A 70,232-nucleotide genomic window follows, 5' to 3' on the forward strand; every position below is an offset into this window, starting at 1 on the left:
TGTTGTAATTTAATCAATTTGTGTCTTCTCGTCTTTCAAATAAAAATATAATACACAGTTCTGTCCATAGAGGGCAGTGTTGTTAATGACATAGATCATTAAGTCCAGCTCTTCAAAAGTGAAAAAACAATGTAACTACGAGCTCTTTGGGTACACAACACACCAAATAAATTGGTAAGAACTTTCGATTAATTTAAACATAGCAGATAAACAGATGTATTTAATAATTTGGTTATTATTTGGTATATTTTGTTTGTTTCTCTTATCTTATTACTTTTGTACAAAATTAGACTCCACATAACATCTTACTACAATACACACACAATGTAATTGAGTAACGTGACTGCAACAAGTAAAGGAAATCGAATAATAATAATGTAAAAGATAAAATAAACATAATAAAGTAAAACATGAAAGTGTAATTACTTACGTATCGTAAGTGCCTTAAAATACCTACATTTCTAAAGAATCGCGTAGTTTTAATGATTTTGTACCAATGAAACATGGTGATTTATAAAATATACAAGACATTCAAACGTTTTGTCCTGTATGAAGATTCCAGATATCAAACGTTATATAAATAGCTTCTTTCTTCATTTAAACTCCATAAAAATAGAACAACTTCCGCCATAAGAAAACACCTTTTAGGTCCTTTTAACATTTACGACAAACATAAGTACTTGAACGCAACAAGCGGTCGCATTTACCACTGCTGGTGCTGTGAATTGGGAGCTTTCGAGGAGTACGCGAAGGCGCCGTGAGCTCTGATTGGCTGCTGGTCAGGGCCAAACAGAGTTCAGCAGCGCACACTCGCGCTCCTTGTCACAGGAAAAGAAGTGGAGAAGAAGAAGAAGCGACTGTCACCGCCGGGACAGAACAGTTCACCTCCGCCCGCCCGGACAGCATGAAACTCTCTCTGCTGACTGAGAGGACGTTTTTCATTTGACAATTAAAAGTATATCAAGTCTACACAGCGGGAACAGAAGGGCCTCGTCTCGGCGCGCAAGTGCTTCTCGCTTGTTTTCCTCTCATACTGGAGTGAGCTAGCTTAGCCTGTTAGCTTAGCAGGACACCCACTCACCCGTGTCCGTCTGTGCAGGACTTTACCATCAGGGGCGAAGAGATCTGCTCCGAGCTGCACCGAAACTAACCTGGACTTTATTTTACAAGCGCAGCTGCACGTATTGGGTCGAAACGCGGCTTTTGCACGCAACGGTTTATCAAAAAAGCACCAAAAACCATCCTGCAAAACAAGGAAGTCTGAATGAACTTTGCTGCTAGCCTGCTAGTTAGCACTTAGCCAGCCCTGCAGCTGCATTGCTTCATTGTGCTGCTTGCTTCTGCAGCTGAAGGGGGTCTGTGCAGCCTCTTCGCCCTCGTCCTGCAGTGCAGATATTGAGTAGCAGTGAAAGCTTTCTGCGTGCAGTCGATATTTCCATCGCTATCTAACGGCGTTCTTGTGCCACAACATCTCTTGTCTACTAACTTGGAAAAGAATCGGAGATGATTCCCGACAAAGCGCCGAAGGAAGACGTCTTCCACGGGTCTGAAGACTTGAAGAAGGAGGCTCACATACCCAGCTTCGATAAATATAAAGAACTCTACTTGAAATCCATAGAGAATCCCGATGGTAAGTCCCCTTTATTGTATCTCAATCAATTCAGCTTCGAGGACTTAGATAAGAAGTACACCTGTCAGGTTCAATGTGTAGGCAGCACCTGCCTCCATAATACGGCGTTCAAGCTCATGCATTTGATTTAAACGCGACATGCAAATATTATATTACACAGCGGCAATAAGCAGAAATCCTCCACGTGTCGGTCCAGCAGCGTCAAAGGGGTTTGAGGAACTCCGACACAACAAAGCTCCGTGTGACACGTTGTTGTTGTTATAGGAGCTCAGCACATGTTTAAAGTTTTATCACAGATATGAAAGTGTCCTAAAATTGACTTCATTCTTTTGAAACATTGTTCTCGAGTTCATTTTTATTCTCTGAACAGGTTTTTTTCTGCTAAAGAATTGGAAATGTGAATAGAAATGAACATTTTACAATACGTGCTGAAGTGTCTCTTCTGTTATTTAACTGACTTTTACCTGAAGAGAGAAATGAGTTTTACTAATGAGGCTGCAACTAACTTTATTTTATTATCCACTTAATCAGAGTATTTTTATTAATCGATTTATCATTTAGTCTATAAAACAGTGGAGAATGCCCATCACAATATAAGATATTCCATTTGCAATGATTTTAAAGCAGTAAATGTAAAAACTGAATGCAGTCAGTCAACAAATTATAGCTCCATCCTTATTGTTACAAATAACAATCAGCTGTACCCTACTGAAACGTTTAGTCGATCAATCGATTAGTCGATTGACAGAAAATAAATTGTTGATTAATTGTTCCGGGTTCCAGCCGTTTGTCAAATTAACTAACTGCAGCCGACCTGCACTGAATGGGGTTATTATGGGCTTACTGGTAATAAGGAAGCACCTCTCTGCTGTGTCCTTTGGGTGGGACGTGCCTCTACTAAACTTACCAGGCGGGGGGGGGGGGGGGGTCTTTATCTGTACAGCTATTGCTGATCAAACAGGTCGTTTCCTTGTGGAGTGTAATAAGAGGTGGGGGCTGGGCTCAGGGCTGGAGTTTGATCATAACATGGTGAAGTCATGAGGTTGGGTTATTGTGATTTCCAGTAAGCTAATGACAAGCTGCTAATGCTAGCTTTATAAAAGTACTGAAAGAGGAAACCAGTGAATCCGATTCAGTTCAATTCACGATGTTTACGAGCTCTGCGACAAAAAGTATTCAGCTGTTTTGATAATCGATTCATTGTTTAAGTAATTGGATGATTGAGGATTTGCTGCTTTTCACTGTTTTTAAATAAATACCTTTTGGGGTTTTGAATTGTTGCTCGTTCGAAACGAGACATCTGAAGATGTTTCTGTCGCTTTACAGACCAAACGATTAATCGATTAACTAAGAAGTGATTGGTACTGTAATGGAAATGTGTGTGTGTGTGTTTGCTGAGCTGAAAAAACCGACTCAGTTAATCAAAAAGTTGATCCAACAGTAAATGAATTGATAACAGTCATGATAATGAAATATAATCTTTTAAATATTTAGTGTTTACGTCTCCTCAGATGTGAAGTGAACATTTTCTGTCGTTGTTGGACGTTTGTGGTCAATTTTGACATTTTAAAGGTTAAACTAATCATTGATTCATTGCAAAAATAACCAAAAGTTTCATCTTTAATAAACATTATAAGTTGTCAGTCTTGCTGTCATGTGGCCCACTCAACTAAATACACCAGGAAACATGCAAGCTTAATGCGTTGCATTAATCAGAACACCTTACTTACGACTCATGCAGGAACGCGTGAGAGCCCTGTAGGACTTCACAGCTGTATCTGAGATTGTGATTTATTAGCATATTCATTATTTAATCAGAACACGTGTCCCCGTCTGATCCCGTTCTCCCTCTCCTGCAGAGTTCTGGGGTGACATTGCCAAAGATTTCTTCTGGAAGACCAAACACGCGGGTCAGTTCCTCGATTACAACTTCGATGTGACCAAAGGAGAAATATTCGTCAAGTGTATGGAAGGAGCCTCCACCAACATCTGCTACAACGTCCTCGACCACAACGTCCACGAGAGGAAACTCGGCGATAAAGTGGCCTTCTACTGGTTAGTGTGTGTGTGTGTGTGTGTGTGTGTGTGTGTGTGTGTGTGTGTGTGTGTGTGTGTGTGTGTGTGTGTGTGTGTGTGTGTGTGTGTGTGTGTGTGTGTCATCTCCTGTCCTGTGGCTGCGACTCCAACCAGAGTGCCTAAATGTCTCTGTAGTGGTTGTTTGCAGCAGAGTGAGTGTGCGGTTATGAGAGTTTGTGTGTTTTTAAAACTGACGTTTGGTTGCACATGTCGACAGCGATGGCTCCTGCAGTGAATTAAACCTGATAGATGAACAAGATTAAAGAATGTGGCTCTTTACACCCGGGTGTAACTCACAGATGACAGCCTTGCAGGAGTTGCAGGTCTTTTATTATTCTTGCTCAACTAATATGTTTCACTGATGTTTTAGTTGCTGTGTACTTTGCATTTGTTTGTTTTATCTTAGGACAACACTTTAATGTTAACATGTAGGTGTTTGGAACAAAGTTTCTCAGCTAGGCGTTGTATAAATAATGTTTAAGTTACTGTTTACGTTCATATTTACGTGGGAAATGCAGAAGAACAGAGTGAGAGACGGAGGCAAAGTGTGGGAGACGGAGGCAAAGTGTGGGAGAGAAAAGAAGCAATAATGAAGGGGAGTGTGAGAGACAAAGACAAAGGAGGGAGGATGACTGCAGCTCCATTCATTCGATCTGTTGGTGTTCAATCCGGTTATTGTGTCAACAGAGAGGCGACCCCCCCCCCTCACAAAGAGCCCTCACACACACACTCAGGAGGCTTTAAATACATCAGTGACCCCCTTTAAACACACTTTCTCTTGTACTGAGGAATGCAGGCACAAACCCAACACACTCATTCACACACAGGAAACACACAATATTAAGACCGAATAATCAATTAGTCAGACGATTGGTTTCATTTCACTGCTCCATCTCTTTCTCTTTCTGCACTTGTTCCTGTCTGTCTCCTCTTTGTCTGCAGCATCACTTCTTTTCATCATCTTCCTTTTCTTCCTCTCGCTGTCTCCGGAGTTCCTTCTCTTTTACTCTCTTCTCTCTCTTTGTGTCACTTGCCTCCGATCACTGATGGATGGTACAGAGAGGAATGCAGTTAGACTACGCAGGCATTTTTAAAGCAGGGTTATCCAGCAAACGAGTGATCGAATGTAGCAGCGATACCGGACAGCGTGTCCCTCGCTGTTCGCAGCTGAGATGACGCTTATCTGCAGGAAAAAGTTTAGTCCAAAGTTGTGTAAAGTGGTGTAAAAATGTTCACGTCAGTGCCTGAGCCCAAGGTGACCAGTCCAACAGCCAAAGAGATCTAATTAAAAGAAGTAAACCTGCAAATATTAACATTTGGAACCAGAGAACGGACCTTCCTGACTGGTTGTTATTATTATTTTATTATTATTTCCCACGTCAGAGTTGAGTCATGTCATTTAAGCTTTTAACTTAACCAGCTGGACGTGTTTACTACAACGGGACTGTTCACACGTCACCAGATAACCAGTCAAAATTACGCAAAAAGATGTTTTAACGCATGACTCTCAGCTTATATCGAGAACATATGCACACGTTGACTTCAGCAGACTTAAATACAATGGTGATACTGTTTGACTGAAGCCCAGAGGATGCTCCGTACCAACTGCAGCCTCAGACACATCAACAGTATTAGTCGTGGAGTTACTTGTTCCTCTGAGACAGAAAGCAGATATCTCTTCTGCTGTTGTTGTTTCTTTTTCACTTAATGCTCCTTTTCTTGCCCTAAGAAAGTCCCCTCTTTTAGCTACAGGGGAAAGCTAGTGCTCTCTCATAAGTTCTTATTATTATTATTTTGATCGTCTGACGCGCTGGTTTATTTTTAGTGATGTCCTCATACAAAAGAAAGTGTTTGTCCGACGGTGCGAGGTCTCCTCTTCGGTCCCTGACATTTAAACCCCCAGCGTTGAAAATGGGTTTTACTGTTGTGTATTTATAGGTGTGTGTGTGTGTGTGTGGTTATCACTCTTCACATTTCCAGATAGGACAGCCGGGCAGAGAAACATGTCAGATGACCTTCATGTAAGTGTTTGTTTCCAGCGTGGAAACATGTTGCACCAGCATGTGTAATTATCTGTTATAAAACAATAATTATCGCTCGACTCCAGAAGCCTAAATAAAGCATTTTCATCATCTATTAACTCTTCAGACTTAACTTCCACGTTGACCTCTTTCAATCTGCCAAATTCAAGGTTCACAACACGTCTGAGGTCGGTCGCGTGTGGTGTCACAGTGAGAAATGACCTTGTTTGTTCGTATCGGAGCTGATTAATTTGCAGACTTTGATAGCAGAGTACAGTAGGTCACGCTGTTCGTACTGTTGATTTTCAGATGAGTCTTATAGTGTCTGACCTCAGTCTGCAGTACAGAATGAATCGTAATGACAGGAAGAGGGTTAATCATCTGATCGCACCGTTAACTCGCAGCTCGTACTTTGCTTTGGTCGATGGTTGAACTGTTGGTCCAGCGGCAGTGAAGAGCTGTGAAGTACTGCGGACATGAAAATACATTCCTGCTATTTTGAGGCCACGTGTGGACGTACTGTGATTGAATTTCAAACGAGACTAAAATATATAATTTATAGCCTCCATGTAAAGCTGTAAAAGTGTTTGTTTAATGGACAAAAGCTCCAGACAACTTGACCTTTGCATTAAGTTTGTCTTGAGGGTGGAGTCGGAAAACAAAAGGCTGACCAATCTCCGGCTCCTTCACTGTCAAACGTAGCTGAACTTCGATCAGGCCGAGGCAGTTCATCCACAGGCGCAGGACAGCAGCTCGCTCTGTGAATGCAGGCGTTTCCACGGCCGCTTCACAGCCGGAGACAACTGTGCGTGGTGGCAGGATGAACCTGGGGGTTAAGGTTATGCTGAATATGAACTACGCTGTATAGCTGTTGTCGTGTTTATAGGCAGAGTGCAAAGCCGGCCATAACAGAGAGGGTGGAGACGTGATGTTGTTTCAGTTTGAGGGTCTCTCCTGGAAGACATTCGTGGTGTTGATTAATAAAGATTACTCCACCACTCGGCCAATCCTTTACAGGTCAGAATATACATCAGGACATTGCAGGGAGGAATAGAAGAAGAAGAAACGCCGCAGTGAGCTGCAGGCGACAGGCTCTCGCTGTGTGAACCAGCTCGTATTCAACACGTCAGTAAACTGCTGCTTTACATCGAAACGCTGTCGTGTGGAAGAAACTGGTGGTTTGACAAAGCTGCTCCACGTCAGTCTCAGCTGAGCTTTAAACTGAATGCTAATATTAGTTAGCATGCTAATATACTACTCTATATGATATATTACACGTGTTATTTGTCATTGTAGGCATACAGCAACATTATGTTTGGTGCCTCAGAGAGTCCTGACAGTTGCTCTCAGACTAAAGATGTAAATATAAGTGTGATGTAAGTCCATCAGTTTGATCACGGAAATCATGTTGAGGACATTTTAGGAAATGAACTTGATTGCAGTCACAGTTAGAGGGCTTCTCCCCCCCCAAAAACACTAGATTAAAGTCACTTCCTTTTAGAAATGTGTGGTGTGAAATGGAGTTGTCAGACAGTAGGACGCGGTGCTGAACGCTGGAGCGGTTAAACCTGCTTGTTGACTTTGGCTAACTTCCTTTGGTTTGAGATCAGCCCGGCTGCTCCCTCACAGCGCCGTCATGTCACTGTCATTTTGTGAGACAGTCAAAGTTTTCCCAGAAGCCAGACTGCATGTATGTAGACTAATCATTCAGATATCAGATATCAGATGTCGTGTTGGGGATGATCGTGAAGGCCACAGCTTCATCGTTGTGTCAGTGACTCTGTGAATGCAACTCCCATCTGCTGACAGTGCCAAGTGTGTCACAGAGACCTCACACACACACACACACACACACACACACACACACACACACACACACACACACACACACACACACACACACACACACAAGCGTGAGCTGTAAGAAATCTCCTCTCTGCTGCTGAAAGAGAAATATTTTGCAATCTTTGATTTTATTGCATTTCATTGCGCGTGTGTGTGTGTGTGTGTGTGTGTGTGTGTGTGTGTGTGTGTGTGTGTGTGTGTGTGTGTGTGTGTGTGTGTGTGTGTGTGTGTGTGTGTGTGTGTGTGTTCTCCTGTAATGCTGTTTTTACACTGCACAACCGGTTAGGCAATAAAGGTGCATTAACACTCACACATATTAGACTAAACACGACAGTGTTTGACAATGACTTTACTTTGTTTCGCTGCTCATTAAAGGACAAAAGTTTGGTGAATTTTGTGCCAAACAAGTCACATAATAATAAGGTTTCCACCTCCGGGATTCCTTTACTGTGCTATAATCTGTAATCTTAATTAGTTCCGCACTTGTCTCCGTATGTTTTCTTCAGATAGTTCAGTGCAGTAACTTCACTGTGGTAGATCTAAACACTGACAACATAAGAGCACTATCAGAGGACGGCGCAGGACACGTTCAAGCTTGAATTTATTACAGAACGCTGCTGGCAAGCTACGTTATCGTTTGTTAGTTTTGCAGGCTGCCGTGTCTCTTTGCTGTTGGCTCGACATATATCTAGTATAGTTATACTTTTTCCCCTCGTGGTGCATTTAAAGCTCGACCTCTTGCTCTCTCTGTTCCCCTCGCAGCACTTTCTTAATGCACTCTCTCTTTTCTTGACTCTGTGGCTCTGACTTGTTGTCGGTCATCCGTCTCGTCCCGGAGCGCCTCATCTTTCCCTCAGGTGCACTTTCACTTTTGGTTCTGGAGCTGTGTCCCAGTTCCAGAGTACATACAATCTTCCTCAGCACTCGTGTGGAAAATGTGGCAAAGTTAAGAAAAAAAAAAAGTCTGCTTGATCTTTGAGTGTGTTTTTTGTATTACACAAGAGGAATTACTCACAGCTGCAAAAAATGTGAATAAATTGTGGATGGTGATGAAAAACCGTAAAACAAAAGTATGAAGAAGTTTTGCCAGCAGTGTCATTCCAAATGTGCACTTTGACGTCCGTTAGCTCACGTTGTTTCATTTCCTGTTGGTACAAAATGTTAAAGTACATTGATTTCTTACTGCAAAAACAGTATTCTATGAATTAGTTTATAGCACATGCTGTATAAATATTTCCTGCTTTTTAAGATGTGAGGAGTTGCTGCTTTTTACTGTTTTATACAATTGTAAATTTAATGTCTTTGGACAAAACAAGACATTTGCATTTTTCACTGTTTTCAGACGTTTCTTTTAGACTGTTAATTGATTGACCGGCACACTGTAAAAATAATTGAGGTAGGGCTGCAACTACTGATTATTTTCATCATCGATTAATCTGTCGATTTGTGTTCTCGATGTGAGTGATTAATAGTTTGATCTGAAACGTCAGAAAATAGAGAAAAATACTTATTGCAATTGAAATCCTTCCTAATCCTTTCCTAAGCAGCCTAAACTAATCGATTGATAGATTAACTGTTGTATCTCGTTGTTTTGCCTAAATTAAAATGTACAATTCTTAAACCTCAAATCTGTTAAACTTGACAGAATTTAAAGTGCAAAGAGTGTCAGTAAGATGGACAGTGAGGTGATGAAGTAGAAATATACAAAATATTCATTTAAAACAAAAAGAATTGGATTTGGAGGACAACGGTCTTGTGTTCATGATTTCTCTGAATTTGTGTAATTTTATGTAGTTAATCTCAAGAGTATAACAGCATAGAGTCTGATGTATTTTGATGTGATATTCTGGAGGAGAGAGTTGGGGCGCAGCTTCCTGTTTCAGCCTCCCGTCACTGACTGACTGTCAGCTTGTAGACCGAGACGCTGAGAGACGAGCTGGACGAAGCTAATTTAATGATCTGGAGAGGCAGAGCCGTCGCAGCTCATTCACGTCTCCGTCGGAGTTATTACTCTAAAAGTCTTACTCCTGCAAATTGACCCTGTGTGTGTGTGTGTGTGTGTGTGTGTGTGTGTGTGTGTGTGTGTGTGTGTGTGTGTGTGTGTGTGTGTGTGTGTGTGTGTGTGTGTGTGTGTGTGTGTGTGTGTGTGTGTGTGTGTGTGTGTGTGTGTGTGTGTGACCTTAAATGGTGCTTTTGCAAGTATGCGGTTCCTTAAACGCACAGGATTATACTCTGTTGTGAAAACTGGGGAAAGTTGAGGCAAGAGTTTCACAACTGGGCAGAAGTTCCAGCGATGAAAAGACGACAGCAACAAGAGTTTAGATTTTTGGGCTGTTTGGTTTGTAACTGCTCTTCTGTGTTGTGGTTGAGGCGTGTGGTGAAAGCTGGATCAACCTGACTGGTCGACCCGCTGGGACCGACACACATTAACACAGAACTAAGATAAAGGATCTCTTGGAAATGGATTTTAACACAAAGATCCTCAAATAGAAATGAATCAATCAGTCGATTTGATGAATTATTGGATCGACTCTCGATCGATTTCTCATTGAAGTCATTTCACTTTCGAACATTTGATGCTTCCAGTTTCTCAAATGTGAGAATTTGCTGCTTTGCTTTGTCTGAAATGATGGTGAATTGAATATTTTGGGTGTTCTTGGACAAAATACGACTCTGGATGGAAGATGTGAAGATCACTATTTTCAGATGTTTTACAGACCAAACGATTGATCGAGAAAATTAATAATTAATAAAGAATATTATCGTTAGTTGCAGCTCTGTCCTGTGTGATGTGTAATAAAGCCGGACCCTGTTGTTTAGTGGTTCATATGTTCAATTCGATTTTCTTTTTAAATGAACTCAAAGCAGTTGAGACCAGTGTTCATTTAGTTTTGGTCCTTTGACAAAAATGTAGTCAAACAAAAACTTAAGACCTTTTAGTGTCGTTGAACTAATATTTATAAACTTATATAACTTATGGTCAACCAGTATTAATTAATAATTAACACTGGTCGACGATAAGCCTGGAGCTTCTGTGGGACTCTGGTAATCCAGCCTTGAGGCCGGTGCGATAAACACACACATGGTTCTGCAAAGATTTACTCACTGATGTATTTAATAATCATGTTGTTGGTGTTTGTTCCTTCTGTTTATTTCAGGGAAGGCAATGAGCCTGGTGATGAGTTGACGGTGACCTACAGGGAGCTCCTGCAGAGGGTCTGTCAGTTAGCCAACGTCCTGAAGTCTCAGGGTGCGTTAAAACTTCCATATATAGATATATATATATATATAACAGTCTTCCTGTAAAACATGAGTGATGGTCATCTCACGTCCGGCTCTTTCCCGGCTGTGTTGTTGTTTTACGTGATCGTACTCTTGTCTTTGCGTCTGTCCTTGTGTGCAGGAGTGAAGAAGGGCGACCGTGTGTCCATCTACATGCCCATGGTGGTGGAGCTGGTGGTAGCTATGTTGGCCTGCGTCCGCATCGGAGCTGTTCACTCCATAGTGGTGAGTTAGAAATACGTGGCTTGATAAAAGAAGGGTGCGCGGTACGTTACCACGTAGATGTTAATACTGTGTGTACTGCTGTTTCCAGTTTGCAGGTTTCTCTGCTGAGTCTCTGTGTGAGAGGATCCTGGACTCGCAGTGTTCACTGCTCATCACGGCAGGTGGGTTTCAGATGAAGAGCGCAAGTCTACGTTGCAGGTTTCCACATAAATGCAGGGCTAAATCCAGCAGGGTGGTTGTGTGAGTAGCTGCTGACGCGTCCTCCATCTGAAGACGCGTATCAGCTCCAGACCTGCTGCCCTGTGTCTGACCTCTGACCTCTCTGTGCGTTGGAGACGAGGAAAAACGATGTATATGCACGTCTCAGCTGCCTCAAGGTGTGTTCAGACAGAAAGTGAAGGAATCTGACTGCTGCACCGTTTATGGAGTCTGTGTTGATTCCCCCAAACAGCCGATGTACATATACTACTACTACTACTACTACTACTACTACCAGCATGCATCTGCGTCATTTGTTAATGCTGCGCCGATGGACACTATTGTCCTATAATTTAATACACAGTGGAAACAAGGAGCTACTCGTAGCTGATGAAAAGTTAAATAATTGTCAGAAAACATGAAATACACAAATGGAAAAAACAGTCAACAGTCTTTTTTGGTTCATATTTGCATTCCTTTTATTGTTTTTTGTATGTTCAAAACAGGTAAAACTACTTACGTAAAATGACTGTGGCCTGAAGTACACGGGGAGAAATCATGTAGACCAGGCGTCGAACTAGTTTAGGTTTTCAGACAGCACTCTGGTTCAAGGAGAAGTCTGATGATATTCTACAGTTTTCGAATCCGAACTCATAAAGAGGTCAAAACCAACACTGAGTGTATCTGCTAACAAATGTGGATTAATCCGCCGTTGGAAATAGTCCCCAAGTCCCCACTGTGACCAGCTGTTTTAGGATTACTGAGCCTTGAAAAATGAAACTACATATTTGTGTTTTTAAAGCTCTACGTCCTCGGTAGGAACCAACGGGCTGAGAGCCACAGGGTTAGGGTCAGTGCCTTGCTCAAACACACCTCAGCAGGACTTGACTGGCTGCTGCAGGGCGCTCGGGCCTCCCTCTGGCTTCTCAGCCGGTCGGTCTGAATGGCCGAAGCCAGTGGCTGAAGACGAGGTGCTGAGCTGTGACCAGTAATCAAAGTCTTATTATCTGGATTAGAGTCTGGGGATATAAACCTGGTAATCCACTGGGTTAATGGCCTGTGGTTGGAGCCCACACACACACACATACAATTTTCTCATTCATAGAAGTCCTGTAAGCGGATCGTCCTGACTGGCAGTGTACTCATGGAGTTTTATTATCTTGTAAAGAGAGTAATGAGAGCTGGTGAAACAGAGCTAAAGTTTCCACTGGGTCTCGTTGAGTTTTACTACCGTAGATAAAGTTTTGTAAACTATCTCAAGTACCCGTGAAACTGCGGCCATGTCGTCAAACTGGAGCTTCGCTTGTTAGCAACGAATAATGCTGCTCTTGCGCAGAATCACTGACGGTATAAAGTAGTTCTCAGTATCTGTGCTGGAGGTGTTGTTCGTACAAGAGTTAAGGTGAAACTCTACTTATTGTTCCTCGACTTGGCTGTTTGACCTTCACTGTGCAAAGACGCGTGGATATTCAGCCGTCTTTCTTTGTTTCTCAGTCCTTTCCTTTTCGTCTGGCTCCCTCGGCCAAAACAAAAGTGACTTCTTGCTCATTACGGAGAAAGGGTTGGCGTTACTCGCCCTTTGAATGTCCAGTTTGAGAGAGAGAGAGGTTGGGGATGACCGCTCCTTACTAAGGTTTTTAAATGTAGCCTCATGCTGACGGAACATAAGCAGCAGAAAAGGGATGCAACATGGCTGGAAGTGACTGCAAGGACCCAGCTGGAGGGTTAAAGAATAAGTGGAGTCCATCTCAACAAATCCACGGTTCTCCTACTGTTCAACTGGAGCTAATGTGAAGCTTAGTCAGCACAAACAGCTGGAATGATTACACCACCAGAATGTGTTTCTGATGCACATTTACACAACATCTGGTCTGAAGGTTGAGGTTTAAATGATCCATTTTGCGTCTTCGTAATTCTCTTCATTACGTAAATATTGTCTAGCAGGTCAATCCGTTCCTATATTTCTTTTTTCAGCCATTTCTTCGTTAGCGATTTCTTACAAGCCGCCAATAGCACCTCCACACATGTTTATCCCTCTTCCTCCAGTTTAATCAGGTCAAGCTGTGAAGTTTAGTCCAAGATGGAGCCACAGGGGGACAAACTCCAAATATATGAAAATTAATTTGTTGCTTTGTTCATGCAAGACCTCCAACAGGCAGTCTGATTTGACGTCTTTTGTGCAGCGGTACAGAAATATAATGAATAAACTTCTTCCACCTTCATCTTGTGGAACGCTAACGTTAGCCGGCTAGCCACGCTACCTCAGGCAGCTTATGTTAATAACCCTGCTCATATTATTTCCAGTCTCGCCTGCTGTTAGCCTGAACCAACAAGCACATTTGTGTTTCCTCTGACTGCAGAATGAATCTCTCCTCTCTCTTTTCTTTTCTCTCGCTCGCTCCCTCCGTCCCTGTCGCTCTTTGTTCGTCTCTGTTTCCGTCTCTCATTCGTTCAGATGGATTCTATCGAGGAGATAAGCTGATCAACCTGAAGCTCTTAGCTGACGAAGCACTGCAGAAATGCAGAGACAAGTAAGCTGTCAAGAGACACACACGCAGAAATGCAGCATCCAGCGAGTTGTATTTACACTTGGACTTGTTTATTAGTGAGGACCTAGCCTCTAACCCAAACAACCCTCACAAGGTGACCCTGACCGTAACTGCCACATAGGACAAGAGCGCATTCACAAAATACTGCAGAGTTACACAAACACATGATTCTGTTATTATCATTGTTGTTTCTTAGGATTGTGATTTGCCGTTGCCTCACCTCCTCTTTCCAGGGTCCATATTAAAACATACAAAGAGCTGAATCTAAAAATGCCTGCACTTACTCTAGTGAGAACATACGTTGAACCATATATTAAATATGATGTTAATCAGTAAAAACACACCTGTCTAGATCCAGAATACAGATTTCAGATAAAAACAAGTCAAACATATTCATCACATAATCATGAGTTTCTTGACACGTTCACAACACAGCCGCTCTGAACTTCAGTCAATGTTAAATCAACATATGAGCAAAACCACTTGGCTTATCTTTTTTATACATATGATAATGTCCTTCAGACATGCCAGTGTCCCAGTGTACCACCACACTTCTGTAATACTCCTGACTTCATGCACACTGAGCGTGTTGGTCGTCTGCTCGCTGGACGTGAGATGATAACGAACACCACGTCTTTGTCCATGTCTCTCTCTCTCTCTGCAGGGGGTTCCCAGTCCTCAGGTGTATAATGCTGAAGCACTTGTCCAAAGAAGCAGAAGAGACTCCGCTGGGCTCTCAGTCTCCTCCCGCCAAACGATCCTGCCCCGATCTGCAGGTAAACCATAGACTCAAAAACACACCAAAGATCTTCTACTTAGACTGTATCATTAAATCATGCCGTCCCGTCAGGGTGTATCATCTTTACATGTTAATTTAAGTTCATCGCTTTGCTTCTCTCATGTTGGTCAGATAAAACAGAGAGGGGTCAGTTCTACTAACATGTAGATAATATTCATGTCGACACTCGTCCGATTCCTGTGAGCTTTAAAGGAAAAGTCTGGTGATATTCAGTTTGTTTCTTTTTGTCAACAAATCCCCTGAAAACACCCAAACCAGCAGTGAATGACTCTCTCTATATGTGTTATAGATCATATATCAGTGGGCTGTGAGCTGAGAGCCACAGACAGGAAGTCAGGAAGTGTTGGAGACACATTGTTGGTTTGGGTGTTTTCAAGGGATTTGTTGACAATAAGACAAATACAGAGTGAAGTCGGCCGTCTCTTTTAAATATCATTTTATTTCTATTTATCGTGTTAATGAAGGTAGAGATGGTCACTGACTTCTCCTCAATGGTTTTTATGTTTTGTTTGAAGTACATTTTTCTCTCATGTGTCAACTTGAGGTGACGTTCACTTTGTGTTTTGTTTTTTTCGTTTTTTATTTGGGTTTTTAAAATAACCACTCTCCCTCATTAACTTCTCCTTCCTCCTCCTCTTCCTCCTCCTCCTCCTCCTTCCTTTCTTCCCTCCCGTCCAGCAGGAGAAACAGACAGGGAGAGTAAAGAAAACACGTCCTGTTCCGCAGGTATTTCCATACCCTCCTCCCTCCACTAAACCCCCGTAACACCTTTGCTTTTGCTTTTTAAAGGGGAATTTCACCCACAAGCAGAATTTCCATATCGCTGCTGTCGGGTAAAAACAAGAAACTCACCTTCATTTCATTTTGCTGTCTTTCATGACTCGTTGGGACTTCAAATCTATGATTATTTAATCTGTTTAAAAGCCTCTGATGAAATTCGGAAACTGTTATTGCTGGTTTGTTGTTTTTACCCATCAACAGCAGTTTGTTATTCCAGTGATTGTTTTGTTTATTTATTTATTTTTTGACAGTTGAGCTTACATTTGTGAACACAACAAATCATTTGAACTCAAATGTTATCTGTGATATCTGCCGACACTCTGAAACAATATGAGACACAATGAGTTAAGATATATAAGAAATTTAAATCTTAAGAGACGATGTTGCACCATCAAAGATGGGAACGTGTTACTTGTGTTCGCAAATGTTTGCTGAGCTGTTAATTCATTGGAGTAAAATGTAAATTCTCCCTCAGTGTGTAATTTGAATTAACACCTCTTCTCTTTTTGTATTTGTTGTGAACACACTCTTTACGTTGCGGTTGTACACGTTTACCTTCGACCACACGGACTCGAGCACGACCTGCTGTCTGTCTGTTACTAATGTTTCTGCTGTAACGCTTCTCTCCTTTGTTTACTCACCACACTGTCTGTTGTTGTGGCTCCGGATTTGAGTTTTGGTTTGAATAAACAAGCTTTGGCCTCTGCGATTTTTAAACCCTCTCTGAAGGCCACATCTCTCTGCAGTTTTAAGTTACTTACGGATTCACTTACGGATCATTTCCCCATTTTGGTCTCTTCATGATGATTGTTTTCATGTTTTATGTGTAAATCACTCGCTGTGATTAGCTGTGAAGGGCTGGGTGATGAGCAACAATTCATTGCTTATCAACGTTATGATTGTATCTCAGCTCAAATTAAATTGCATTGAAAATCATCATTAATGTCTAAATACACAAACTTTACCTGAACATGAAGGAAACACTGTGGTCGTGACTGAAAACACAAGGCCCTGCCCACATCACATCACGTTGATCAGCTCGGTTTGAATTTAACCGTGAAAACGGCATCATGGGATGCATCTGTGTGTGAAGATCCAGGTCGGTTTGCAGTTTGAACGGAGCTCTCTTGATTCTCTGAGACTGATTGATTGTTTTTGGCACATGAAGGCAAATAAGATCGATCCCTTCATCCATCACTCGGAGACAAACCCAAGACTTTAAGTAATTGGACAGATTTTTATGGAGTCATGATTGATTATATGACTCAATCTTTGTCTATATCTGATAACCTAAATCTTTCTATACACCTTCTCTCTCTCTTCTCTTCTGTCTTTCTGTTTGTCCAAATGTTTTCAGGCTTTTTATACACATTTATACAAAGACAAACATTAAACTATGTTTACATTTCACGTCTTTATTTTAGTTTCATTTTCTGTCAAACAGTGAGAGACCCAGCTCTGATTGACACACAGAATTAATAATGAAACTTACATGTTTGTAGCTTTTCTAACAACTCTGCATTTCTGTAGTCACTGGAACTTTTCTCTTGTTTGAACTCGTGTTTGTCAAACTAACTTTCTCTTTTATTTTGTGTGTTTATTGATAACTTGAGGGAATTTGTGAGTTCACTTGTCCAATCTGTGTGTGTGCCTGTGTGTCTGTGTGTGTGATACCAGGTCCCGTGGAACCCCGAGGTGGACTTGTGTTGGCACACTCTGGTACGTGGAGCTTCAGACGAGTGTGACCCAGAGTGGTGCGACTCTGAAGACCCTCTCTTCATCCTCTACACCAGCGGCTCGACTGGCAAACCAAAGGTAGAGTGTACACACACACACACACACACACACACATTAATTCCTGTCTGCGACTTTTAAAGATGCTCTTTTAAGTTTCAGTTCTGGCTAAAAGCAAACCAGACCTCTACCTATTTTTAGCTAATTGTACTCTTGGTGTAAGCGTATTGGTGTGTTGTATTTATTCATTTCCATGTGATACTGAAAACTGTATAGTTTAATTACACAATAGCTATAAACTCTTCATGCTCTGTGTTCGTCCCTGTCAAATATATCTGCAGGGAGTTCTTCACACCGTCAGCGGCTACATGCTCTACACTGCCACCACCTTCAAACTGGTGTTTGACCACCAGCCTGATGACATCTACTGGTGCACGGCAGACATTGGCTGGATCACCGGACACTCCTACATCACCTACGGCCCGCTGGCTAACGGGGCAACCAGTGTGCTGGTGAGTGCAGGCTGAGGGGCGGTGGGATTGTTCAACTTCCTGTTTTTACAAACTCCAACCAACTTGGCTGATGGCTGCTCTATTGTGACCGATTGCAGGTGGTGTCCGATTTTTATCTGCAATGGTCATTTACATACATCCGTCCTGTGATTTATATTTATAGTATTCTGTATAGAGACTCTAATGAGCAGAAGAGTACCAGCTTCTTGTGATTGGACATACTCCATCAAACAGACGCAGGTCCTACCACCAAACTACAAACAGGTCAAAATAGGATCATAAAAATACAATTTACAGCACAAACACTGTAGTTTAAACATTCATTTTAGTTGCTTCTTTTCTGTAAGCTGAACTTGGAGCAGAGAACAAACTCTTTGTTCTGTTGGGACGTAAAGTTCAGGTGAAAATGTTGTTTTTTTGGGGGGGAAATAATAAAAACGATGAACCTGAAGTGTTTGCTGTCGTGATCTTTCGGGTTAATAACCTGCCGTCTCCTTAACTCATAGTTTCAATTTGGCCTTTCTGGAAGTTTGTGTTCGTTGACTAATAAATGAAGTGACAGTTATTTTGATTATGGATTGTCAGGTATTTCGAACGCCTCTTCTCTGCTTTTAGCTTCTCCGCTCTGCGTATTTGCTGTTTTATATGATTGTAAATTGAATTTCTTTGAACTGTTGGGTTGGACAACACATTTGAAGACATCACTTAACATTTTAAAACCAAATGATTGACAGCTGCTGCCTTAGTTTGAACTCATAAATGTTATGATTGTTATTATTATTATTATTCAGGCTGAAGACACCAGTTCTCCGCACCGTGACGTTAAAATCTCTTGTTTCTTGGTTTCTGTTGATGTAGTTTTTATATTTACTGTTTGATTGTGTGTCTCAGTTTGAGGGCCTGCCTACGTACCCAGATGTAAGTCGCATGTGGGAGATCGTGGACAAATATCACGTGACCAAGTTCTACACAGCTCCGACCGCCATCCGACTGCTGATGAAGTACGGCAGCGAGCCGGTGCAGAAGTGAGTCGTCTCTGTCTGTTGTTGGTTGTTTTATGTTTTAGGGTTGTTTTAGGCACATATTCTGTTATTTTCTCTGACTGTGTTTATTATTGTTCACCAAAAACCTTATTCTGATTGGCCTTCTCTCTCTGCAGGTATAAGCGAGAGTCTCTGAAGGTTTTGGGGACGGTGGGAGAGCCCATCAACCCTGAGGCCTGGCAGTGGTACTACACTGTGGTGGGAGAGAAGAGATGTCCGATAGTCGACACCTTCTGGCAGACAGAAACCGTGAGTCGTAGTTATTATATTCAACTTGTTTTGGCAAATTAAAACACTTATCCTCCATTAGCTATTTTTAACTTCCCTACCTCACCAGTCTGTGGCTGTGCTGCCCTCTGCTGGAGAGACAGTTTACTCACACCATGTGGGATAAAATACACTTCTACCTGGATGTTTTCTGACCTTTCAGGGTGGACATGTGTTGACTCCTCTACCTGCAGCCACACCCATGAAACCTGGATCTGCTGTGAGTGAATAAAGCACACTCAACATTTATGTAGTGCTTTTGTATCTGGTGAGCGTGGTAACGTGGTGAGGCGAGGCACGTGGATTCATACAGTTTCAAAAGTGCTTTACAGACATTTAATAAGACTGAATCAAAGAGTGAACATGTAAAGAAAAAAATAAAGACAGAAAAGAGCGATTTACACAGCGAAGAGTCGGGACTCACCTTCCTGTGAGGCCACAGTGAGTTCATCCGAGATCCTGACTTTTTATTTCTTTTCTTATTTTACACTTTTTCAAACTGCATAAAAACAGATAACAGATGTGAAACAGATGTGAGATGTAGAAGCTGCAGGTGTTCACAGCTGGCCCTTCAATTTAACCTCATTCTGCAGGAGGCAGAACTTTAATAACTCGGGTAAACGTCACAGAACCGTGGTTGAAGAACACATCTGTACCATTAACTGTATGAACATAAAGGACTGAATTTAATCATCTCCATGATAATATACGACTGTTCATTTTACCACTAAACTAGAGATTAGAAAACTCTTCCAGTTTCACATTTTATGCTTCCCACACTTCTTTTTCAAAGTGTACAAAGTTGCTTGTTGCTATGACAGTAATTGAACATTTTCTCTCACCATTAAAAAGAATAATCAGAGTTTTTAAATGTTTTTTGAAATGGAAGGAGGCATTGGAATAACGGCGATATAGGAACATGATTGAATTAAAAGAAACTTAAACACAAACAAATAGGTTAGAGACACAGAAAGTGAACACAGCCCTGATCACCTGACAGTGAATGTAAATATTTGAATAAAGAAAGAAGATAATAAGATGATAAGATTTATTGGACATCAGGGTTGTATTTAATATCTACTTCATAAAACCTGCCTATTAGTGTTAGAGAGTTCGTTTCATAACTAAGTTAATGAAGTGTTCTTGTTAGTTTGTCCTCCTCGATGAGATGAAACTGGATTAAACGACAGCAGCTGTTCCAACATGAACACGCTGATCCTGGTGAAGTCGTGTCTATTAAACATCAGATTCTGCAGGTAGATAAATGAAGTATATCCAGTGAGTAACATCTGTGTGTCCTTTTCTGTCCTCCAGACGTTCCCATTCTTTGGAGTGGTGCCGGCCATCTTGAATGAGTCCGGAGAGGAGCTGGAGGGGCCGAGTGAAGGATACCTGGTCAGGATTATTATTGATTATGATCGCGTCTCTTTTTATTTCCGTGTTTCACCCTCTGACCCGTCATGTGTTCCTCTGCCTTCCAACAGGTGTTCAAACAGCCGTGGCCCGGTGTGATGAGGACGGTGTACGGGAACCAGCTGAGGTTTGAAACCACCTACTTCAAGAAGTTCCCCGGATACTACGTCACCGGAGACGGTGAGAGAGCAGATCTGCTTTGATACAACACATCATTTTATATCCCACTTACTATGTTCCCTTTTATTTCTTTATTTCTTTTTATTGATATTATAAGAAATGGGGATCCCCCACACCCCCCCCATCCTGGGAAAAACATGAGTTGTCCCCATCAATGTATCATTGTAACATAACTATAGCACTTTAAATATATAATAATATGGATTGAAAGTATTTGTGGTTTTCTTGTAGACACAAAACAATGTGTTTAAGTTTTTGAAAGATTGATCCACAACCTGCCGTCCTCTAAACCCCCCACACATTAGGATCTGTTACTCTACCTGCAAAGGCTGAATCCTGCCCCCCTCCCTCACGCACGCTTTACAAAATCCAGTCAGTTCATTTTACAAGCTGTTGGGTTTTTTTTAGATACCTGCCCTTGATTTACAGGTTGCCGTAGAGACGAGGATGGTTACTATTGGATAACGGGGAGGATAGACGACATGCTGAATGTCTCAGGTAAGACTGTGTGTGTGTGTGTGTGTGTGTGTGTGTGTGTGTGTGTGTGTGTGTGTGTGTGTGTGTGTGTGTGTGTGTGTGTGTGTGTGTGTGTGTGTGTGTGTGTGTGTGTGTGTGTGTGTGTGTGTGTGTGTGTGTGTGTGTGTGGGGAATATGAAACCACTTCAGTTCCACAGTCTGTACAACTTCCTTCATAGAAATATTTAAAATTAGAGTTAGATTTACATGCATGTTGATATTTTGATAGTAGCCTGAAAATGATAATAATAATAATAATAAAGCTAGTTAGTCAATTACGTTTAGCTTGACTCAATTTTTTAAATCTTGTATTTGTAAATCTTGATGTCAGGACGTCACTGACATGCAGTTAGTTGGGAACACCGTGCTCCGCTCTGCAGAGAACAAAGGTTTTCTGTTTAATATTGCCATGTTTGTGTGTTAAAGTCTCCTCAGAAGTAACCTTTTGTTCCTCCATGATGCGTTTGAAGTCATACGAAACATCCAGCTGACAGGAAACTGGATCACATCAGTGCCTCAGCTTCACGTTGAACTATAAAGATATTCTCTCTCCTCTTGTGTTCCTGATTGAATGACTCCTCTCTTTACATTCTGAGATCCATTAACCCCCCCCCCCACTTCTGCCTGCAGGTCACTTGCTGAGTACAGCGGAGGTGGAGTCGGCTCTGGTGGAGCATGAGGCCGTTGCGGAGGCTGCTGTGGTGGGCAGACCTCATCCTGTCAAAGGAGAAAGTCTCTACTGCTTCGTAACTCTGACTGACGGAGTGACGTACAGCAGCACGCTGGAGGCACAACTCAAGAAACAAGGTGGGGAAACGCGTCTGTCTGGAAGCTGCTTGGTGTTTCTTCCAGCGTTACCAGCTTTTAGATCATCACTAAAAGTCTCCACTGAAAGTCCAACACCTTTAGACATTCAAACAAACAACCCTGACTCTGGTCCGACTACTCAAGTAGAAATGGAAAGAAATAAAATACGCAAAGAAAAGTGCTTCATTGAAGGTTTTCCAAACACCTTTCTTTGAAGGCATCTTTATTTCTGCATGACATCTGTAGTGAAACCTGGTTCTCAGTGGCACTTGATGGGGGTCAGATTCTGATGTGATTTGTCTTTGGCGTTCACAGTCCGGGAGAAGATCGGTGCCATCGCGACACCAGACTACATCCAGGATGCTCCAGGACTCCCCAAGACCCGATCAGGTACTATTTTTCAAATGTGCAGAAAATCTGAACGGTTCGCGGAGAGGTCAGAATGATGCAGGTTTTCATTTTAGCTGAACTCGCTGAGCCAAACACGTTTAGAGCTGCGACTACATCCCAGCGTCATCACTGCTCAAAGGATCAGCTCTCTCACCTGCCCCCTGGTGGTATTTAGCTGAGAGTTTTGGTCTTATGTGCCCTGGTTTTGGGAACTTTCCGCTTTCACCCCAACGCAAAGCAGGTGAATTTGGTTGGTGGTGATGATAGCTTTGAAAAACAAAACTACAGACGTTGACAAAGAAACTGTCATTCATGTGAATCCGTACGGTCAGATGTGATCCAGCGTATCCTGGATTGGCTACAACAGTAAAATAACTTATACACACACATATATATCTATATATATCTATATATATCTATATATATAGATATAGATATATAGATATAGATGAGCTAGAAATAAAACAGGTGAATTCTGATGTCTTGACCAACTTGATGACACGTGACTCAGTTTCAGTCTCTGCCAGTTTGTGAGAGTCAGCAGCTTCTTAGGTTAGTGAATGTTGTGTACAGTCACGTTTTATTCTCTTGCTGTGTGTAAAATAAAGCACTGCCACTCTCCAGATGAACTACTTCAAAGTGAACCGGCCTTATTTTTGTCATCTTAAAAAGTAGCTTTCACTTCCTTCCTTGAAACACAAACGCACCTTCATCACCTGTGCCCCCCCCCTCCCTGCTCTCTGCAGGTAAGATCATGCGACGGGTGCTCCGCAAAATCGCCTGCGACGAACGAGACATGGGCGACATCTCCACGCTGGCCGACTCCTCGGTCGTCGAGCAGCTCTTCCAGAACAGATGCTGCGCCGCGGTGTGACGCCCCCCCCCCCCCCCCCCAGGATCCTCGCAGGGAGCCCCCCCGACTGCAGCCGCCACCAGCGGCCACAAACCCGCCCAGGGAAGAGGAGGAGGAGGAGGAAGAGAAATTCCATGAACTTGGTCTTGTCCAACAAACAACCTTTAGCTCCTGATGAGTATCAGCCGTGTGCAGCAGAGCCTGTATTTAAAATGACCCCACTGTCCTCACATGTTAGTGAAAGCAGCAGCAGGTAGACGCGTCCCACTTCTGTAGCCGCACTAACAACAAGCAGAGTCCAGTCTGCTGGCTTGAATGAGTCGCAGCTGTTAAAAGCCAAACAGAAGACGGCGGCGCTGTGTGTCTCAGAGCGAGAAGCCAGAGGTTGTTTCTGGGAAAGACCGTCCTGCAGTCCAACTGCGTGGAAGACGTGGAACAGGTTAACACTTCATGTGGGTTTTATCCTCGTGCTTCAGCCAATAATACACAGCAATATCTGCTCAGTAACAGTATACATTCAGTACTTGTACAGTACTGCGTCACTACAACAGTTATGGAATAAGGCGAATGTGAAGTGCTGCCCTGTAGTTAATATAACACGTTGTCTCCTCCCCTCGCTCGCTGCCATAGTACTGTTATGTACACTGACGATTAGCTGAATCTGAGAAAGCTCAACATTTCTACTACTTCTGATTTCTATTGTCATTTTTAAAGAGACGTGTGGATTTTCGTTTTTATTCTGACTAATTTTTGACATAGGACTCGGTGGATGTTTCTGTTTCTGTGTGTTGTTTTCTTCTTCTTCTTCTTCTTCTTCTTTTTTTTAAGTTGCAGGGAAGCGATCAGGCTCGTCTGTCAGTCTGGTGGAAACTGGGAAAGTGTCCTCAGCTTCACGTAGCTCAGGACCCCAAACCAGCTGCAGGTTAAACGCTAAAAAGGGAAAAAACCTGTTTCTCCGTTAGTCTTGTGTAGACTCCACATTTCATCATGAAATCACTCTGCAGTGTTGTCTGTGATTAAAAGAAGGTCATGGCTGTAGTTATGTAAAAGTATGATTTGGATTTGGTCAAATAATCCCCAGTTTTCGTGTGACAGCTACAGTCTCTTCATTGAATGATAAATAAAGAGGTGTGGATAAAGTCTGGATCATGATATGGTTCTACTATAAAAACAAAATAAAAAGACCTTTGGTTCTTACTGAAGACTGAAATCTTTAAGAACTCCTCATGTAATAATTAATATGTCGTTTTATTTATTTCCTAAAACAGCTGCTCGCTGTCGCTTTTAACAAGCGTCACTCAAACAGGAGGACGTGGTGCTTTTGGGGTGTAATGAAAGAACCAGTTGGGTGCATCATGAGAAGGTTAAACGCATGAAATTCAGTCCAAGTGAAGTGAACATCTGAAAGGTTTCCACTCTGATGAACAATCCGGTTCACTTGAGCTTTCTTCGTCTTTTCAGTCTCTTTTTGAACGTGTTGCTGTTTGTGTCTGGATGTGCCAACATGCTAACAGAGGAGCTGGCTGCATAAAGCTGATATTTGTATGTAATGTTCTAAAAGTCTTTGATTGAAGCGTGTTGTCTGTATAATAACTCGGGGAAGGAACGAGACTTTCTGCTGTTTATTTTCTTCTGTGCCTCAGTTTTGTGTCCCTGTTTGTAACGACAGTAAATGGACCTGACTGGACCACTGGCTGTTCTTTAACCAAGGGTTTGACTTGTTTTTCTTTATATCCATGAAGGTCAATGGCGATTAAAGTCACCCCCACACCTCATGTTGTTGTTGTGAAATGTTTTATTATTCAAAGACACGAGCTCGTTTTTGCCCCAGAGGCCCCCCGCCACGTGAATCGGGCCGGGATGGTGAAGCTGAACCACAAACGTTCTGCAGAATCCGACGAATATTTCTTAACTGTCATTTTGAACGTGTTCCCCATGTTACCCATTTTACCGACGTCCAGAGCGGAAAAGGTGTGCACTGTACTCATATACATATATACACATATATATATATATATAATACAGAGGGAGCAAACAAAGAAAATCAAGCTCCGTGTCTCAGTCTTTTATTTAAGTTAAAGTAGCAATACCACAAGGTAAAAATACTGTATCACAAGTAAAAGTCTTGTACTTTTAAAGTATACTAAAAGTATTATCAGAAAAATGTACTTGGGTCTCTAAAGTAAGAATACTCATTACGCAAAATGTCCTATTTTAGAGTGTTAAGATATTATCAATAATATATATATTTTGAATTTTAATATTTAATTTACATGTAAGCTGCATTTTGATACTAATACACTAATGGGTAGTTTAATCTATAGCATTGCATCATGATTTATGACACTAAAGTGTATGAGCTCTTCACAAGAACAACAAAGTCAGCTCAAAAGTCATGTTGCTTACAAAATATTCCAAATGCACAAAGTTTTCATGGTGTTGAATAAGTATTAAAACAAAGAATTAAACTCAAAGCTTCACAGTTATAAATTAAAAAAAGACCAAAAGAAAAAAAAACCTTTGGACAAATATTCAAATCAAATACAAGCAATAACTGTTAGAATAATAATGATTAAATAATAAGAAGAAAGAAAATAATGGGCCAAGCAAGCATCAAACATCAGTAATGCCAGTATTATCCATTATCCACAAACTGTTATAACCTCTACTGTAGATAAACACACAAGCCATCTTTATACAATACATAACACTGTGTGATGCTACAGTAAGAGGCTGAGTGTCCATGCTGAGGATGTTCTGCATGAACACAGAGGGAAGATGTGGAGTATGTTACCAAGTTTGCTGTAAACCCCTCTGGAGTCACGCTGGTTCAGTTTTACAGACTTTCTCTACATTCATTTTAGTCTTCGCTCAGCACCTTTTCAAACTGTCTTCGCCCCACATGCATACTGTCGTTTTTTCAGCACAAACTCCGCTTCAAGTCTGACTTATCATTTTATTAATTTAACAAGGTATAAAGCTGCCACGGACCCAAAATACAAGGAAAAGCAATCACTCAAACTATCCTTATAGAACAGTTCAACATATTGTTTCCGTAGTCATCCACACAGAAAGAGCAGAGAAACATAAGAAATAAAACGACAACACCGTCTATTTCCATGTTTCCCTCAATGTTTGTGTTTGCCTGTAAATCAGTTTCAAAATGTTCTTTTTTAAATACTCCTGGATGTATTTAGCTGGAAAGCCCAGAGTCAACAGGAGACAGGTGATCACCAGCTTCATGATGCTGCTTATCCACAACCACCGGTGGTTCAGTTTTAGTGGAGCAGGTAACCCACAGAGGGACAGAGGCCTCAGGACAGCAGCTTCTGCACACTAGTGGTGGGCGGATCGATCCAAATATCGATAATATCGATACCGACGTTGGTATCGATATTGATCGATACCAATGTAATGAGATGGATGCTTTTTCATACCCCCCTCTTGTGTTTTGATGTTGTACCATCATGTGACTCAGCGGCGCCAGGCAAACAAGCGAGCAGGCTCAGCCTCGAGGCCCGGCCAGCAGCACACACACACACACACAAACACAAGCAGCACAGAGTCCAGAAATCCAGAAAAGAAGCGCAATGAAGGGAGAAATTTTATTTAATTTTTGTATTGTAGTTTCTGAACACTCAAAAAAAGAATTTGTTTTAATTTGTTCTCGAGTGATAATTTTGTGCACTTTGTTTATTTAAGCAAACATCCAGACATGACAATGTATGGGGAAAATTTTTTTTGTTACTGTTCTATTGTTTCTGAACAAAAACTTTTGTTATGATAATGAAGTATTTTCCCATAAACTTTTCTGTCCAAATTCTGTCCTGGGTTTTAACTAATTAATAATCCAAAGGAAAAATCACAAAAACACTTAAATGGTTATGAAAATTCATTCAGATTTAGCAATTTGATGATGTCTCAACCTTAATTATTAAAAAGTATCGGCGTCGGTATCGGCGATACTGGCCCTGTATTTACTTGCTATCGGATCGATACCATATCTTGCAGTATCGAGCACCACGACTGCGCACTCTGAAACAATCAACAATCAATAATCAATAATCAACAGAAACGAGCGGCCAGCGGTGCTGTCACGAGAGAGTTGTTTGAGTAATTCAGTGTCGGGGTGCTCCCGCATCGTATCACGCATGACCGAGGCGGACTGCAGCCGATGTCCCGCTTTAACGGAAGGTGCGCGCATATTCAAACACACACAAATAATGAAATCTATCAGACTTTTGACGTGAAAGTTTTTTCATTATTTGGCGACATTTATTTCATAACTTTGGATCAAAGTTAAATTAGAGTCGCGCGCGCTAGCTAGCTGCTACAGTACTAAGCTAGCTAGCCCCGTTTGTAGCTTGTCCTGCTAGCTACCGCGAGACATGCGTACCAAGGCCTGGCGCGGGTCAAGGTGAAACGGAAAGCCGACACAGGGAAGACTTTTAAACAGCACGACAGTTTTGACAGGATCGTGTGTTTTCTGAGCTTCATCGCAGCTAAATTTGAGAGGTTCTTGCTAGCTTAACTTGGTCTCGTGCTCCACCGCGTTAAGATTTTGGCCTTTCCAATTTTCTACATTTTCCAGGCTTTTTTTTGTTTTTGTTGTTGCACCATTTGGCTCTGTTCTTCCAGGCTGAAGAGCTGCACGCAGGATTAAACTAGTATACTTAAAATATGTTTTTCAAGCGCAAACTGCTGCTTCTCTGCAGACACGATGCCTGGATGTGTAACGCACGTTAAAGTGCACAGAAAGCGTGCAAACGTGTGTGAATTTGAATTGTCAGGTTGAGGAATGCACTTTTAAAATCTTCACATTTTTGGTTTTGGTTGGTAACGAGAGACAACAAGTCGGTAGGGTAGACATCACATAAGAGTGACAAGAAGATTGCTGCCTGATGGGGGGGCGCAGGTGGCGGGAATTTGGAGGGGAAACTGCAACGAAAATGGCGACGGGACTATTGATCAATTATCTATAATATTTATTCAGATGCTGAACTATGGAGAGCTGTCATGAGTCGTTCAACAGACTTTGAGGACTTCATAAAAACAGACACAAGGGTCAAGACAGAAGCTCCTCTCGAGGTAAGGCCTGTATGGTTACACATGTCGTGTGTTCGTGGGATGCCAGTCCCACTCTGTAGTGATGTGGTTCTCTGATTTAGCAGTTACAAAAGGCTCATGTGTTGTAAATGGTGTAATCTATGGTGTTTACCCTAACTCTTTTGTAGGATTACTGTGTAATTTAGTAGTTTAGCTTCAGTGTTGGCTTATTGTATACAAATCTTCTACATTTTTAAAGGACAGGAGTAATCTCTGGGTATTTGATATAACATCAAACATATTTCCCCTAGAAAATTGGTGTTTATGGTGGGTTGGTCTGAGTCAAAGGGTCAAAAGTCTCTTTGTCAATGAAGTTTAGTACATTCATCTATACTCATTTTCTGATTCAAATGTGAACACGTGAGAATACAAAAGTCAAGTAATCAAGACCAAACAAAAGCAAGCTTTCAATGAAAGTGATATTTTATATATCTGATTGGCTGGTTGATTTACATGATTTCAAAAGTTAAAATTAGTAAAACAAAGAAGAAAATACAGGACATCTTGTAAGAGAAACCAACCAGTTTGTTTTCAAGCAAAGTACTGAAGTCCAAGACATACATTATGTGATTACCATGTTTGTATTTTTGTGCAATTGGTTTGAGATGATTGTTTACGTCTGTGTAATAAGATTAAATTTTTTTCTTTTCATTCATCTTCTCATATTAACCTGGATGTTTATATGAAAGTATAGAAAGAAATACAAAGAACAATTATTTTTTCCCTCTCTAAAAAAAGGTTTTAAATTCCAGTTCAAACATTTTAGTGAGGATTTTTTTCAACCCTAAATTCATGAGCTCAAAGTTGCCAGATTATAAGAACCAGAGTTGATAATTAAGAGTTCTATTAATGTTTACAGATTTGCAAGTATTTGATTTGACATTAACTGTCAGACAGTAGAGCTAACATTGATGTCATTGAAGCCTGACATTACAGAGGAAGTTAATTTATTATTGGGGCCGACATGGCAGCACACGGTGGGATGTCTTTGGCACAAATAAAATGTCTTCTATGGCGACACTTGCTGTCATTCCAGTAGCTTCCTGTAGGGAGAGATTGAAAAACAGAGCATTATGCACAACAGCCCAAAAGATTGCATTTAAATCTATGTAAATTCTACAATGCTTATTATCTAGACAAATCTTTAGAAGACTAGGAATATAGACGTCCTTATTTCGCCACAATAAAAATGACCATCATGAGGTCAAGTAATAATATTTGTACCTCCCCAGTTCATCTCTATACAGTGTTCTGTACCGAGGTTGTTAGGCTCCCTGAGACTCCAGCGCGCATAGTCAAACTTTGAGCCATCAGTCCACATCCACTTTCCCTCCTGGAAGAGATAATGTAATGTACGATATAACACATGCATAACAAAATGATATGTTATTAAATGTGTCAGATTAGTGACAGATTATGTAGTGACACGTGGTGCTACACACCAAGTTTGTTTATGTAAATAACAAACAAAACAAGGTAAATAAATAACTTATTAAATGTTGAAGATCACAATAGAATATGTACAGTATTCCGCAGGCTTCATAAAGGTGAATGCTTTGCTTGCATGACAAGAAATGTTGCAAAACACAATGTTAATGCAGAAGTTACAAGATTTTTTTTAATCTTTATATTGTTTTTAGATAAAGGGCAGTGTTTCCTTTTTTTATGCACCTATGACCACCACTGCTTATTATTATTATTATTAATAATTTTTTTTACGAGAGGAGAGGGCTGCGTCCTACCTAGAAACTAAAGTTATATTATTTTTCAATGGATGCTTCACATTCAGGTAAGTTCACACACCTGTGAATTAAGCATATAAACCAGAAACTTTGCGCTTACCTGATAATGTCAACACAACAATTACAACAACAAGCACCGGGTAGATGTCTACAATGACGCAAGCAATGCTGATCACGGATTCAGGATTATCATTTGCTGTCCTGCAACTTCACGTGAGTATCGCACAGTAACATTACAGCAAGCGCAATAATTTGAAAGGAAAAAAAACATTCGCATTCAAACATTTGGAAGATCCATCTCGAAACAAAGATGGTAAGTATTCTTGCATTCAATGCACCGGTTGTGTTCGTCTTCCTGGAGGCGGACCTTACTATGAGGGCCACCGTGATGAGCGAAAGCTGTCAATCTCAAAGACAACTGACAGATTACCTCACAGAAATATTAACATTACATATTATTTAGATTGGATTCCCTTTAAAGAAACCTCATGAATGTAAGTTATTTTATCATTGAAAATGTTATTACATTTAAGTAAATTAACAGTTTGGTGATACAACACATGGTGTGGTGATACAAGTCGATAAATTTTTTTAATTTAATTTAAAAAAAGGACAGTTGAATAATTGGAAGAATGAATGACAGCTAGCTAGCCGATAGCTAACACCCAGTAAATATAATACAAAGTTGATAATACATGGCTGATATGGGTCACACATAAAAGTAATTGTTTGTCAAATCACATGTTTTTATTTTCAGATGAGTTTAAAAGACGGGCTGATCAAAAGAAGAAAGTAGTGATCAAGAGACTGTATGTACTTCAGCCTCAAGAGCCCTTCTGGAGCCGACAGACACACAGAAACCCTCCACTTGGCGCTTCACCTCCGCTGCTATGACTCCATCTAAGGAGAAACACTGAAAGGTGTTGAATAGGGAGCTTCAGGTGCTTGTCAAATCAGAAAACTAGACTGATCGTCTCTTTTCTCCAGCTCTGTATGCACAAACACAAGAGTGGGATCAATCTCCACCTCCAACTCTCAGAAAGAAAATTTATAAGTGTATTTTTCAAAATGTTGAACTATTAAAATTACTAAGGAGATATAGTTTGAAGGGCATGTACTAATTCCCCATGTAGCAACAGGTTGCACCTGATCGGTTCTAGGAGCACAAGGCGTGACTGCGTCAGATCCTGTTTGTGTGTATATCTCACCGTTACTGCATCGAAGCCCCCTATCCAGGTATGTGAAGCTCGGCCAGTCACTCTTTCAACCACATTTTTGAGGAAGACATTTTCCTCAGCATTGTGGATCGAGGCCAGATTCCCACCAGCTGCAATGCAGGTGTGCTAATGGGGGAGACAGAGTGAGCAAACAAGATATAAAGTGAGTTTAAGTAGGAGAAAGAAGTAGAGCAAGAGGGAGAAACATTGCATTACACAGAGAGGTGTTTCTGTTATTTACCTTGATTGATATAAATGGGGACAAATTAATAGAAACACCTGTTGGTATAATAATTCAACAGCACCACAAACTGCAGCCTCCAAATTGATCCTACAGTTGAATCAACACCTCTTTAACAGTTTCAACTAAAACTATAACCTTCATGAAGGGAGGATTTATTGTACACCTGTTATATTAGACTGCATTAACTTTAGCTAGGTGTACATAAAACCTGGTAATTTTAGTGTATATATGTATTTCCATTAAATATTTGCAGAGATATTTCACTCTGTGCCAAAGTCAGGCCACGAGACAGGCTGACTAAAGTGTAGCTGAATTTGACTTCACTATTTCATTGATTCTTTTAGCAGTAATATATTTCAGAGGATCATCAGAATTACAGTAACGATTGCTTTTGTTCCACCAGCTACCTCTGCATCAGTCCACGTCTTTGGCGTGAAGTGGAAAATGAAACAGCGAGAGCCAAACTGAGTCCAACCAGGAGGACAGCCAGATCCTGCAACGCAATCTTCATGTAAGAAAGACGTTACGCAAAAACACTAAAACAAATGATGTGGACAGCCAAACATGACACCCGTTTGTGTTCTGGGTGTTATCACATGGAAATAAATAATGTCAGCGCATAGCCTGTATTTGTAATGCTGATTTGAATGGATTAATAGACCTTTATCACAGACATTTTCACTTGTTATAGCAGAAAAAGCACAGGTGTAAATAATAAGATTCATCATGGCTGCATTCAATTTGGATGTGCAAGTTTCAGGATCCTGGTATTATGCATGCTGGCTCACTGGCTTGGCCTACTAGGACACCTAAATGGGACGGAGCCATTATTGTTATTAGTAACACCTGTGCTTTTTTTCTACTATGACAAGTCAAAATGTCTGCTGTGACTATCGAAATTATTTAAACATATAACAACCACACAAATCTAAAAACAAGTTCACAGCTACTAACCTGGGTTGTCTGGGCCATCTGTGGCTGACATCTGTAAACATGGTCAACACATTGTTTAATCAGGTTGGAATTTGCACTTTTCAGCATTTACCTCCACTGATTCTGGTTCCACTGATTTGTGCGTAGTATACATTACACATAGGGACAAAACCACCAGCAATTTAAGACAACTAGTGTGTGTTGGGGTGGCATGGTGGCGCAGTGGTTAACATGGGAGGTAGAGCAGGGTAGAACAGTTGTCGTTGAGCAAGATACTGAACTTTAAGTTGCTCCTGATGAAGGCCAGCACCTTGCATGGCAGCTCGCTCGGTAAAAGTACTATATAAGTAAAGACCATTTACCAGGTTGGGGGGACAAGCAAGCATAAAGGTTCATTATTTTCGTTGGAAAATGTGTGGCATTAAAAAAAACAAATCCACGTTTACACACCAGCTGCTCCCAAACTGTCAAATAGGCACCAGAGTGAATGACTGTGTATCAGGTGACTTAACCTATCAGCTGGTCACAATCCAAGAAAAAACAACAACTTTGACTTACAGTTCCAGAAATAAGCACTCTGCTGGTCAAACAGATGAAGAAAGCCCAGTGAAAACCTGATGCCATCTGTGGAAATTAGAATCCGAAATACTTTATTGATCCCTGGGGGGAAATTACACAAGTTACAGGTGCTCCCATTCAAAAATAGAAAAGTAGCATAGATTTAGAAATTAGAAGTTTGTACAAATATAAGATCTAAAAAATAAAAATATATACATTTACAATAGTAAAGTGAAAAATTAAGAATAAATAGAGAATAGATACTGAGGTAGTAGTTTCTGACAGAGGTGAAATAAGTCCAGAATCATAAATGTACTTGTCCACAAAATCAGAATATCTATTGATCATATTTTTATAAATTGAAATTTAAAAGTCTAGTAATTATGTTCCCCAAAAAAATCAGTACTTAGATGATTTCCCAGTAAAGTGAACACTGAATATAGGCAGATCATTAAGAGTAGATTAAGTTTAGCAGGAAGGTAGGAAACCTCTGAAATATTACCTTTTTAGATGTAGGACGACAGGCAGAGCAGACGAGGAGACAGCAGATTTCATGGAGGAACGACCAGTCAGGTGTTATATACCCTGTCATTGTCTCTTGTCTCTGGAATGTAAAAAATGTCAAAAGCATGTCAGAGAAGATGGGGCCTCCCCACATTTGACAGTAAGGAAATGAATAGAAAATACAGTACGTTCTTGAGTCAGCGTTGATGTCTTAGTTTCCCCATTCTTCTTTGCATGTGCTGGTTAAATAAGATAGACACGTTATGCCAGATTTTCTGTCTGTGTGGTAGATGTCATAGGACATTCATTGTCATGTTCAGGGAGTCTTTCACTATTATATTCTTGTTGCGAAAGGAACCTCATTCTGTAGTTTTAGATTTCTACGGCTACGGTTTGACATAAATGTTATGCCACATAGGGAGTTGTGATAAAGCAAATATTCGTGATTCGTTTCTGTTGTGTACTGCTGAACAACAAGACATTTAGCTCAAATATAACTGACACTGGCATTACAGTAGAGATGGTGACCTGCTGAACTGCTACCAGAGTTTATATATCACAGAAGAAGGCACGTGTTTTCTGATTTATGTTACATGTTCCTCTATTGGCAACTTTCTGTGATGAATTCAGGTGTTGGACATAACTTTTCAGTGCATTGCTGTGTTATCTTAAGAGAGGAGGATACAAGCTGGTTTGCTGGAGCATTTGTCTTGTTGAGGCTTCTTGTTGTGTTAAGAAGTAGTAATTTGTATCAGTTAGCCTTTTAAATGGAAGGAAAGTAATAGCTCTTATTTAGAAAAATAAATACCGATCAGAAATTACCATATACAAAAAATGTGACTGGCCATGTAATCAACCACATCTTTCTTTAAGCTGCCAGAGAGAAAACAAGGAAGCACTCTTGCTTTGAGGGCTTTCTGCGAGCCTTGAAGGGAACGTTACTCATGGTAACTTCTGTCTTTAGGGACATTTCAGGGCTGTCAGTATGGAGTGGGGGGCCGGGGTGGGGTGTCTCTGATTCAAACCGTCTTCGCCAGTTTAGGCCAAATATTCAACATGTGGGGGGTCTGTACTTTATTTTATGTCATGTTTGTTGTTACTGCTTTTTCTTACCCATAGATAATTGTTTTTTTTTAATATTTACTTTTCTTCAATAGGACTGACCTATAACAGCATAGTCTCAGGTTTTTGGCCTACAAGACTCACATTTTAGTTTCTCTGCTCATAGTCTGCCATGTGAGAACATCACATTTCCACACAGTCAAAGAAATATAAAGTGTGCACTGTCGCCATAGTTCTGTGAACAGAAACGAGGCGCGATGCTCTGCGTCACTGTGCCTTAAGTTTTCATCACCCTCCTCCATTTCCATTGCAGTTGAACCTGGTGAAGTTACGTCTTTTGAGAGGGACAGGTGAATCAGTCCAGATCCTTGTGCAACTGTGAGTATTAAAAATCTTGAGTCTGAATGGGAAGAAGGAAGCTCATGTTCAATGAAATGTTTCTTTTCTGCTACAGAGAAAAAGGTTGAAAACCTTTTGAATACCTTTTTAACTCCAGATAAGAACCTTGTTTCCTCACCTTGCTGCAGTGATGTGGAAGTGTTACTCAGGATGGGTTCAGTACACCTTGACATCACTGTTTGGTGTAATTACAGATGCAACAGCACACATTCAACCACAGCAAATTCAAGGTTTTCTGCTCTTTCTCTTTATGTTGCCCTTTAAGGTTTTGCACTCATTTGAACAACAATTTTGAAGCTGAGTTGGATTACAGTTACACATTATTATTATAATAATTATAATATATTATAATTACACACTCACACACACACACACACACAATGAACAGCAGAGGACACAGCAGTGAGAATGACTGCAGACTGTGTCGACAATGCTTGTTATCCATACATGCAACAAAATCCGCAATTAAGGGAGACCGTACGAGAGATTTATCAAACACTTTTTTGAGCTGAACATAAACTTGCTGAAATACGACATCTTTCACCGCTCTGCCTGCGGTCAACACGCTGTTTAATCAGACAGATCCTGGCACGCCTCGTGTCGTGGTCAGTTTAGTTACTAGATCTGTTGTCACTGAAGTTTGTTGTGAGATTCTTTTCAGGTCAGAAAGTAACCATTAGCATTTTGAATATGTGGTCGTATCAAAATAATTCCTACTTGAAAATTTGCGGTTTTGGAGATGACAGGACCTGCTTGTCAGGAGAGGCTGGCTGATGATCTCGGTAACATCCACAGTCATCCCGGGGAGAACAGTCTTATCTTGGCACGCCCTTTGATAATTTACCCGTGGTACCCCTAAACTCCTCCACAGCAGAGCCAGCCGCAACATTACCAATGCTTTCAGCCATGTGTGTTGCTGCTGTATGTAATCATGACCTAGACAGGTCAACACATCAAAACATCGTCAATATCATATGACAATTGTATTTAATGTTTTTGTTTCATATAAAGATAATATACCAATATTAAAATTACATTTGACCAGGAACACCCCTATATGTAACTGTAGCTACAGTGTACCGTAACAGTTACAGTTAACACCCTTGGTTTTGTTGTTGTATTGTGTTCTGGAGCTGGTTCATAAATTAACCAGAATATGAAGCAAGAACATTTACTCAAGGCTGTCGCAATATAACAATATTTACTACAAAAATTAGACGTTGTGCTGTGGTCAGTGGATGACACGCAAGTTAAAGAACCAAAGCACCCGAAAAGGTATATAAGGACTGTCTTCCCTTTTCCAAGACGTCCTACCACCTGCCAACCTCACCTGATCATCACAACAAGGTAAGATTTTCATTCTGGCCTTTCATCACAGCACCAGCTTTACAGAAAAGAGTCATGATTGTATTTAGTGCTAGACTTATTTGACAGTGATAAATGAAGGAAGCTACCCAGTCCTGCCTGACAGTAGTTTAGTATAAAAACAAAAAAGCTTATTCCTTTGTGTTGGAAATCTCTTTTTAGTGTGTAGTTCTTTACGTGCCATATTTCTACTAATCTTGTTCCATATGTTAGAGTAATTTAACTCCTGCCACGGGTAAGACGTGTATATACATCTGAAATTAATTTCTCTTAACATATCTTTTCACAGATGGCATCAGGTCTTCATTTCATTGTGCTCCTCTGTTTGACCAGTGGACTGTGGATTGGAACAAATGTAAGTAATGTTGCAAGAGTCTTTAATACACTTGTTTTGAATTATAACAACTATATTAAACCCTTCGAAATTTCAGAGATTATTATGTCATCGTCAGCAATGTGACATTCTCACTTTCTATCCCGTTTTTCTTCACAATGATTACAAGAGCAACAGGAAGTAGACAACCATACTGATTTGGAGGGTGTATTATTGAAAACAAGACAAAATCCTTAATTACCTAATCACGATTTTGTTTTTTAAGTTGTTTTTAGATGGTACTTGCCACTACTTCACCAATGTTCTCTATCAAATTTCATTGTTCCAACAAGCAAATTTACCATCTAACATTTCTAATGAAGGACTTGAATCAGGTTTTTATACTGGTAGATTTGGTTTTTAGATTTGATATGTGTCGGGACGAGGATGAGCCACACTTTCAGCCAATCAGTGTGCCACTAAGGTAACTAAATGAAATCGGACATCCTTTTTATGAGAAAATATCAGCTGCGGCTGCTTTTTAAAAACAGCCTTTTTCATACAGTATATGATAGTAAATTAAATATGTTTGGGTTTTGGACTGGACTTCACATTCTCATTTGACACGTTATTATAAAAATAATCGGTTATAGCTGCTTTAAGTAGGCAGCAGGGAACAAGAGCAATGCTTTAATCAAGACTTAATTTGAAGAAGATTAAGGTATGTTAAACTGTCTCAATGTTTTTAAAATCAAGCATTGGTTAGGGTCTTTGCAATGTTCTAGTCTTTGCAATGGGCTAACTAGTGATTCCAGCAAACATCTGTGGTCGCCCATTGCCTGTTTGGGGGGAATAAATACTGACTGCAAAAACAATCTATTAGCCAAATACGTGCAAGTAATGTGAGGTAAAAAAAAATCTCTTTGTATTCAGTCCGAACACACCTCAAAAGAATAGCTTGACACTTTGGAAAGTTCACGTCTTTTCTTGCAGAGAGGTAGATGAGAAGATCAACATCACTATTAGATTGTTACCTCTTGTAAGAGCATGTTTTGCATCTGTGCTTGTTAACATGCTCAGTGGTAGCGTATCAGTAGGCTAGTCTTAAGCATATACAGCTTGTTAAATTTTCGATTTTCATGTCATGTACTATGTGTACTATTCGGGTGGAAATTGTGACCCGTTGGTGCCTTGTCAGGTTTCTTTGGCCCTGGAGTGTTGAATATGTCAATGTCACAACACTAGACATGGGGATGTCCCTTCTCTGACAAGGAAACAAATACAAAACATATTTCTGTTTTCGCTTTTTACAACTGGACATTCCCTGTGTTTAAAGAAACAGTGAATACTGGCTAATTTGTGCTTGCTAACATCTGTGTTGGAACAAGGCTTACATTGTGTTTGTATGAAATATAAAAAAGATTGAATCCTTCAATCCACCCCAGAATACTGTTAAATGCATAATCAGCTTTCTAATAAGTATCGTCTTTAGCTTCAGCTTGCCATTAGCAATGCACATAGCAGATTTTTAAAGTTGGGGAATAGATCTCTCTTACAATAGTGAGCTTTTCTTCTTGAATTGTTCATTTGTCAATCTTAAGTAATTGGGTCCCTAAAATTCTAGACAACGACGTAGTGAATGCACCAAAAACTTGCAGCTCTGGAAATCTTACATGTGGCAGTTTAGAGCCCTAAAAGAAATAGGTAAAGGTAAAGTTTTTGCTGAAACATATAATGTAGTTCATTAGAAAATAACTTAGACCTGCAAGATAAACTGCTGGTTCAGAGGCAGGCTGGTGCTCTTGCATACAAGAAAATGTTCTTAAATTCATTGGTGTGTCACTGAAATGAAAAGCATCTACATTTGTCCCTTGAATTTTTGTTTAAGCGTGTTCCAACAGAGGACTGAATCTCCATTTCACTTTAAACAAACAAACCCAATCCCCCTACCTTAAAGTAGTCTGAGAAAAAGTATATACAGTACATAGGCAACCAGAATACTGTCAGATATATTTTAATCCAGTATGTAGTGTAATATCATCTGTCCAGATTGGATCTCTGCCTGTCTGTCTCTTTCACACTCTCCTCTCTGTCACTTCTCCTTTCATTTGGTCTCTGAACAAAATTCTGAGGACAGTCCCATTCAAACTTGGGGCGGCACCAGATAACTGCCTTCCTCATTCTTCTGCTTACCTCTGCAAGGACAGTGAAAAGGAGACACAACACTTCCTTCTGTTTTCAGTGTTTTCCCCTCGACTGTTGCACTTTCTACTTTGGGGGAATATCATCATGCTTTTATCTGCAGAAAAGTTGCTTCAGTACTGAAGACACTGAACAGGTTTTACAGAAACAGAAGGTTTTACACCTGTGTTTGGCATGAAAGGCTAATTGATATTAACACTGGTCACTGGCTGAGCACAGTCGAGATTGTACAGTGGAACATCTTTACTTTGAACTTGTCAGACCTGCTCACTACAGCTCTCTGTCCATATTTATTCTTTGTAGTCCACACACAACCCTACACAAGTAAGTAAATAGTGTGCTCAGTGTACTGCATGAAAGTGTACTAACGGAAGAATCCAAATTGAGACACAGCACAAGGTCCACCTGTCTTTCTTATTAGCAAAGAGCAGCGTACAAAACATTCAGGTAGCAGCATCTCATTTCCGTGAGTAACTTGATGGCCAAAATTTAAACTTGGCTGTTGGTGCGTTTGTGTGCTCTCTGCAGCCGCTGTCTGTACTCAGCCAAAGGTCTTCAGATCGTATTGTATAACTGAAGCTTAGAAACATTGCATTTTAGCACAGTCGGAAGTAAATCAGAATCAGAAGGTCAGTTTTAAACATTACTGACACTGCGTTTCAACATCAGCACACATGAGCACATGATATAAAAATGCAACCATGGATAATATGGTTGTATTTTCTACTGCTAATTATTGTTGCCCTGCAGGTTTGCTTCTATAGACATATTTAAATATATATCTATGAAGCAGTGATTGTACAACCAAGATGTTTCAAGTCAAACAATGTCATCATAAAGCACCTGAGAGGTTTGCTCAAATAAGATGTCACCAAGTTTAAATACTTTTAGCTGTAGTGACAAAATCAAAATCTACCTTTTGATATGTTTTATACTCAAACTACACACACACACACACACACACACACACACACACTCTCTCTCCTGGCAACCCTGTCTCCTACAAATTACATGTATATACAACAAATTTGCAACAGCTAATATGTTTTTTTTAATGAAATGTAATGCAGACCGGATTACATTTTATATTAACATTAATTAATAACGAGGAGGTATCCACTTGTAGTGACTACAGCATTACAAAACTTTTTTTAAGGTTATGTTTAGGCACTGGCAGTACTTGGTTGAGTTTAGGGAATGATGACTGTCTGGTTTAATACAGAAAAAGTCCACAGCGACTTCAGACACAACGTGTTTATTAACACTTAACCGAAACCACAGTCTTTCTCTAACCATAACCAAAGTGCCTAAACTTAAACCTAAACCACAGATGGGACTTAGTAGGAAAACTACGGTTTCTGGTGGCACAAATCTGCACTTTATATCCCTGATATCCACTCCAACCATGTCCCTGCGACTCTGGTAGGGTTCATAAATGGAGCCTCATTCACTCAAAATACGTTTGATGATATATATAGTATATTATGTGTATTAGTTCATCAGAGGCGCTTCTGTAGCTTACTATCAGAGGGATGTCAGAGGACTGAGTGTTGCCTCTGTGCTGAAATTGCATTGTGCTGCATTCACACAATGTCGGCATAATGAGAAGAACAGGAAAACCTCCCTGAGTTGTGAGTGTTCACGCATTATTTCAAGGTGTCAGTGGAGGCTTTGCAACCATTTTGTCAATGGATTGGTGACTCTTGCTGTATTTCTTTCCACCAAGTGGGAGATATCATTGCTGTCAAAAATTGCTCATAACTCACACTTGGTATTACAACTGGGAAGCTAAGTTTTTCCAACTCTGTTCCTTGTGATTATGCTTTAAACGATATAAACAGGATCATTCTGATTAAACACTATTAAGGGTTTGCTCAAAGGCAACTAACTTGTCTCAGCTATATTACAGCAGTGTGGGTCTGTTTCACGTTTTTCAGTGTTGTGTATGACAAGTGTTTGGTTATGACTAAAACTGACAGTTTGATTCATAAAGCACAGAGCCAGTTCAGATGAAGACCTGATAAGCTGATTACATACTATGTGTGATGATATCAAACACACCTGACACATGACAAGTGTATGGCAGTGCTTGTTTCTCTATGGCAGTTGCAGGATTGTAGGAAGGGAGGAACACATTGTAGGATTTCTAAAGGGAGTTTTGTGCAGTGGCCTTCAGAAGTGCTGAAAGTGAGGCAGGGCCATGAGAAAAACATAATTATTTAATATTTTTCAAGGCAGCTATGCGTGGTGACACCACACCACATGTGAATTTTGATGTGTTGAATGGCTTGTTAATGTGGGTAGTTATTTAGAGGTATTAAGAGGTATGCACATTGACCAGGGTGCAAAACATATACAGCTCAATGATGTTGATGATGATGATGTGCTTTATTTCCTGAAAGTCCCTATTTTAAAGTATTAGTAGATTGCACCTGACTGTTTAAACAAACTAAAATCGCAAACACCCCACAGGGTAGCATCACTCCAGACTCATGTTTGAGTTTCTAAAGTAAATGCTGTAGCAGATATCTGTGTACATACCTATGCTTCAAACATTGTTTAAAGAACAATAAGTGACCTAATAGACTACTCATTATTCATTACAATAAACAAACAATATCCTTTGGTCAGAGAAAGACACGTTGCAGGTGTGTGAGTCGAAGGTATATAAACACTGGATTTCCCTCTCAAAGACACCCTGCTACCTGCTACTGCTGCAAGTGGAACCTCATCTGATCATCACAACAGGGTGCGGCTCTCATTCCTACCTTTCATCATAGCATCAGCTGTGTTGATTCAAATCTATAGAAATCATTTTTCATCTGTTAATTATTACATTTAGTTTTCACTTCAAGGGAAATCCCCTTTTCATATATAGTTCTGAACAAGGTCTTGTTTCTGCTAAACTTGCTAACTTTTTTGTTTATTTGATCTTTAATATTTAATAGCACTGCTATAATAAGTATTTTTGAAATTGTCATTTTAACTTTGTAATTTAAATTCACATTTAAACAATGCACATACTTATCTATGGTGCATGACTTCATTAATAAGTGAGTCTTTACACAGATGGCATCAGCTCTTCATTTCATTGCGGCCCTCTGTTTGACCAGTGGACTGTGGATTAGAGCAAATGTAAGTAATAAGCACACTAAAATATTAATTTTTTTAAAGATATTTGGTGGTACAACACATAAATGGCCCAACATCACACTTTCAACATGACTGGCATTAATACAATTTTAATGTGTTAATGTTTTATTGATATTTGCAACAAAAGCAAGTGAACAAAACACATTTTGATGAATAAAACTCAGTGACCAGACACTTTTATTTTTTAATTCAAATTCAAAACAAAGTTAAAACTTAAGGCAAATCCAGGATGAGTTCAATACTAAAGAGGCTATCTTTACAGGGTGTGACGGTGTGTGTATTCATCCCGAACCATTTGCTATAGGACGTTCGGTTCCACTGTATGGGAGCATTATGGTTTACCAGTTGGTTACAATGGAATAGGAAACGATTAGTGTCAAACTGTATGTGGACAGAAGTCTGGTATGTCTGTGGAAACACTTAAAATATGACATTTACGACGATACCACCTGAATGTGTCGATTACCGGAACAAGACAAAACCAGACTGGAAGGTGAGTGCTTCTCCCCACAGCGTTCAGGCAGCGTCTCACTGCAGATTTGGCCTGTGTGAAAGTAATAATAGCTCATGCTACAGGAGCGTTTATTGCTGCAGATATGTGACTGTACTCTGACCATATGATTAACTTCTGTATTCACTACAACAAAGTACTTGAGCCTTCCTACAATGTGCCTTCACGTCTGCATGTTAATCAGTCCGTTGTGCCTGACCTTTATAAACCAGCACAAGCTGCAGTTGTTCAGGAATTATAAACGGTTCTATGATGGAACATAACTGACATTTGTGTTTCTTACCGTGAAATCCCTATTTTTTATCCTCACAGGCACATGGTGAGACACAATCAGGTTGGTACTTCTCAGAGTGGTGGAGGTGAAATACTGTAGCTGGCACTTTGTGACTGTACTAAAGTTACAAATAGAGGCTCCTTGCTTGACTGTTTCTACTTGTTGGACTGTCAAGATTGTGCTGGGGGACAAGATTATCAGACTTTGGTCCTTGGAGGCTTTTTGCATGATTGTCCCTCTAATAATTTGCAATTGTATTATAGATAATTGCTGTGAAACTTGCCCTCCTGGTTGGACTGCATTTGGCCACCATTGTTACATGTTCCACCACAGTGAAAAGCAGTGGGCTGATGCTGAGGTACATTTTCAAACAAAATCAGTTATAACTGCCACACTGTATTTGTGGTATATGCTGTAAACCTGCTGTTCTTACGAGGATCACTCAGTAGTAGAAGTCCTCATATGTAAGTCTTTATATGAGTGAGACATTCAAACTGCTTCTGCTTCACACATTGTCTCCTTCATCAGAGTTTCTGCACTTCTCTCGGTGGGAATCTGGCTTCCCTCCATACCACAGCTGAGTACAAGTTCCTCAGAGAGTTGATTCACAGAGTGACTGGCTCACATAAAGTAACTTGGGTTGGAGGCAATGATGCAGCAAAGGTGAGCATTTTAGTAATAAACAGGATCTGATGCAGCTATTCCCTGTGCTCCTGATATTGATTATTGATCAATAGATGGATAGTATTGATATTCTGTATGTAATTTGGTCGTTGCATTAAGAGAGATTAATCCCTCGAGAGTCTGACAAGAGTGATGTGGACTACTAGATAGCATAAGTCCACCTATTCTTTCTGGTACATGCTGTAATTTATCTTTGATAAAAGACAATGATTGGTGTGAGCTGACATTTAAATCTTTTTCTTTCAGGAGCGTGTGTGGCTGTGGAGTGATGGTTCCAAATTTGACTTCAAAGGCTGGGCTAAACGGGAACCCAACAACAGTGGTGGAAAAGAGAACTGCATGGAGATTAACTTTAGAGGTACAAATTGATCTGTTGATAATAGATAGAACTAGAGACCATTGTGATGGGATCACATCAGCTGCAAAGCCATCAACATGTTGACGTTCTGACATATGATTACCCAGTAGACATTACTATAGTATTATATGAGTACCCAGAACTCATGGTAAATGGCCCCTTTTGTACTTCCTACCCCACTACTTCCGGTGCCCTTGCTCAGACCACACCCCTCTTCAAACCTTCACAGACAAATACACAACTGGCGAAGTTCTCAAAACTGCTTCTGTGGTAGTTCCCGGTCTCACAAGGTGAACAAAAACACCAGCCACATGTTGCCATGGCTAGCTTGATTATCTTGCTTGATCGATGGATATAAAGGGGTATCATCTGCATAACAATGAAAGTTTATGGAGTGTTTACATATATAAGGTGAATAGAATAAATCGAAGCACAGAACCTTGTGGAACTCTGTAACTAACTTTGGCATGCATGGAGGATTCCTTGTTAACATGTGTAGCCTTACATCGTCAACTGTATTTTGTCTTATTTATACATTGGATTTTTTTTTTCTTTTTGGTTGTTTCTCTGTTTTTTAGTATGTGCTTTAATTTTCATTTTATAACCCAGTGCTATATAAAGAAAGTTTTACTTTACAATTTCAATGTGAAAACTTTGTAGCAGAGGCCTCGAACATGCTATAATTGTTTCTTTTTTTATATCTGTGTACAGGAAAAGATTATGTCAACGATAGCAATTGTCATGAGAAGAGATCTTTTGTTTGTGGCAAGCACCTGTGAAGATCCCCACATGTGCTGACACATCTGCCATGAGGATATCACATCCCCACTGATGTCACTTCTACCAGGATGTAAAGTCTCGATGACATCGCTGTTGGAAGACCTATTGACAGTTCTGATTCAGTTTCAGTTGATTCAGTAAACAAATATATCCCGTTCTGCAATCTGTTTCACCTGTTTATACTACCACCTAATGCACCAAAGCTCAATATTTCTATAAAACAGTTTTCAAACACTTTAAATCAATCAATTGAATTCACCTCAGATTGTACTTTCATATAAAGAGATATGTTGTTACGTGCCACCCTTTGGCAGCACTAGGGGACTAACAACAACTTTACCATTGACCCAATCACAATCACAGTGAGACACCTTTAAAACTACCATGGGATTTATTACATAAAGACATGCACAACCAAAACACTAAATCAAGACAACTATAAAAGGCACAAAGTCAAAACACAGAATCTACACAAAAATCCCAGACTGAGAGGCAACAAGCTTAGCAGTCCTACACCAGGAGCCTCTCTCTTCTGATGCTGGTTAAGGATCTTTTAAGCACACCCGGGCCAGGCCAGGTGCACCTCATTTGGCAATCACGATGAACACCTGGGCAGAGCAAGGCAGAAGAGGAAACAGGGACAAATACAGGGAAACACATACAGCTGTGACATACATCAAATAATAAAATCACACACCAGAAATACACATACATACTGTGCACTGCTTACAGTACACATGGTTGCAATAAAAATGGCTTGATCAAACACTCCACTTGTAAAATCTGCATAAAATCAGTTCAACATGTGTGAAAATTACACACAACCATGCTGATCTTCTGACACCTAGACGACATTGCAACATGGAATGTCAGGACCATGTTGCACCATATGAGGAAAGACATATTATTACCTTACTCTTGAATTCAAAATCAGCCCCATATTTATGAACATAAACACATCTGGATATATAATTGATTAATTACCATAAACACAACCTCATTAACAAGATTTTAACTGCCAAGAAAAGTCAGAAGCAAGAGTGGAGAGAACATCCCACCCTGCCAGTCTTTGCTGCTATGAAAAGAGTGAGATAAAGCTTAACCTCACTTTTAACAGCATCTGATGAGCATACTGATACAAAGGAATTCTGAGACAATAATTTGGTACTATAAATACATTTTATTACAATTGGTCATGATTGATTTGAGCAAAAACCTTAGAGGCAAACACATGAAAGGCGACTATGATAGGAAAGAAAAGATTTGTATACAGTATCTGTGCCATTCTGGCCCTTAACCAAAGTTTAATTAAAAACTTGCAAATTTGAACACCTTGACACAACTTCTGGAGATAATATCTCATGTAGTCTTTCCATGCAGATTCTCTCCAAAATAAATAGTCACTCTGAATTTAATTTCATATTTACCCTGCCGGATTTTATACAAATTCCCTGCCATGGGTTTGTAGTTTTCAATGGTGTATTTTAGAATAGATATTTTGTACAAATTCATTAAATAGCTACTCACTTAATTACGGGATAACAGTCTTCTCTGTCCAATCAAAACCCAGAAAACATTAATTAAATTGCAAAGTAATAGAACAAATCTCAGCAATTTAATAACTAGCACTATCAAAGTCCACCAAGCATTAAGTAAAAAGACTATTTCCGTTCAGCTTTCAATGGTTGTTATTGGCACAGGACAGCAAAGCAAGAATGAAGTGTCCAAATCAAATCAAATAAATTCAAACATTATTTTTATTGCACCTTTTGTGCTTAAAAATAAAATAAAATACAACAATACAATAAAAAAAACAACAACAATATAATGAAAATAAACTTATCTGGAAGAGTAGGACACTGGTTGGGGGTACTATACCTGTCAGTTTGCAGGGTCAGCGTTAAAAACTCCTTACAGAAATCTCACTGGGGAATGAACCTCTCCTGATCTCTCAGGCTTTTGATGGTAAAAAAACCAAAAACGGATAAAAATGTATAAGAGGAGTACCTGAAAATACTTTTGTGTTCTGGTATGCTTATCACACCATGCACGTTAATGACGTAGAGTTTATTTGACACTTGTATCAGCAGATGCAGGCAGAGGGAAATATCTCTATCCTTGTTGAACTGGATGACTTGTCCGGGCTGTTAAATAATTGTAAAGCAGCTTATGTCTATGGTAATTTATACTGTAAATTTATATGTGTAGATATAAACTATAAATGAAGAGATAAAATAAACTAAATGATTAATCAGTTGATTGATCAATTTGTTGACTGAATGTTTTTCAAAATGTACATATAGAAATGTTAAGCTTTAGCATAAGATAGTAATATAAAGAGGTGAGACAGATTGTTGAACAGGATTCATCTGTTTATTGATTCATTTGAAATCAAATCAGAACTGTCAATATATTGTCCAGCAGTGATGTCATCGAGGCTGTACGTCCTGGTGCATGTGACATCATTATGGCAGATGTATCAGCATATGGCGGGGATCTTCACACGTGCTTGCCACAAACAAAAAATTTCTTATGGGTGCATCTGTCATCATTGGGAGCACCTAGAGTTTAAAGGTTAACAAACAATTAAGGCAGCAGTAAATTATTTAAATTATTGATAAATCTTATAATTATTTTCTCAATTGATTGATTCATCATTTGGTTTATACAATATCAGAAGTTGTCACAATTTCCTGAAGCCCAAGTTGACATATTCATCAGCTTGTTTTAGCCAACAAACAGTTTACTATCAAAGTAAATATTTTTAGTAAATATATTTCTTTTAAGGGGCTTGCTTAAAAATGTCTGAAAGAATCAATCACTTATCAAAATTGTTGCAAATTGTTTCTCTTGATTTAGTCAATTGACTGATTACTTAACTAATAGTTTCAGGTCTACAAACAAACTGTAATACTCTCGAAGCCTCTGCTTCAAATGTTTGACAAGTGTCTTTTAATAAAATGTATAAATAACAAACATTCATATTCCAGATTATATATATATATCAGGTGATCAGTTACAGAAGATAACTTTTCCTTTCTTGAATATTGAGAATGTCCACATTGCTGCTAAAGAAAAATGACATGCAAGAGAGCAACAGATAATCAGTGCGTACCGATGTAGTTCATCTCCATGCAGTTGTCTACTTTGCCACCGTTGCTGGGCTCCCCGGGACCCCACAGCTTGAAGTCAAACTTGGTCCCATCCGTCCACATCCACACACCCTCCTGAAAGAAAGTTTTAAGGGTCAATTCAAGTGAAGATATATACACTAGAAAATGAAATGGATGTCTTGGTTTGTCAAAATAACGCACAGACTGGGTAACCTGGTGGTGTAGCAGTTACACGTTACCATGTAATTGGCCAAAGGTCAGTGACCTTTTTTATTTGTGATCCCCCTCATATCCCGTCACCTCTCCACTGTGTGGTATGAAATGAATAAAAACACAATCAACATTAAAAAAATTATTGACAGAGAGGTCTGTAGATAATGATTGGTTACAGTATGTAAAGAGTAGGTTGATTTTAGGCTTCACATAATCCAAATCACACCTGTCAGACTCTCAACAATGTGACCACCAAATTAAGAACAGAATATATACAATATCAGGCACGCAGGGGATAGTTGCATCGTGTCATGTTTATTGTTAAATCGCTCACCTTTGCTGTGTCATGGCCTCCAACCCAAGCTCGTCTATTTTCGTTAGTCGCTGTGTGGATTGTCTTTTTGAGGAAGTCGTACACGTCTTTGTTGGGGATCGAGGCCAGATTCCTGCCGAGGGCAATGCAGGCAATCTAATGAGGAAGACAACGTGTGAAACGGAAAAAAGAAACAAAAAATCATTGAGAGATGGAATACGTTAAATGAGGACATAGAAGTGAGAGTTTGGTTTACGGCTTCTTCCACTGAATGATTCTTATAAGAACAAACTAGTTTAAAGCAAATGTCATGAATACAGTTAGGCAGTTAGAACTCATATTGTTCCATAAAGTACCTCTGCATCAGCCCAGTCCTTTTGAACGTGATTGTACATGTAACAGTGATCGTCAAACTGAGTCCAACCAGAAGGGCAGGTCCTACAGGTGTCACAGCAAAGGTCTGTAGATGATTAGAAGGACAATAAGACAGATTGATTAATCTGGCTGGCAACACATAAGTGTGACAGGAGGAAAATTAGAGTCATATTTCTCTTTTGAAATTGACTTAAAGAATGGGTTCAGGTTTATGCAAGTCTCATGTCATATGTACTTTGAGAGTTATTGATTTCTGTATTCATTGCTGTCATCCATACTGATACCCTGATGGAGTGACTACACTATAAGAAACATCCACAGTGCTTTATCAGTCTGAGTTTGACAAATCAAATGGATGTCTTTCAGTGTTAAGTGAAAAAGTCTAACTTTGGAAGACATCCACTTGATTTGTGAAACTCAGACTGCTGAAGCCTCATTTTAGCTTCAGATGACCCTTTTCTTTTAATGGCCGCTGTGAACAAGAGGAATGATTACAGCAACCAAAACCTGTTTCAGTATCCTTTAACTGAATAAGTACCTAAAGCCAATGGAACTCTATGCATAATATAAATCAACAAAGCTGTCCTGTTACAGCAGAAGAGCAGCAATCTTATAATAAAATATAGTTGAAAACATCAAAATAACTTCAACATCAGTCACAATGTACCAGCTACTGTATTATGACCCTTCACCTCCCAGACTTTGAGAAGTACCAACCTGAATCAGGACACGCCTGTGAACATAAAGAAAACATCATTAGCACTGAACTCAACTCGAACTTGATCTTTATTGTTTATTTATTCACTACCTTATATTGCACTGGTAGTTATTGTGAAGGACTTAGAAATAATGTTGGAAACATGATGTTGGGCTCCGGGACATGGTACTAGTGTTTAAAATTAGGTGTTATAACACAAAGATCTTTTTAGAATAGATATTTTATTACTTACATTTACTCCAATCCACAGTCCACTGGTCAAACAGAGGACCGCAATGAAATGAAAAGCTGATGCCATCTGTGTAAAGAAGTAATACACTATAGAGTATGTGTATATGCATTTTTTAAATGTTAAATTACAAAATTAAAATGATCAAAATGTCTCAAATAGCTATGCTATTTGGTGATATCGGAAGATTAAGTAAACTAATAGAGCTGGCTGGTATCGGGAGGCAGGGGCTCGCTAACAGTCAGGGTCCGGAAAGTTATCTGCCGCACTGGTGAGTAAGTATTTGTACCATAATAGTCATGTGTTTTACAAAAAATCCTGAGGGTCTCTACCACATGTTGGTGTCATTTACGGGTGCAGGAGCAGGAGGCCAGACTTCATGGACCGTGCAAAGCACAGGGTGTTTGCGGTAGAGAGTGAGGAGTCTGATGAGGTTCAAGTTAATTGAAATGAATATTGTTGAGCATCCGGTAGGTTTACAAAACCTTCAAATGTACTTTTATGTTTGATCCTTAAGTACATTTAATATCAAATTCAAACTATTTGGTATTTTACCAGTCGTCAAATGTTTTTACAAGCAATGCTAGAGTCACAATATGGATTGAAACAACAGTCAAATGTTACATCTGCCCCCACATACGGGGCGATTGTAACAGCACACATAATACCTTCATGTATATACCTGGCGGAGATCTGTACTCTACTGAGTGTATTCTTCTAGTTGTGATATTTGTTCATTTTCTCTATTGATGTTGGCCATAATCTTTGGATAGTGTGCACAGAGCAAGTCCCATCTGTGATAGTCAGCATTTCACTGCCGCCCACTTGCGACAGTTTTGTGTCTGTATTTACATATACAACATAAACAAAATGCTGTGTTCATCCCATCCGTTTATATGATGCTGCATATTTGGTTTACTGGTCTTCACTGGTTTTTCACTGAGTGAACATCACTCCCCATCACCTCCTTGACTACTTGCTGGTCTTAGGGGGCCTACACTCTGAAACAAGACGTGGTTTATCAGGTATAAAAATACAACACACAGAAACAATCAGTTATACACCTGATGGATATATATACTTAATAGTATTGCATGCAGTAACTACGATGAATTCCTTTTTATTTTAATGACAGATTTTGTACATACACAGGTATGTTACCTTCTATTACAGCAATTAAATGTTCAGTACTGAGAAACATGCAAACCGGACCCCGGGTGGATTCTGTGAATACTGCTGGGAGACTTGCTGACATCTCCCTTGAACAAACCTCTAACGAGTGTTTAATTAAGATGATTCTGTTTAATTTGAAACGTCATGTTTGAAAATGGGGAGAGGATCATAATGAGTAAATAGGCCAGCAGCAGCATTGTACTTAACATCATTACATGACTTTCTGTTTTATACTAAATGTCCAAAGAACACGGACACCCCGGTCCACATATGTACTCTAGGTTTGGACAAGACCCTTGATTTCCAAATGTGAGAAGTCTCAATGCTGCAGCATAAAAATATATTTTAGATAATGTTCCAACTTTGTGTCATCAGTTTGTGTTTGGCCTTTTCATGGTTCAACATGATAATGCTCCTGTGCACAATGCCAGGTCCATAAAGAAATGGGTTTCAGAGTTTAGTGTGAAGGAACTTGACCGGACTGCACAGAGCGCTGACCTCAACCCCATCCGACGCCTTTGGGATGAACTGGAACACCGACTGTGAGCCAGACCTTCATCCAACATCAGTTGGACCTCACTAATGCTCTGGTGTACTTCCCAGAGTTGGCAATCAAGGGTCTAGTCCAAACCTAGAGTACATATGTGGACCGGGGTGTCCGTGTTCTTTGGCCATTTAGTATAAAACAGAAAGTCATATAATGATGTTAAGTACAATGCTGCTGCTGGCCTATTTACTCATGGTGATCCTCTCCCCATTTTCAAATAGGATGTTTGAAATTAAACAGAATCATCTTAATTAAACACTCATTAGAGGTTTGTTCAAGGGAGATGTCAGCAAGTCTCCCAGCAGTATTCACAGAATCCACCCGGGGTCCGGTTTACATGTTTCTCAGTACTGAACATTTAATTGCTGTAATAGAAGGTAACATACCTGTGTATGTACAAAATCTGTGATGAAAATAAAAAGGAATTCATCGCAGATACTGCATGCAATACTATATATATATATATATATTTCTTGCGCCTCGCTCAGGTTCAATTAATGGTGCTCTGCTCCCTGTTCCAACTCTGCTCACATGCTCTGATAGCTACTGTACATCCTCACCACATTTGTGGTGCCTAGTTGCTAAAGCTGTTAGATAAATGAACTGAAGTGAAATCTACAATAGTTCCCTCTGAGATGTAGTGGAGTAGAAGTAGAAAGTGGCATGACAAGAAAATACAAGTACCCCAAGTTTGTACTATATTTGTACATGAGTACTTGAGTAAAAGTACATTCCACCACTGCACAGATCACCTGCAGTATGCAGACAGTTCCAAAGAGCAAGTTTCTTGTGCCAAAGCTGTCAATAGTTTCTATTGTGGACTACTGAAAACAACACTACTGCATGGAATCACTATCTGTTCCACAACACAGGAGAGTAGGGGTGGGAATCACCAGAGGTCCCACCATATGATATTATCTTAATACTTAAGGCACGATACCATAGTATTGCGATATGCTGAGTATTGCAATACCTTGTGATTTTTCAACTGCAAATTATGTCCCCAAAGGAAAACTTTGTCAACATCGATTTTATCTAATGAGATAAAGTTTTCCGTCTGTTCAGTCTGTTTGTATTGTCTACATCGTCCAACTTCACTGAATGCAGGTATTTTGAACAATGCAACTTCAGCTAAAGTTATGCAGCCCCTTCAGCAACTGAGGAATTTGAAAGTAAATACATTTGAAGTACAGTACACTTAAACTGAAATTAAATAAAACGTGCTTTTAAATTAAAACAAAAAGAATGTGCTACTGTTTGCTGCTGGCTTTGAGACAGCCAAGAGGTAGCTGCAGGTCACCAGAGACACTATCTCCTCACCTGGAAGCACAACAAATGCAAACGTACAGTAAATGTCACAGACGAGGAAGTCTAACAAACCGCACGAACAGGTTCAACAAAAGCATCATTCCACAGAGACACATGATGATTATTTAAGTATTGTATTTAAGTATGAATCTGAGATACTTGTACTTTTCTTGAGTCTTTTCTTTTCGTGCCACTTTCTACTTCTACTCCACATTTCAGAGGGAAATATTGTACCTTTTACTTCACTACAATTATTTTAAACGGCTTTAGTTACGAGTTACTTTACAAATTAAGATTTTTGCATACGAAACATAAAGCGTTTATAAAATATGATAGAGAAAATTAAGAGAAGTAAAGGAGGAAAAGAGGTTCAGCCATTAAGAAAATTACAAAAACAACTGCCCACATTGATGCATATAAAACAACACTGTGCTCATAAAATGTGATTAGCTTTCAAATGTAATTATGATTCTATTCAGACAATGATTTAAGTTATTGTTATTGAAGTTACTGTGTCCTTTGACTCATTTCTCCAAGCGTTCAGTAGCTGGTCTGGATTGATAATCTCCTGCTAATAAATTGGCTGTGGCACACCTTCTGAATTCTCGGGTACATGTATCATCCATCAAGTGTCACAGTGTGATCTTCATTTCCCCTCAGCCCGTCTCCAGTCCCTGCTCACTTCTCCCGGGCCATGATCACACTTGACAGACACAGACAAAAGTATTGGGCCACTCCTCTTAATCATTGAATTCAGGTGTTTCATTCAGTCCCATTGCCACAGGTATAAAATCAAGCACCTAGCCATGCAGTCTGCCTTTACAAACATTTGTGAAAGAATGGGTCGTTCTAAAGAGTTCACTGAATTCGAACGTGGTACTGCAATAGGATGCCACCGTTGCAACAAGTCAGTTCGTGAAATTTCTTCTCTCCTAGATATTCCACGATCAACTGGAAGTGGTATTATTGCAAAGTGGAAACGTTTAGGAACCACAGCAGCTCAGCCACGAAGTGGCAGACCATGTAATGTTACGCGCTGACGCGCATAGTGGTAAAAGTCGCCAAAGCTCTGCTGACTCAACAACTGCAGAGTTCCAAACCAGCTCTGGCATTAATATCAGCACCAAAACTGTGTGCCGGGAGCTTCACGGCATGGGTTTCCATGGCCGAGCAGCTGCACGCAAGCCTTACATCACCGAGCACAATGCCAAGCGTCAGATGGAGTGGTGTAAAGCACGCCGCCACTGGAGCAGTGGAAACGAGTTCTGTGGAGTGACGAATCACGCTTCTCTATCTGGCAGTCTGATGGACGAGTCTGGGTTTGGCGAATGCCAGGAGAACGTTACCTGCCTGACTGCATTATGCCAACTGTAAAGTTTGGTGGAGGAGGGATGATGCTATGGGGTTGTTTTTCTGGGGTTGGCCTCGGCCCCTTAGTTCCAGTGAAGGGAAATCTTAATGCTTCATCTTACCAAGTCATTTTGGACAATTCTATGCTTCCAACTCTGTGGAAACAGTTGGGGGAAGGCCCTTTTCTGTTCCAGCATGACTGTGACCCAGTGCACAAAGCAAGGTCCATAAAGGCATGGTTGGATGAGTTTGGTGTGGAAGAACTTGGCTGGCCCACACAGAGCCCTGACCTCAACCTCACTGAACACCTTTGGGATGAACTAGAACGGAGATTGCGAGCCAGGCCCTCTCATCCAACATCAGTGTCTGAGCTCACAAATGCTCTTCTGGATGAATGGGCAAAAATTCCCACAGACACGCTCCAAAATCTTGTAGAAAGCCTTCCCAGAAGAGTGGACGTTGTTATACAGTATATCCTGGCTTAAGTTGCATAAGGTGGCAACAGTAGTGTAAGACTATCTTTGATCACTGCATTTGCAAAAATTTTACTTTTTCTTCTTCTTATGTGTTATCCTAAGGCTGTGTGCGCACTGTGGCCTAAGGTCTCTAAAACTGTGGGGTTCCCAAGTAAGTTGTTTCTGGATCAGGGGTTAAAGCAAGTTTAAAAACAGTAACATCAAAATATGAGACACCAAAAATTATGAAGTTTTGTCCAAAAATGGTGACCAAGAGTGTCCTCAGCAAATTAAAGCAAACATCGCAAAAACTTGAAAGGAAATGGCGCTCCACCAATTGGAAGAATCACGTTTAGCCTGGCAAGATAGTCTTAAAGCATAAAGGAAGGCCCTCCGTAATGCCAGAGCGTCCTATTGCTCATCATTAACAGAGGAAAATAAGAACCCCAGGTTTCTTCAGCACCGTAGCCAGGCTGACAGAGAGTCACTGCTCTGTTGAGCCATGTATTCCTATAACCCTCAGCAGTAATGACTTCATGAGCTTCTTTAAAGATAAAATTCAAAGTATTAGAAAAACAATTCATCACCTTCTGCCCTCAGGCGATACCGACTTAACTTCAAACACAGGAACCTCAGAAACAGAATCATCTTACTTAAACTAATTAATTAGAATAAAGATGCATTAAAATAAAAAGAATTAATCTTAGGTGCTGTATGTAATACTCTTAAGTACCTATACACATGAGAGGTGTAAATCTGTGTTGATTCAGTATGTTGCATTTTCATACCTGATAAACCACATGACTTGTTTCAGAGTGTAGGCCCACTAAGACCAGCAGAGTCAAGGAGGTGAAGGCTTGGGAAGTGATGTTCACTCACTGAAAAACCAGTGAAACCCCAGTAAACCAAATATGCAGCGTCATATAAGGGGTGAACATTTTAGCATTTTGTTTATGTTTTATGTCATCTGCAGTGTCTAAATTGGCCTACTGGTTTTGGAAATTGCGTTTAAGAGTCATTACAAATGAGGGCAAAAGGTTTGTTGTGAGTATATGACAGCAAATACCTGTTGAATATGAATCAGATGGAAACATGGGGTGGGGATAGCCATTTGTAGTTTGATCTGAAGAAAATCTACCATGGAGCTGCTTGTTTTCTTCCAATTTCAAAGCCTCTGCAAAAGACACCCTTCAGAAACCATGCAGCTTAGGTCTAATATTCTTTAAATACACATGGGGAAATATGGGAATCTTATAGAAGGTTTTGGTGCTCTGGTCATTTGAGCTTACATGTTCTAATGATGAACACTTATATGAAAAATGTGCAAAAGATGACATCATGAGCCTCATTCATGCGTAGTGTAATTTGACGTTTTGAAAGGACACAGCAGTCCACTCAACTTAACTGAACAAAAGCTCAGGTGACCCACTCCGACTGGCCGACAGACCAGCGTTGCCAAGTGTCAACCTTGAATTACAACTCTAATCTGAATTTCTGCCTACAAAGGCAGTTTATCTATATTTTTTCAACATTGTTTGAAGAGTATATTGGTCTTTCCTCCAGTCTGAGCTAATAGAGTACTCATTATTATTTACAATAATCAAACAATGTCTTGAGATCAGAGAAAGACGCATTGCAGGTGTGTGAGTTGAAGGTATATAAACACTGGGTTTCCCTCTCAAAGACACCCTGCTACCTGCTACTGCTGCAAGTGGAACCTCATCTGATCATCACAACAAGGTGCGACTCTCATTCCTACCTTTCATCATAGCATCAGCTGTGTTGATTCAAATCTATAGAAATTATTTTTCATCTGTTCATTATTACATTTAGTGTTCACTTCAAGGGAAATCCCCTTTTCATATATAGTTCTTTACAAGGCCTCGTTTCTGTGAAACCTGCTAACTGTCTTTGTTTCATTCATCCACAACAGTCATTTTAACTTTATAATCCAAGTTCACATTTAAAGAATGCACATGCTTATCTATGGTGCATTACTTCATTAATAACTGAGTCTTTACACAGATGGCATCAGCTCTTCATTTCATTGCGGTACTCTGTTTGACCAGTGGACTATGGATTGGAGCAAATGTAAGTAACACGCACACTAAAATATTTATTTTTAAAAGATCATTGGTGTCATAACACCTAAACTTCAAACACTAGTACCATGTCTTGGAGCCCAACATCATGTTTTCAACATTATTTCCAAGTTTTTTCTTCAAAATAACTACTGGTGATATATAAGGTAGTGACTAAATACACAATAAAATACTCAATAAAGATCAAGTTTGAGTTGAGTTCAGTGCTAATGATGTTTTCTTTATGTTCACAGGCGCGTCCTGATTCAGGTTGGTACTTGTCCGAGTCTGGGGGGTGAAGGGTCATAATACAGTAGCTGGGACTTTGTGACTGCTGTTCAAGTTATTTATAAGTTTTCAAATTTTTAAGAAACGTTTTTGTTTCTGCAGAATGAGGATTGTGGATGTTTCTTTTAGTGTAGTCACTCTATCAGGTTATCAGTATGGATGACAGCAATGAATACAGAGATAATTAACTCTCAATGTACCTATGACATGAGACTTGAATAAACCTGAACCCATTCTTTAAGTCAATTTCAAAAGAGGAACATGACTCTAATTTTCCTCCTGTCACACTTATGCATTGATTGTCATTGTAATCATCTACAGACCATTGCTGTGACACCTGTAAGACCTGCCCTTCTGGTTGGACTCAGTTTGACGATCACTGTTACATGTACAACCACGTTCAAAAGGACTGGGCTGATGCAGAGGTACTTTATGGAACGATATGAGTTCTAACTGCCAAACTATATTCATGACATTTGCTTTAATTCTTCTATGTCCTCATTTAACGTATTTCATCTCTCAATGATTTTCTTTTTTTTTTTTTATTCATTTCACACGTTGTCTTCCTCATTAGAGTGCCTGCATTGCCCTCGGTGGGAATCTGGCCTCGATCCCCAACAAAAAGGTGTACGACTTCCTCAAAAAGACAATCCACACAGCGACTAACGAACATAGACGAACTTGGGTTGGAGGCCATGACACAGCAAAGGTGAGCGATTTAACAATAAACATGACACGATGCAACTATCCCCTGTGTGCCTGATATGGAGTGCTGCAGGGATGACGGATTTTTGTAGGCCAACTCATTTATGGATTATTGCTGAAAATAAGATCTGTGGCAAACAAATGTTAATGACACTTACTCTTACTTACGTGTTGTTCAGCATGATAATCTTCACAATGAACACATGATTTTTGAAGCGGAAATGCAGTCGCCAGAAATAGAAAGCTAACGTTAGGCTACGGTTGCATGTCCAAGCGCGAGTATAAACACAACGAGGCTGTAAGAGCAGTCTAGTGAGTAGATGAGTTTCCACATTTGGCATGATGACATTTAACGTCCCCAACAACGTCCGTAATCTCATTTAGCCGCCTTTCATGAGAAACTTAAAAGCTTCAAAATTCAGGAGTGGGGTATTTACGCATTTTATGTCGTAGAACAAAACGTGAAAATCACTAAAGGTTGTGTTAACCACAGACCTTATTTCAGGAATCTGTCCAAAAACCCATTCAAGAAACCCCACTGACTTCGAGACAAATGAACCGGAAGTGCAAAAATGCCAACTCATTTCCTGGTTTTAGGGCTCATTCCTGCAGAACTCTACTGAATATGTTCTGTTTTTAATTTGGTGGTCACATTGTTGAGAGTCTGGCAGGTGTGATTTGGATTTTGGATGGATCATGTATAACAAAGGTTCCCTGACTGGAGGCCATTTACCTGGTAATGTGTTATACCGCTAAACCACCAGGTCACCCAGTCTCTGGGTTATTTCGACAAACCAGGACATCCATTTCATTTTTTAGTATCAAACTAAATTCTATTCAGCCTCATTGTGTTGGAGTGGTGGCTGACGTCTCAGCTGTGTATATCTCTTCACTATCAGCATGGTTAGAAGTCACTAAGGGTAAAATATCATTTTTGTGATTGGATTGAATTGACCCTCAAAACTTTCTTTCAGGAGGGTGTGTGGATGTGGACGGATGGGACCAAGTTTGACTTCAAGCTGTGGCGTCGGGGGGAGCCCAGCAACGGTGGCAAAAGAGAGCACTGCATGGAGATGAACTACCTCGGTACGCACTGATTATCTGTTTCTCTCCTGCATGTGATTTTTCTGTGGAAATTCTCAACATTCAAGAGAAGAAAAGTCATCTTTTGTAACTCATCCCCTGATATAATCTAGAATATGAATTGTGTTTTGTTATTTGTACATTTGATTGAAAAAAGCAAACACTTGTCAAACATTTGTAGCAGAGGCCTGTAGAGTATTAGAGTTTGTTGTTTGTAGACCTGAAACTATTAGTTAAGTAATCAATTAGTCGATTGACTGAATCAACAATTATAGTAAGCGATTAGATATTTAAGTAAAACAAATCATGAGTATTTGCTAGAATTCATCGTATTCTTTGAAGTTAAACTGAATATCTTTGGGTTTGTAGGATAAAACAAGCAGATGAATATCTCAACTTGGGCTTTAGAAAATTGTGACAACTTCTGACATTGCATAAACCAAATGATGAATCAATCAATCGAGAAGATTAATCAATAATTAAAATAATCTTTCTTTGTATGTATATCGTTTTTTGTTTGTTAACTTTTAAACTCTAGGTGCTCCCAACGACTTGAGCTGCAACCCAAAGCAATCTTTTGTTTGTGGAAAGCGCCTGTGAAGATCCCTGCCATGTGCTCATACAACTGCCATGATGATGTCACATCCCCACTAATGATGTCACATGCACCAGGATGTACAGCCTCGATGACATCACTGCAGGAAAATATATTGACAGTTCTGATTTGATTTCAAATAAATCAATAAACAGACACATTCTGTTCAACAATTTGTCTCACCTCTTTATATTACCATCTCATATGAAAGCTTAATACTTCTATCTCTACTATGTATACTTCAATTGATCAATCAACTGATTAATCATTTAGTCAATCAATTATTGTATCTCTTCATAGATGGTTTATACCTGCATTCGCAGTATAAAATTCTAACATTTTAAATGACCAGAGACGTGCCCCGACAAGTCATCCAGTTCAACAAGAATAGAGATATTCCACCCTGCCTTCTTCTGCTGATACAACAATCAGATAAACTCTACCTCATGAACCACAGAGTTTATACATTTCAACTATGTCTTAACTGTGATGCCTTTAATCAAAGATAGGTAACAGCATGTATTGTAAAGAATAGGTGGACTTTTGCCATCTGGTCGTCCACATCACACCTGCCAGACCGGCCAGGGCTTAAATTCTTTTAATGGAACTACAAAATTACATACAGAATATTTTCAAAATCAGGCACACACGGGACAGCTGCAGCCTCTCTGTCAGTGGGGGCCTGAGAATATTGTCCCTCAGCCGCGACAGCGTGCGGCTAGTGTTGCTCTTATGGAGGCAGGACGGTGATTTTACAATTTGGAAATAAAAATAAATTTTGGCATTGAAAACAAAACCTTAACTGAAAAAGGAAACTTGGGCCTTGAAACATTTGTACTGGAAAAAGTTGTATTAGCACTGAAAAAAGTTTCACTGGCATTAAAAATGATTTCATTTTATTCTGATATTTTTTGCGTTTGGTTAGAGCAGAGCCTAACCACTCTGGGACCAGAGCCTGGTTCTGGGTGAGGTTTCTGCCCTTTAAAAGGGAGTTTTTCTTTGCTACTGTCGCCAAGTGCTTGCTCATGGTGGGAACTGTTGGGTCTCTGTAAATAATATTATAAAGAGTATGGTCCGGACCTGCTCTATAAGAAAAGTGCCCTGAGATAACCTCTGTTATGATTTGGCACTATTTAAATAAAACTGAATTGAATTGAGAGGAGGGATTTGAGGGGAGGGGCAGGAGAGTGTGATTTATGTAACATATGCCTTTTGAATGTTACATTAAAAACATACTTTGAGCTTTAAATGGTTACTAAGTCTAATAGAAAAATCTTGTAATAGAGAATTTAATTTGTCAGTAATTTTACCTTTATTTGATATTTGTGTTATTTTCATATTTTTCCCATTTTAGATTCCATATTTAATACTAGGCCACATTGTAGCCATGGTAACGATACAGCTATGAAGCCCATCACCGGGGGAACAGTCAGACTGGGCTTGGATCTATCTGAGAGAGACTGTAACAATATTGACATCCAGAGTGATAATCTATGTGTATTCATCTATCTGTATTAGTAGTTTTCTTTGTGTATTGTGTAATAGTTTTAATAGTACTGTAAAAGTCTTTCATCCCGGACCAAGGTTAGACCGTTGGCCCTGTTAATGTACATTAATTAATCAGTTAATGGTCATTGAGCTTGGCTACAGAAATCATTCATTTGTATTGTAAGCTTCTGTTGATTATGATTTTCTTTTATACTGAATAGTTTTACTGAGACCGGGCTTGTATTCCCCAAATCCCGAAGTGTTTAAACCAATAAACAAATTGAATCGACAACCGGCTAACTGTCAGCCGTTAGTCCACCACCATCAATGAACACAACGCAGAGACTGTTGACTGTTACCACTATCAGCGGTATAAAAAGTAGGGCGTTATAAACTGTATATAGAGATCCAGAACAAATTAAACCCCGTTACACATGTAATCTGCATACTGAGGAATAATCTGATTGACTAAATGATTAATCAGTTGATTGACTGAATGTTTTTCAAAAGAATTAAGCTTTTGCATGTGATGGTAATATAAAAAACTAAATAAGAGATGAGACAGATTGTTGAACAGAATTTATCTGTTTGTTGAGTAATTTGAAATCAATTCAGACATGTTAACATGTTTTCCTGTAGTAATGTCATCGAGGCTGTACACACTGGTGGTGTGACATCATCAGTGGGGGTGTGACATCATCATGGCAGATGTGTCGGCCGGGATCTTCATAGGCACATACCACAAGCAAATGCTCACGTCGTTAGCAAAACCTAAAGTTTAAAAGTTTATAAACAAGCAATTAGGGCTGCAATGAATGAATGAATGATATTTAGAAAACCCAAATATATTCATTTTACTATCAAAGAACACGAAGACATTTAGCAAATACTCACATTTGAACCAGTGATCTGTTTTCAGGGGGTTGTTGTTTGCTTTTTTCAATCAAATGTACAAATAACAAAACACAATTCATATTCAGGATTATATCAGGTGATCAGTTAGCAAAGTTAACTTTTCCTTTCTTGAGTATTGACAATTTCCACATTTCTACTAAAGAAAACTCACATGTAAAAGGGCAACAGATAATCAGTGTGTACTGAGGTACTTCATCTCCATGCAGTGCTCTGTTCCAGCAGTGTTGTTGGGCTGCTTGTAACGCCACTCTTCGAAATGAAACTTGGTACCATCACTCCACATCCACACACCTGAAAGAAGGTTTTAAAGGTCAATTCAGTCCAATCATAAAAATGATATTTTGCCCTGGGTGACATCTAACCATGCTGATAGTGAAGAGATATACACAGCTGAGACGTCAGCCACCACTCCAACACAATGAGGCTGAATAGAATTAGTTTGTGATACTAGAAAATGAAATGTATGTCCTGGTTTGTAAAATAACCCACAGACTGGGTGACCTGGTGGTTTAGCAGTATAACACATTACCAGGTAAATGGCCTCCAGTCAGGGAACTTTGTCCCTTATTTTCCCGTGAGCTCTCCACTGTGTGGTATCAAATAAAAGCAAAATGCCTTCATGAAAGAAGGATCCACAGACCTTGAGTGGTCTGCTGTGTCCTTTTAAAAAGTCAAATTACACTACGCATGAATGAGGGTCATCATGTCATCTTTTGCAGATTTTTCATCAAAGTGTTCATCATTTGAACATGTAAGCTCAAATGACCAGAGCACCAAAACCTTCTATAAGATTCCCATATTTCCCCATGTGTATTTAAAGAATATTAGACCTAAGCTGCATGGTTTCTGAAGGGTGTCTTTTGCAGAGGCTTTGAAATTGGAAGAAAACAAGCAGCTCCATGGTAGATTTTCTTCAGATCAAACTACAAATGGCTATCCCCACCCCATGTTTCCATCTGATTCATATTCAACAGGTATTTGCTGTCATATACTCACAACAAATCTTTTGTCCTTATTTGTAATGACTATTAACCACAATTTCCAAAACCAGTAAATTGGCCTTATTTAGACACTGCAGATGACATAAAACATAAACAAAATGCTAAAATGTTCACCCCTTATATGATGCTGCATATTTGGTTTACTGGGGTTTACTGGTTTTTCAGTGAGTGAACATCACTTCCCAAGCCTTCACCTCCTTGACTCTGCTGGTCTTAGTGGGCCTACACTCTGAAACAAGTCATGTGGTTTATCAGGTATAAAAATGCAACATACTGAATCAACACAGATTTACACCTCTCATGTGTATAGGTACTTAAGAGTATTACATACAGCACCTAAGATTAATTATTTTTATTTTAATGCATCTTTATTTTAATTACACATTTCATACATACACAGGTATGTTACCTTCTATTGCAGCAATTAAATATTCAGCACTGAGAAACATGTGAACGGGACCCCGGGTGGATTCTGTGAATACTGCTGGGAGACTTGCTGACATCTCCCTTGAACAAACCTCTAATGAGTGTTTAAGTAAGATGATTCTGTTTAATTTCAAACATCGTGTTTGAAAATGGGGAGAGGATCATCATGAGTAAATAGGCCAGCAGCAGCATTGTACTAAACATCATTATATGACTTTCTGTTTTATACTAAATGGCCAAAGAACACGGACAACCCGGTCCACATATGTACTCTAGGTTTGGACTAGACCCTTCCTTCACAAGTGCTTGGCCAAAGACACAACCCAAAATTAATGACCAGAATTAAAACACATTACATTACATTCCTAATTCTAATGTGTGTAGCAAATGCTGCAGCTGATACCTTTAAAAACACTGGATCCACATTTTGTCACATTGTTTGAAGAGTATTCCGGGCATCCCACAGGTCTGAGCCAATTTATTACTCATTATTAATTACAATGATCGAACAATATCCTGAGATCACAAAAACACGTTGCAGGTGTGTTAGTCCGAGGTATATAAACACTGGATTTCCCTCTCAAAGACACCCTGCTACCTGCTACTGCTGCAAGTGGAACCTCATCTGATCATCACAACAGGGTGCGGCTCTCATTCCTACCTTTCATCATAGCATCGTTTGTGTTGATTCAAATCTATAGAAATTATTTTTCATCTGTTCATTATTACATTTATTGTTTTCAAGGGAAAATCCCCTTTTCATATATAGTTCTTTACAAGGCCTCGTTTCTGTAAAACCTGCTAACTGTCTTTGTTTCATTCATTCACAACAGTCATTTTAACTTTATAATTCAAGTTCACATTTAAAGAATGCACATGCTTATCTATGGTGCATTACTTCATTAATAACTGAGTCTTTACACAGATGGCATCAGCTCTTCATTTCATTGCGGTCCTCTGTTTGACCAGTGGACTGTGGATTGGAGCAAATGTAAGTAACACGCACACTAAAATATTTATTTTTAAAAGATCATTGGTGTCATAACACCTAAACTTCAAACACTAGTACCATGTCTCGGAGCCCAACATCATATTTTCAACATTATTTCCAAGTTTTGTCTTCAAAATAACTACTGGTGATATATAAGGTAGTGACTAAATACACAATAAAATACTCAATAAAGATCAAGTTTGAGTTGAGTTCAGTGCTAATGATGTTTTCTTTATGTTCACAGGCGCGTCCAGATTCAGGTTGGTACTTGTCCGAGTCTGGGGGGTGAAGGGTCATAATACAGTAGCTGGGACTTTGTGACTGCTGTTCAAGTTATTTATAAGTTTTCAAATTTTTAAGAAACGTTTTTGTTTCTGCAGAATGAGGACTGTGGATGTTTCTAATAGTGTTGTCACTCTATCATGTTATCAGTATGGATGACAGCAATGAATACAGAAATCAATAACTCTCAATGTACCTATGACATGAGACTTGAATAAACCTGAACCCATTCTTGAAGTCAATTTCAAAAGAGGAACATGACTCTAATTTTCCTCCTGTCACACTTATGCATTGATTGTCATTGTAATCATCTACAGGCCATTGCTGTGACACCTGTAGGACCTGCCCTTCTGGTTGGACTCAGTTTGACGATCACTGTTACATGTTTAACCATGATCAAAAGGACTGGGCTGATGCAGAGGTACTTTATGGAGCAATATGAGTTCTAACTGCCTAACTGTATTCATGACATTTGCTTTAAACTAGTTTGTTCTTATAAGAATCATTCAGTAGAAGAAGCCGTAAACCAAACTCTCACTTCTATGTCCTCATTTAACGTATTCCATCTCTCAATGATTTTTTGTTTCTTTTTTCCGTTTCACACGTTGTCTTCCTCATTAGATTGCCTGCATTGCCCTCGGTGGGAATCTGGCCTCAATCCCCAACAAAGACGTGTACGACTTCCTCATAAAGACAATCCAAGCAGCGACTGACGAACATAGACGAACTTGGGTTGGAGGCCATGACACAGCAAAGGTGAGCGATTTAACAATAAACATGACACGATGCAACTATCCCCTGCGTGCCTGATATAGAGTGCTGCAGGGATGACGGATTTTTGTAGGCCAACTCAGAAGTTAGCATCGCCCTGGTTCCCTTGAAAAAAGCCAAAATGATTTATGGATTATTGCTGAAAATAAGCTCTGTGGCAAACAAATGTTAATGACACTTACATGTGTTGTTCAGCAAGATAATCTTCACAACTGAACACATGATTTTTGAAGCGTAAATGCAGTCACCAGAAATAAAGAGCTAAGGTTAGGCTATAAACAAACTACACCACGGTTGCATATCCGAGCTCGAGTATAAACACAACGAGGCTGTAAAATCAAACTAGTGAGTAGATGAGTTTCCACATTCGGCATGATGACATTTAACGTCCCCGACAACGTCTGTAATCTCATTTAGCCGTCTTTTTTAAGACACGTAAAAGCTTCAAAATTCAGGAGTGGGGTATTTACTGATGCATTTTATGTCGCAGAACAAAGCGTGAAAATCTCTAAAGCTTGTGTTAGCCACAGACCTTATTTCAGGAATCTGTCCAAAAACCCATTCAAGAAACCCCACTGACTTCGAGACGAATGAAGCGGAAGGGCAAAAATGCCGACTCATTTCCAGGTTTTAGGGCTCATTCCTGCAGAACTCTACTGAATATGTTCTGTTTTTAATTTGGTGGTCACATTGTTGAGAGTCTGGCAGGTGTGATTTGGATTTTGTGATGACTAAAATCCACCAACTCTTTACATACTGTAACCAATCATGATCTACAGACCTCACTGTCAATAATTCTCACCTTTAGCCCAAAATTGTTTCGATCAGTCTGTTGATTGTGTTTTCATGAAGACATTTTGCTTTTATTTGATACCACACAGTAGAGAGGTGACGGGACATGAGGGGGATTATGTATAACAAAGGTCACTGACCTGGGGCCAGTTACATAGTAATGTGTTATACCGCTAAACCACCAGGTCACCCAGTCTGTGGGTTATTTTGACAAACAGGACATCCTTTTCATTTTTTAGTATCACAAACTAAATTCTATTCAGCCTCATTGTGTTGGAGTGGTGGCTGACGTCTCAGCTGTGTATATCTCTTCACTATCAGCATGGTTAGATGTAACTAAGGGTAAAATATCATTGTTGTGATTGGATTGAATTGACCCTTAAAACTTTCTTTCAGGAGGGTGTGTGGTTGTGGACGGATGGAACCAAGTTTGACTTCAAGCTGTGGCGTCGGGGGGAGCCCAACAACACTGGCAGAAGCGAGCACTGCATGGAGTTGAACTACCTCGGTACGCATTGATTATCTATTTCTCTCTTGCATGTCATTTTTTCTTCTGAAGCAATGTGGAAATTCTCAATATTCAAGAAAAGTAATTGACTAAATCAACAATTCTGGTAAGTGACTAAATATTTAAGTAAAGCAAATCATGAGTATTTGCTAGAATTCCTTGTATTCTTTGACGTTAAACTGAATATCTTTGGGTTTTTGGACTGTTTGTTGCATAAAACAAGCAGATGAATATCTCAACCTGGGCTTTAGGGAATTTTGACAACTTCTGACATTGCATGAACCAAATGATGAATCAATCAAGAAAGAAGTCAGATTAATCAATAATTAAAATAATCTTTCATTGTAGGTCTAATTGTTTGTTTATTAACTTTTAAACTCTAGGTGCTCCCAACGACTTGAGCTGCGACCCAAAGAAATCTTTTGTTTGTGGAAAGTGCCTGTGAAGATCCCTGCCATGTGCTGTTACATCTGCCATGATGATGTCGCATCCCCACTAATGACGTCACATGCACTAGGATGTACAGCCCCGATGACATCACTGCAGGAAAATATATTGACAGTTCTGATTTGATTTCAAATGAATCAATAAACAGATAAATCTTGTTCAACAATCTGTCTCACCTCCTTGTCATTTGCCAACAAAAATAAAATTGGCATTGAAAACAACACCGGAATTGAAAAAGGAAACATTGGCATTGAAACATTTGCATTGAAAAATAAAACGGAAGCATGAAAAATGATTTCATTTTATCTTGATATTTTTGTTCAGATTTTTTCTTCAAATCACTTTTTTTTCATTGACAGTGTTTTTCAGTTTCGATGTTCTGTTACCATTTTGGCATGGAGAGGAGGGCTTTGAGGGGACTACCCCTAAGTTTTGGAGCGCCCTCGACTGGCTCGTAGCCTTTCAGAATGAAGTTACAAAGAATAGGAGTTGAAGTCATAGCCTATTGACCCCAAGCGCAGAGCATGGAGCACTTTGCAGACAGATATGCATTTAGGGTTTAATAATGTATGTTGTAAATTAATGATGAATTGTCACCTCTGCATTCATTGAATATTGATTTTAAATTGAAGAAATATTACGCTCAAACGTTAGGCTGTTTGCATAGCCACCAGAGCGTGTGATCGGAGTTCAGTTAAAAGAAACTCTGCTCCATCGCTTCCCTCCGGTCCGTTGCCGTTCCCAGCTCCCAGGACGAAAAAACATGCTCAAAATTCGCTCCTGTTCAGTGCTCAGTGAGTTCAAGTTCAAGTATTTGTTTTTATATATGTCAATGGTTCAAGTGCGCTCCTCGCTCAGGTTCAATTCAACTCTGCTCACATGCTCTGATAGCTCTGATAGCTACTGGACATCCTCACCACATTTGTGGTGCCTAGTTGCAAAAGCTGTTAGATAAATGAACTGAAGTGAAATCTACAATAGTTCCCTCTGAGATGTAGTGGAGTAGAAGCAGAAAGTGGCATGACAAGAAAAAACAAGTACCCCAAGTTTGTACTATATTTGTACATGAGTACTTGAGTAAAAGTACATTCCACCACTGCACAGATCACCTGCAGTATGCAGACAGTTCCAAAGAGCAAGTTTCTTGCGCCAAAGCTGTCAATAGTTTCTATTGTGGACTACTGAAAACAACACTACTGCATGGAATCACTATCTGTTCCACAACACAGGAGAGTAGGGGTGGGAATCACCAGAGGTCCCACCATATGATATTATCTTAATACTTAAGGCACGATACCATAGTATTGCGATATGCTGAGTATTGCAATACCTTGTGATTTTTCAACTGCAAATTATGTCCCCAAAGGAAAACTTTGTCAACATCGATTTTATCTAATGAGATAAAGTTTTCCGTCTGTTCAGTCTGTTTGTATTGTCTACATCGTCCAACTTCACTGAATGCAGGTATTTTGAACAATGCAACTTCAGCTAAAGTTATGCAGCCCCTTCAGCAATGAGGAATTTGAAAGTAAATACATTTAAAGTACAGTACACTTAAACTGAAATTAAATAAAACGTGCTTTTAAATTAAAACAAAAAGAATGTGCTACTGTTTGCTGCTGGCTTTGAGACAGCCAAGAGGTAGCTGCAGGTCACCAGAGACACTATCTCCTCACCTGGAAGCACAACAAATGCAAACGTACAGTAAATGTCACAGACGAGGAAGTCTATCAAGCCGCACGAACAGGTTCAACAAAAGCATCATTCCACAGAGACACATGATGATTATTTAAGTATTGTATTTAAGTATGAATCTGAGATACTTGTACTTTCCTTGAGTCTTTTCTTTTCGTGCCACTTTCTACTTCTACTCCACATTTCAGAGGGAAATATTGTACCTTTTACTTCACTACAATTACTTTTAACGGCTTTAGTTACGAGTTACTTTACAAATTAAGATTTTTGCATACGAAACATATAAAGCGTTTATAAAATATGATAGAGAAAATTAAGAGAAGTAAAGGAGGAAAAGAAGTTCAGCCATTAAGAAAATTACAAAAACAACTGCCCACATTGATGCATGTAAAACAACACTGTGCTCATAAAATGTGATTAACTTTCAAATGTAATTATGATTCTATTCAGACAATGATTTAAGTTATTGTTATTGAAGTTATTGTGTCCTTTGACTCATTCCTCCAAGCGTTCAGTAGCTGGTCTGGATTGATAATCTCCTGCTAATAAATTGGCTGTGGCACACCTTCTGAATTCTCGGGTACATGTATCATCCATCAAGTGTCACAGTGTGATCTTCATTTCCCCTCAGCCCGTCTCCAGTCCCTGCTCACTTCTCCCGGGCCATGATCACACTTGACAGACACAGACAAAAGTATTGGGCCACTCCTCTTAATCATTGAATTCAGGTGTTTCATTCAGTCCCATTGCCACAGGTATAAAATCAAGCACCTAGCCATGCAGTCTGCCTTTACAAACATTTGTGAAAGAATGGGTCGTTCTAAAGAGTTCACTGAATTCGAACGTGGTACTGCAATAGGATGCCACCGTTGCAACAAGTCAGTTCGTGAAATTTCTTCTCTCCTAGATATTCCACGATCAACTGGAAGTGGTATTATTGCAAAGTGGAAACGTTTAGGAACCACAGCAGCTCAGCCACGAAGTGGCAGACCACGTAATGTTACAGAGCGGGGTCGCCGAGTGCTGACGCGCATAGTGGTAAAAGTCGCCAAAGCTCTGCTGACTCAACAACTGCAGAGTTCCAAACCAGCTCTGGCATTAATATCAGCACCAAAACTGTGTGCCGGGAGCTTCACGGCATGGGTTTCCATGGCCGAGCAGCTGCACGCAAGCCTTACATCCCCGAGCACAATGCCAAGCGTCAGATGGAGTGGTGTAAAGCATGCCGCCACTGGAGCAGTGGAAACGAGTTCTGTGGAGTGACGAATCACGCATCAGTATATCCTGGCTTAAGTTGCATAAGGTGGCAACAGTAGTGTAAGACTATCTTTGATCACTGCATTTGCAAATATTTTACTTTTTCTTCTTCTTATGTGTTATCCTAAGGCTGTGTGCGCACTGTAGCCTAAGTTCTCTAAAACTGTGGGGTTCCCAAGTAAGTTGTTTCTGGATCAGGGGTTAAAGCAAGTTTAAAAACAGTAACATCAAAATATGAGACACCAAAAATTATGAAGTTTTGTCCAAAAATGGTGACCAAGAGTGTCCTCAGCAAATTAAAGCAAACATCGCAAAAACTTGAAAGGAAATGGCGCTCCACCAATTGGAAGAATCACGTTTAGCCTGGCAAGATAGTCTTAAAGCATAAAGGAAGGCCCTCCGTAATGCCAGAGCGTCCTATTGCTCATCATTAACAGAGGAAAATAAGAACCCCAGGTTTCTTCAGCACCGTAGCCAGGCTGACAGAGAGTCACTGCTCTGTTGAGCCATGTATTCCTATAACCCTCAGCAGTAATGACTTCATGAGCTTCTTTAAAGATAAAATTCAAACTATTAGAAAAACAATTC

At 39.8% G+C, this 70,232-nt stretch overlaps 6 protein-coding genes across 12 annotated transcripts; 4 read left to right on the forward strand and 2 right to left on the reverse strand.

Moving 5' to 3' along the window:
- Nucleotides 1-859: 859 nt before the first annotated feature.
- acss2 (acyl-CoA synthetase short chain family member 2) lies at nucleotides 860-24,895 on the forward strand. 3 transcript variants are annotated; one of them, XM_070910154.1, is made up of 19 exons: nucleotides 860-1,630; nucleotides 3,490-3,685; nucleotides 10,731-10,822; nucleotides 10,976-11,079; nucleotides 11,168-11,240; nucleotides 13,733-13,808; nucleotides 14,491-14,602; nucleotides 15,304-15,351; nucleotides 17,083-17,220; nucleotides 17,481-17,651; nucleotides 18,543-18,676; nucleotides 18,811-18,943; nucleotides 19,125-19,181; nucleotides 20,276-20,356; nucleotides 20,446-20,554; nucleotides 20,984-21,052; nucleotides 21,701-21,877; nucleotides 22,193-22,267; nucleotides 23,014-24,895. In XM_070910154.1, exons 1-19 carry the CDS (start codon nucleotides 1,504-1,506, stop codon nucleotides 23,139-23,141), a joined length of 2,100 nt encoding a protein of 699 aa, XP_070766255.1. In that variant the 5' UTR covers nucleotides 860-1,503; the 3' UTR covers nucleotides 23,142-24,895. The 3 variants fall into 3 exon arrangements, with proteins under 3 accessions (XP_070766255.1, XP_070766256.1, XP_070766257.1); XM_070910155.1 differs by having other exon boundaries at nucleotides 15,307-15,351; XM_070910156.1 differs by lacking the exon at nucleotides 15,304-15,351.
- A 3,742-nt stretch (nucleotides 24,896-28,637) lies between these two features.
- LOC139288735 (galactose-specific lectin nattectin-like) lies at nucleotides 28,638-33,500 on the reverse strand. Of its 5 annotated transcripts, none has more exons than XM_070910135.1 (8): nucleotides 33,423-33,500; nucleotides 32,921-32,986; nucleotides 32,384-32,414; nucleotides 31,837-31,922; nucleotides 31,177-31,311; nucleotides 29,451-29,559; nucleotides 28,986-29,269; nucleotides 28,638-28,950 (listed from the first exon to the last, which is right to left on the reverse strand). In XM_070910135.1, the coding sequence occupies exons 2-7, from the start codon at nucleotides 32,984-32,986 to the stop codon at nucleotides 29,169-29,171; spliced, it is 528 nt and encodes a 175-aa protein (XP_070766236.1). In that variant the 5' UTR covers nucleotides 33,423-33,500; the 3' UTR covers nucleotides 28,638-28,950; nucleotides 28,986-29,168. The 5 variants fall into 5 exon arrangements, with proteins under 5 accessions (XP_070766236.1, XP_070766233.1, XP_070766237.1 ...); XM_070910132.1 differs by having other exon boundaries at nucleotides 31,807-31,922; XM_070910136.1 differs by having other exon boundaries at nucleotides 31,115-31,311; nucleotides 31,807-31,922.
- Nucleotides 33,501-41,475: 7,975 nt separating this feature from the next.
- Nucleotides 41,476-44,567, forward strand: LOC139289148 (galactose-specific lectin nattectin-like). Its single transcript, XM_070910675.1, has 7 exons — nucleotides 41,476-41,514; nucleotides 41,835-41,900; nucleotides 42,742-42,763; nucleotides 42,967-43,061; nucleotides 43,232-43,366; nucleotides 43,634-43,745; nucleotides 44,457-44,567. Exons 2-7 carry the CDS (start codon nucleotides 41,835-41,837, stop codon nucleotides 44,522-44,524), a joined length of 498 nt encoding a protein of 165 aa, XP_070766776.1. The 5' UTR covers nucleotides 41,476-41,514; the 3' UTR covers nucleotides 44,525-44,567.
- Nucleotides 44,568-47,024: 2,457 nt separating this feature from the next.
- Nucleotides 47,025-49,555, reverse strand: LOC139289522 (galactose-specific lectin nattectin-like). Its single transcript, XM_070911139.1, has 5 exons — nucleotides 49,486-49,555; nucleotides 48,521-48,624; nucleotides 48,186-48,320; nucleotides 47,641-47,752; nucleotides 47,025-47,086 (listed from the first exon to the last, which is right to left on the reverse strand). The coding sequence occupies exons 1-5, from the start codon at nucleotides 49,553-49,555 to the stop codon at nucleotides 47,025-47,027; spliced, it is 483 nt and encodes a 160-aa protein (XP_070767240.1).
- Nucleotides 49,556-56,022: 6,467 nt separating this feature from the next.
- Nucleotides 56,023-59,219, forward strand: LOC139288754 (galactose-specific lectin nattectin-like). Its single transcript, XM_070910158.1, has 6 exons — nucleotides 56,023-56,059; nucleotides 56,345-56,414; nucleotides 57,010-57,113; nucleotides 57,263-57,397; nucleotides 58,368-58,479; nucleotides 59,015-59,219. The coding sequence occupies exons 2-6, from the start codon at nucleotides 56,345-56,347 to the stop codon at nucleotides 59,074-59,076; spliced, it is 483 nt and encodes a 160-aa protein (XP_070766259.1). The 5' UTR covers nucleotides 56,023-56,059; the 3' UTR covers nucleotides 59,077-59,219.
- A 4,285-nt stretch (nucleotides 59,220-63,504) lies between these two features.
- Nucleotides 63,505-66,858, forward strand: LOC139288753 (galactose-specific lectin nattectin-like). The gene is made up of 7 exons (XM_070910157.1): nucleotides 63,505-63,543; nucleotides 63,827-63,892; nucleotides 64,137-64,152; nucleotides 64,492-64,595; nucleotides 64,796-64,930; nucleotides 66,134-66,245; nucleotides 66,629-66,858. The coding sequence occupies exons 2-7, from the start codon at nucleotides 63,827-63,829 to the stop codon at nucleotides 66,688-66,690; spliced, it is 495 nt and encodes a 164-aa protein (XP_070766258.1). The 5' UTR covers nucleotides 63,505-63,543; the 3' UTR covers nucleotides 66,691-66,858.
- Nucleotides 66,859-70,232: the final 3,374 nt, after the last annotated feature.

The sequence above is a fragment of the Enoplosus armatus genome, chromosome 8 (genome assembly GCF_043641665.1).
Source record: "Enoplosus armatus isolate fEnoArm2 chromosome 8, fEnoArm2.hap1, whole genome shotgun sequence".
Lineage (NCBI taxonomy): Eukaryota > Metazoa > Chordata > Actinopteri > Centrarchiformes > Enoplosidae > Enoplosus > Enoplosus armatus.

Excerpts from the sequence above, each read along its gene's own strand:
- acss2 (XM_070910154.1), top strand. The coding sequence starts at position 1,504 with ATGATTCCCGACAAAGCGCCGAAGGAAGACGTCTTCCACGGGTCTGAA. Across the intron at positions 15,352-17,082 it reads AAACACGTCCTGTTCCGCAG|GTCCCGTGGAACCCCGAGGT; the intron begins GTATTTCCATAC and ends GTGTGATACCAG. Across the intron at positions 18,944-19,124 it reads CCTTCTGGCAGACAGAAACC|GGTGGACATGTGTTGACTCC; the intron begins GTGAGTCGTAGT and ends CTGACCTTTCAG.
- LOC139288735 (XM_070910132.1), bottom strand. The coding sequence starts at position 32,986 with ATGGCATCAGGTTTTCACTGGGCTTTCTTCATCTGTTTGACCAGCAGA. Across the intron at positions 31,312-31,806 it reads GAACAAAAGCAATCGTTACT|CACACCTGCATTGCAGCTGG; the intron begins GTAATTCTGATG and ends CTCCCCCATTAG. Across the intron at positions 29,560-31,176 it reads GGGGCTTCGATGCAGTAACG|GAGGGAAAGTGGATGTGGAC; the intron begins GTGAGATATACA and ends TATCTCTTCCAG.
- LOC139289148 (XM_070910675.1), top strand. The coding sequence starts at position 41,835 with ATGGCATCAGCTCTTCATTTCATTGCGGCCCTCTGTTTGACCAGTGGA. Across the intron at positions 41,901-42,741 it reads GACTGTGGATTAGAGCAAAT|GCACATGGTGAGACACAATC; the intron begins GTAAGTAATAAG and ends TTATCCTCACAG. Across the intron at positions 43,062-43,231 it reads AGCAGTGGGCTGATGCTGAG|AGTTTCTGCACTTCTCTCGG; the intron begins GTACATTTTCAA and ends CTCCTTCATCAG.
- LOC139289522 (XM_070911139.1), bottom strand. The coding sequence starts at position 49,555 with ATGGCATCAGCTTTTCATTTCATTGCGGTCCTCTGTTTGACCAGTGGA. Across the intron at positions 47,753-48,185 it reads GAGGCCATGACACAGCAAAG|GAGGGTGTGTGGATGTGGAC; the intron begins GTGAGCGATTTA and ends ACTTTCTTTCAG. Across the intron at positions 47,087-47,640 it reads CATGGAGATGAACTACATCG|GTGCTCCCAATGATGACAGA; the intron begins GTACGCACTGAT and ends TTTAAACTCTAG.
- LOC139288754 (XM_070910158.1), top strand. The coding sequence starts at position 56,345 with ATGGCATCAGCTCTTCATTTCATTGCGGTACTCTGTTTGACCAGTGGA. Across the intron at positions 57,398-58,367 it reads GAGGCCATGACACAGCAAAG|GAGGGTGTGTGGATGTGGAC; the intron begins GTGAGCGATTTA and ends ACTTTCTTTCAG. Across the intron at positions 58,480-59,014 it reads CATGGAGATGAACTACCTCG|GTGCTCCCAACGACTTGAGC; the intron begins GTACGCACTGAT and ends TTTAAACTCTAG.
- LOC139288753 (XM_070910157.1), top strand. The coding sequence starts at position 63,827 with ATGGCATCAGCTCTTCATTTCATTGCGGTCCTCTGTTTGACCAGTGGA. Across the intron at positions 64,596-64,795 it reads AGGACTGGGCTGATGCAGAG|ATTGCCTGCATTGCCCTCGG; the intron begins GTACTTTATGGA and ends CTTCCTCATTAG. Across the intron at positions 64,931-66,133 it reads GAGGCCATGACACAGCAAAG|GAGGGTGTGTGGTTGTGGAC; the intron begins GTGAGCGATTTA and ends ACTTTCTTTCAG.